The 72,089-nt window shown below is 43.6% G+C and overlaps 1 protein-coding gene across 1 annotated transcript; it reads right to left on the bottom strand.

Moving 5' to 3' along the window:
- Positions 1-18,466: 18,466 nt before the first annotated feature.
- Positions 18,467-58,876, bottom strand: GPD1L (glycerol-3-phosphate dehydrogenase 1 like). The gene is made up of 8 exons (XM_073678035.1): positions 58,711-58,876; positions 55,776-55,953; positions 54,783-54,923; positions 47,610-47,748; positions 34,248-34,360; positions 23,939-24,172; positions 22,471-22,577; positions 18,467-18,590 (listed from the first exon to the last, which is right to left on the bottom strand). The coding sequence occupies exons 1-8, from the start codon at positions 58,752-58,754 to the stop codon at positions 18,494-18,496; spliced, it is 1,053 nt and encodes a 350-aa protein (XP_073534136.1). The 5' UTR covers positions 58,755-58,876; the 3' UTR covers positions 18,467-18,493.
- Positions 58,877-72,089: the final 13,213 nt, after the last annotated feature.

Below are 72,089 nucleotides of genomic sequence, written 5' to 3'. Positions count from 1 at the left end.
AGCGGGTGAGGGTGGGAGCATCTGAGGGTGAGCGTCTGAGAGTGAGCGTCTGAGGGAGAGCGTCTGAGGGTGAGCGTCTGGGAGTTTGAGGGTGAGCGTCTGAGGGTGAGCGTCTAGGAGTTTGAGGGTGAGCGTCTGAGGGTGAGGGTGTGCGTGTGAGGGTGTGCGTGTGAGGATGAGCGTGTGAGGGTGTGCGTGTGAGGGTGAGCGTGTGGAGGTGTGCGTGTGAGGGTATGCGGGTGTGAGGGTGAGCGTGTGAGGGTGAGCGTGGGAGCTTGTGAGGGTGAGCGTGGGAGTATCTGTGGGTGAGCGTCTGAGGGTGAGGGTGAGCGTGTGAGGATGAGGGTGAGCGTGAGAGGGTGAGCGTGTGGGGGTGAGCGTGTGAGGGTGAGCGTGTGAGGGTGAGCGTGTGAGGGTGACGATGTGAGGGTGACGATGTGAGCGTGAGGGTGAGCAGGTGATGGTGAGCGTGTGAGGGCGAGTGTAAATTTAGCGGCAATATCGCTGATTGGTCACGGCCGGCGGCATCGCCGCTGTCCTCCATGTGGCTACCGTCAGGAGATCAGTGGCTAGGGCCGCTGATCTCCCGACGGCATGTGTGAAGGGAGGACCAGGGAGCGGCGCCGCCTAGGCCGCCGGTCGGGGTACTTCTGCTGCGAGCAGCCGCGAGATGACCGGCTAGGGCCGGTCATCTCCCGGCTGCATCGCCGCTGACCTCCGTGCGTCAGATGAGCCGCTAACGGCCGCCATCTTGTTCTGAAATCCCGCATCGCTAATTGGCCGCGACCGGACCAATCAGCGACGGGGGAATTCCTGGACAGAAGGACAGACAGACAGACAGATGGGATAAGACAATTAGATATATTATATATATATATATATATATATATATATATATATACTGCTTAAAAGAAATAAATGGAACACTGAAATAACACATCCTAGATTTGAATGAAATAAATATTCTCATTGAATACTTTGTTCTGTACAAAGTTGAATGTGCTGACAACAAAATCACACAAAAATCATCAATGGAAATCAAATTTATTAACCAATGGAGGCCTGGATTTGGAGTCACCCCCAAAATTAAAGTGGAAAAACACACTACAGGCTGATCCAACTTTGAAGTAATGTCCTTAAAACAAGTCAAAATGAGGATCAGTATTGTGTGTGGCCTCCACGTGCCTGTATGACCTCCCTACAATGCCTGGGCATGCTCCTGATGAGGTTGCGGATAGTCTCCTGTGGGATCTCCTCCCAGACCTGGACTAAAGCATCTGCCAACTCCTGGACAGTCTGTGGTGCAACGTGACGTTGTTGGATGGAGCGAGACATGATGTCCCAGATGTGCTCAATCGGATTCAGGTCTGGGAAACAGGCGGACCAGTCCATAGCTTCAATGCCTTCATCTTGCAGGAACTGCTGACACACTCCAGCCACATGAGGTCTGGCATTGTCCTGCATTAGGAGGAACCCAGGGCCAACCGCGCCAGCATATGGTCTCACAAGGGGTCTGAGGATCTCATCTCGGTACCTAATGGCAGTCAGGCTACCTCTGGTGAGCACATGGAGGGCTGTGCGGCCCTCTAAAGAAATACCACCCCACACCATTACTGACCCACTGCCAAACCGGTCATGCTGAAGGATGTTGCAGGCAGCAGATTGCTCTCCACGGCGTCTCCAGACTCTGTCACGTCTGTCACATGTGCTCAGTGTGAACCTGCTTTCATCTGTGAAGTGCACAGGGCTCCAGTGGCGACTTTGCCAATCCTGGTGTTCTGTGGCAAATGCCAAGCATCCTGCACGGTGTTGGGCTGTGAGCACAACCCCCATCTGTGGACGTCGGGCCCTCATACCACCCTCATGGAGTCAGTTTCTAACCGTTTGTGCAGACATATGCACATTTGTGGCCTGCTGGAGGTCATTTTGCAGGACTCTGGCAGTGCTCCTCCTTGTACAAAGGCGGAGGTCCAGCTGCTGGGTTGTTGCCTTTGTTTAAGTGTTCCCTTTATTTTTTTGAGCAGTGTGTGTGTGTATCTCTCTCTCTCTATATATATATATATATATACAGTACAGACCAAAAGTTTGGACACACCTCATTTAAAGATTTTTCTGTATTTTCATGACTATGAAAATTGTACATTCACACTGAAGGCCTCAAAACTATGAATTAACATAAGTGGAATTATATACTTAACAAAAAAGTATGAAACAACTGAAAATATGTCTTATATTCTAGGTTCTTCAAAGTAGCCACCTTTTGCTTTGATGACTGCTTTGCACACTCTTGGCATTCTCTTGATGAGCTTCAAGAGGTAGTCACCGGAAATGGTCTTCCAACAATCTTTAAAGAGTTCCCAGAGATGCTTAGCACTTGTTGGCCCTTTTGCCTTCACTCTGCGGTCCAGCTCACCCCAAACCATCTCGATTGGGTTCAGGTCTGGTGACTGTGGAGGCCAGGTCATCTGGCGTAGCACCCCATCACTCTCCCTCTTGGTCAAATAGCCCTTACATAGCCTGGAGGTGTGTTTGGGGTCATTGTCCTGTTGAAAAATAAATGATGGTCCAGCTAAATGCAAACCGGATGGAATAGCATGCCGCTGCAAGATGCTGTGGTAGCCATGCTGGTTCAGTATGCCTTCAATTTTGAATAAATCCCCAACAGTGTCACCAGCAATGCACCCCCACACCATCACACCTCCTCCTCCATGCTTCACGGTGGGAACCAGGCATGTAGAGTCCATCCGTTCACCTTTTCTGCGTCGCACAAAGACACGGTGGTTGGAACCAAAGATCTCAAATTTGGACTCATCAGACCAAAGCACAGATTTCCACTGGTCTAATGTCCATTCCTTGTGTTCTTTAGCCCAAACAAGTCTCTTCTGCTTGTTGCCTGTCCTTAGCAGTGGTTTCCTAGCAGCTATTTTACCATGAAGGCCTGCTACACAAAGTCTCCTCTTAACAGTTGTTGTAGAGATGTGTCTGCTGCTAGAACTCTGTGTGGCATTGACCTGGTCTCTAATCTGAGCTGCTGTTAACCTGCGATTTCTGAGGCTGGTGACTCGGATAAATTTATCCTCAGAAGCAGGTGACTCTTGGTCTTCCTTTCCTGGGGCGGTCCTCATGTGAGCCAGTTTCTTTGTAGCGCTTGATGATTTTTGCAACTGCACTTGGGGACACTTTCAAAGTTTTCCCAATTTTTCGCACTGACTGACCTTCATTTCTTAAAGTAATGATGGCCACTCGTTTTCCTTTACTTAGCTGCTTTTTTCTTGCCATAATACAAATTCTAACAGTCTATTCAGTAGGACTATCAGCTGTGTATCCACCAGACTTCTGCACAACACAACTGATGGTCCCAACCCCATTTATAAGGCAAGAAATCCCACTTATTAAACCTGACAGGAAGGGCCGGCGTCAGCACCCGGCGCACCCGGGCAAATGCCGGGGCCCTGAGCAGGCAGAGGGGCCCACTGACGGTCGCGCACCCCGCTGGGCTATGGGCGGAGGAGAGCGGTGTCAGCGCCCGCCCTTCTCCGCCGCTTGCTCAGGGCCCCGGCAGCTGGATACTTACCTCTCCCCGTGCCTCCGCAGATCCGCTGTCTTCCTGCTCTGCACTCCCTGTGACGTCTCAGGTCAGAGGGCGCGGTGACGTCTTTTCACCGCGCCCTCCCCTGAGCCGTCACAGGGAGCGCTGAGCGGGAAGACACCGGCAACGCTGGAGTTCGGACCCGAGCAGCGGGCAGCGGGCAGCAGGTAGCAGGTGAGGAGAAGGGAGGTGAGTATTTGATTTTTTTTTTTTTAATGTATGGAGGCATGGGGCAGTATAAAGAGAAGGTGGGGGACATCCTGCATGGGGCATTATAAAGAGAGGGGGGGACATCCTGCATGGGGCATTATAAAGAGGGGGGGGACATCTTGCATGGGGCATTATAAAGAGGGGGGGGACATCCTGCATGGGGCATTATAAAGAGGGGGGGTGACATCCTGCATGGGGCATTATAAAGAGAGGGGGGGACATCCTGCATGGGGCATTATAAAGAGAGGGGGGGACATCCTGCATGGGGCATTATAAAGAGAGGGGGGGACATCCTGCATGGGGCATTATAAAGAGGGGGGGACATCCTGCATGGGGCATTATAAAGACAGGGGGGGACATCCTGCATGGGGCAGTATAAAGAGAAGGGGGGGGACATCCTGCATGGGGCATTATAAAGAGAGGGGGGGACATCCTGCATGGGGCATTATAAAGAGAGGGGGGACATCCTGCATGGGGCAGTATAAAGAGAAGGGGGGGGACATCCTGCATGGGGCATTATAAAGAGAGGGGGGGGACATCCTGCATGGGGCATTATAAAGAGAGGGGGGGACATCCTGCATGGGGCATTATAAAGAGAGGGGGGGACATCCTGCATGGGGCATTATAAAGAGAGGGGGGACATCCTGCATGGGGCATTATAAAGAGAGGGGGGGACATCCTGCATGGGGCAGTATAAAGAGAAGAGGGGGATATCCTGCATGGGGCAGTATAAAGAGAGGGGGGGCATCCTGCATGGGGCAGTATAAAGAGAAGGGGGGACATCCTGCATGGGGCATTATAAAGAGAGGGGGGGACATCCTGCATGGGGCATTATAAAGAGAGGGGGGGACATCCTGCATGGGGCAGTATAAAGAGAAGGGGGGGGACATCCTGCATGGGGCATTATAAAGAGAGGGGGGGACATCCTGCATGGGGCATTATAAAGAGGGGGGGGCATCTTGCATGGGGCATTATAAAGAGGGGGGGGACATCCTGCATGGGGCATTATAAAGAGGGGGGGGTGACATCCTGCATGGGGCTTTATAAGGTGGGGAACAGCCTGCATGGGGCATTATAAAGGGGGGGGCAGCCTGCATAGTGCATTATGTGGGGGGGAACAGCCTGCATGGAGCATTATAAGGGAGGGACAGCCTGTATGGGGCATTATGTGGGGGGTAACAGCCTGCATGCAGTATTATATGGGGGCCAGTATCCTGTATGAAGCGTTATAAGGGGACCGGTATCCTGTATGGAGCGTTATAAGGGGACCGGTATCCTGTATGGAGCTTTATATGGGGGCCAGTATCCTGTATGGAGTTTTATAAGGGGACCAGTATCCTGTATGGAGCGTTATATGGGGGCCAGTATCCTGTATGGAGCTTTATAAGGGGACCAGTATCCTGTATGGAGCGTTATATGGGGGCCAGTATTCTGTATGGAGCCTTATATGGGGGCCAGTATTCCGTATGGAGCCTTATATGGGGGCCAGTATTCCGTATGGGGCCTTATATGGGGGCCAGTATTCCGTATGGAGCCTTATATGGGGGCAAGTATTCCGTATGGAGCCTTATATGGGGGCCAGTATTCCGTATGGAGCCTTATATGGGGGCCAGTATTCCGTATGGAGCCTTATATGGAGGCCAGCATTCCGTATGGGGCCTTATATGGGGGCCAGTATTCCGTATGGGGCCTTATATGGGGGCCAGTATTCCGTATGGAGCCTTATATGGGGGCCAGTATTCCGTATGGAGCCTTATATGGGGGCCAATATTCCGTATGGGGCCTTATATGGGGGCCAGTATTCCGTATGGAGCCTTATATGGGGGCCAGTATTCCGTATGGAGCCTTATATGGGGGCCAGTATTCCGTATGGAGCCTTATATGGGGGCCAGTATTCCGTATGAAGCGTTATATGGGGGCCAGTATTCTGTGTGGAGCGATTCACCGGTTTCTGAGCTATTGTGGAATTTACAATAGATATCACTCATGTAATGTAAGAAGTGAAATCTTTGCATTGTACTATATATATATTTCTCCGCTGTATCTCTGCATCATGAATCGTGGTATGTGTTAAAGGGGCCCACTGAGACTTTCGCCCGGGGCCCAGAAAAACCTGGAGTCGGCCCTGCTGACAGGGCACACCTGTGAAGTGAAAACCATTTCCGGTGACTACCTCTTGAAGTTCATCAAGAGAATGCCAAGAGTGTGCAAAGCAGTCATCAAAGCAAAAGGTGGCTACTTTGAAGAACCTAAAATATAAGACATATTTTCACTTGTTTCACACTTTTTTGTTAAGTATATAATTCCACATGTGTTAATTCATAGTTTTGATGCCTTCAGTGTGAATGTACAATTTTCAGTCATGAAAATACAGAAAAATATTTAAATGAGGTGTGTCCAAACTTTTGGTCTGTACTGTATATATATATATATATATATATATATATATTTTTAGTAGTAAGCAGAAACACAAGTACATCACCCAGAAAAATATAAGAAAACAGTAGCATCTGACATTGATGTCACCTCTTCATGTGTCACGTGAATGTGTCGCATTCTGCAGGCTACTCTATAAAGTAACTCAACTAAAGACTTGGTATATTATTGTTTATTTCCCTGGCCTTTAATGAATTATAAATCCAAGTTATAGCTACGACTACTTTAATGTATTATTCTCTTCCATTTTAATAAGCCTACCGGAGACAAGTTGATCAGCATTTTTATATAGGTAATATAGAGTACAAGACATAAAAAGTACCATTCTCACAACTGTCAGAGGCCACTCATCTGAGGCTTAGTAATATGAGATGGGAGAATTTATATTCTACTCGAATTTAGCAAAAATCCATATTCTCCAGAATGCAGAATTTTATAATTTACTCCGCACAAATACAGCAACAAGGTAGCCATCTGGCTGCCATTTTGCTGAACCATACTATGCTCTGGTGTCTTACCAGACAATAATGGACATTTAATTAATTAAGGATAAATTGGTTGCAAACTGAATTTCCCAGTAAAATCTCTACGATTTGGTTAATTTGAATCTCACCAGATTCACTCATCTCTAGTTGTAACAAAAGGGAAGAGACATTAAATGAGGGATTCAAAATGTTATAATTAGGAATCTCAAAAACGAATGTGGCAGGATTTTTCCAGTGCATTCCTGCAGGGTGGAGCTTCTGGCTAGATAGTGTGCAGATGGATGGTCCTGTCTCATAGTCCCCAGCAAATGGCCAGGATAAAGATCCGAAGGAGCAATAGCACGAGTTGAGCTTCACTGTGAAAAACCATGAATACAGGAATTTATCTTTTTTTTTTTTTTTTTTTTATTTGTCTGCAAATGATGTTTTTGTTAACAGAATATGGTGAGGCTCTTCAACAAAGTTTCTTTAAAGGGGTTATTCACTACAACCCCTTCTCAATCCGTACGTTGGCCCCCAATAAAAAAATTACACATACTCACCTGCGATGCTGTTCCAAAGGTGTCGGCACTGTCTCTCCTGGGGCGCACGTGTCATTATTTTGCCACGTCAGTGCTGGCTTCACTCTCCCTACGTTTGGACATGTCCCATACATCCAGTGGAGGTGAGAACTGCGGAAGGAGAGTATGCCCATAGCAACTGCCATCTCCTATCTCAGTAATGGGAAACTCTGTCTTCACTGAACACAGATTTTACCCCAGAATTGAGAATTTTGATGACTGATCAATTTTGGCAGAGAAAGAAGCAGATCTCTCTGATAAGATATATTACAAAGTTGCTTATTTTCTCACATATTATAGATATATGGAGTAAAAACTAAAATGAGTTACGCTTTAACCCCTCCACGACATTCGAGATAACTTTACATCATGATCGGTCAGGGGTTCCGGCAAAATCATGTAAATTTACGTCATGTCGATCATGCAGACACAGGTGCAGTGACCGCATGATAGCTGCGGGAAGCTGGGCTTAAGCCTCAGCCGTCGATGCCATGAGCGATGCCTGCACCTCCCCGGGCCATTTAACCACTAAATGCAGCAAGCGATAGAAGCATTTAGAAGTCAGGGAGAGCGCTCCCTCTCCCTTCAGATCGGTGTCCCCACGACATCATCGCGAGAGCCTGATTGTTGCCATGGCAACTCGAGGTCGGCATGACGACATCCAGGTCACCCAGCTATGGCAGGCCTGTCAGAGCATGGTCTGAGAGGCTTCTGTCAGCACTGACAGGTATAATGCATTGCAGTGCTGGTACATTGCAATGCATTACACCAGCGATCAGACTAATAAAAGTTAAAGTTCCATACCGGGACTAAGTAAAAATAAGTGTAAACATATAAAAAAAAATTAAATCATAAAAAAAAATGAAACCAATAAATAGATATATTTATGTGAAAAAAAAAACACAAACACATTAGGTGGTATCGTCATGTCCAGAACGACCAGATCTATAAAACTGTCACACTATTTAACCCCTTCAGTGAACTCCGTAAAAAGGGGCAAAAAAAAACTATGCTTTATCATCATACCGCCAAAAATAAGTGGAGTAAAATGCAATCAAAGAGTGGAATGTAAATAAAAATGGTACCGCTGAAAACGTCATCTTGTCCCGCAAAAAACAAGCCGCCATACAGCTTAGTCAGCTGAGAAATAAAAAAGTTATAGCTCTCAGAATACAGATATGCAAAACAAATTTTTTTCTTTAAAATAGTTAATGAGTAAAAGGCGGCAAAACATGAAAAAAAAATGATGTGGTATTGCTGTGACTGTTCTGACCCACAGACTAAGAGTTGTCTCATCACTTTTACCACATGGTGGACGGCAAAGAACAATTAAAAAAAAATAAATAAACGTCAACTCGTCCCGCAAAAAACAAGCCCTCACATGACACTGTCGGCAGAAATATAGAAAAATTATAGCTCTTAGAATATGGCAATGCAAAAACTTTGTTTTGCAAAACGAAAGCGTCTTTTAATGTAGGATAGCAGCCAAACATAAAAACCGATATAAATGTGTAATCGCACCGACCTGAAGAATAATCGTCTAATCACTTATACTGCACGAGGAACAGCGTAAAAAATAAATAAAACCAATTATTCACCTGCTGTTGATTTGTTCATGCTATCTCACAAATATCGCAGTATAGCTCGGTGCACATTTATCCTGCGCTCTGCACTGAGCGCTTACATCGAGGTTTCCGTGTTAATCTCTGAAATAAGTGATTCAGACGGAACCCCTGGCAGAAGATTCCCTATAGTGAGGCAGATGGAGGCACTCTGGATGTCGTCTGGTCAATGACCCTGCAGTGTCAATCATTTAAAGCGTGTACAAAAGCGTAGTCGGCCACAGTTTTGTGCACCTCTGAAAAGAAGGACCCCACTGAACAGAGTCCAGAGTAACTCTGCTGCCTCATTATAGTGATTGAATCCCTCCGGGTACTTATCTACAGATACAGTGATGATTTTGATTCCATGAGTGTTTACCAGAAACAAGTAGTAGTGAATGTGGCAGAGTGAAAATTACAAATCTGCCATTGTAGTGCCTGTACACTATAGTGCCCATACATTGCACCAGCTGATTGTGATTCTGCAGACATGCACCAGCTAACTGCGGTTTAGGCACACTTTGGGGCTCAGAAGGGAGGGGGGCATTCGGTTTGGGAGCGCAGAATTCGCTGGATTTCTTTTGAGAGGAGAGGAGGCATAGCGCTTTGTACTAACAGTAATGTGGAAGACCCCTATTATTTCCATTGACAGATGACGGACCTGAGTGGTGACTTGCTTTTTTGGTGGAGTGAGTTGAAGTTTTTATTGGGAACATTTTACATAACATTTTGGATTACATTTATCCTGTGCTCTACGCTGAGCACTTACAACAGGATTTCCATCTAAGGGGGCAGACAGACGGCCATATTTCTCGTGCGAAGATCGCATCACAGGGGACGGACTAACCTGGCACCTCTCCTGACCTGAGCGGGACAGTGTGATGGATTTCTATGCAGCCGTCATGCTCAGTTCAGGAGAGCAGATAGTCAGAGGATTGCAATGCGATCCTCACATGAGAAATACGGCGGTCTGTCTGCTCTCTAAATCTGAGTGATTCAGATGAAACCCCTGAGGGGTGTAATTTCCAAAATGAGGTCACTTGAGGGGAGATTCTGCTCTTAGCACTTAAGAACTCTATATATGGAGTCCGCAAACTATTCTACAATAATTTGCTCTCCAAGAATCAAATAGCGCTTCTTCCGTACATAGTCACGCAGTGTGACTAAGTAGTACTGTACAGCCACATATGGGGTATTGCAACATTTAGCAGAAATTGTGTGACAAATGTTGGTGTCGTTTTTACCAAATGTAAAAGCTGGGGCCAAAACAATTTTTTTGTGGTAAAATTCTAATTATTTTTTCTTCACATCTCAATGGTATAAAATTCTGTGACACACCTGTTGGTGTCAATATGATGACTGCATCCCTAGATGAATTCATTGAGAAGTGAAGTTTGTAAAATGAGGGGGGTTCTGCTACTTCAGGGGCTCTGCAATGTGACATGGCATCCTCAAACAATTCCAGCAAAATATGCACTACAATATGGCGCTCCTTCCATTTTGAGCGTTGCATTGTGCCCCAAAAGTAGTTTTTGACCACATATGAGGTATTGGCATACTCGGGAGAAATTGTGTAACATGCTTTGTGGGCTATTTTCTCTTATTATTCCTTTTGAAAATGGAAAACTTGGAGGCCAAAGTAACATTTTAGTGGAAACAAAATGGTCATTTTCAATGGACTACGCCCAACCTTGTACAATTCTCACTACACCATTATAAAACGTTACACAAAATGCTCACTACACAGATATATGAATTCATCAAGAGGTGGTTTCCAAAATGAGGTCACTTGTGGGGGTTTCTGCTGTTTAGGCACATCAGAGGCCCTGCAAGCACGACATGGCATCCGCTATTTCAGCTAATTTTGCGCTCCTAAAGTCAAATAGCGCTCCTTCTGTTCTGAGCCCTGCTGACCCGTACAGCAAATTGTATGGTCCATTTTCTTCTGTTACCCTTGTGAAAATTAAAAATTCCGAACTGAAGAAACATTTTTGCAGGAAAAATTCATTTTTCAATTTTCATGGCTCAACGTTATAAAATTCTGTGAAGCACCTGAGGGTTCAAGGTGCTCAGTACACCTCTACATAAGTTCATTAAGAGGGGTAGTTTCCAAAATGGGGTCACTTGCGGGGGGCACATCAGGGGCTTTCCAAACACGACATGGAATCAGCTATTTATTCCAGCCAATTTTGCGCTCCAAAAGTCAAATGGTGCTCCTTCCCTTCTGAGTCTTGACGTGCACCCAAACAGTAGTTTTCCTCCACATGTGGGGTATCGGCACACTCAGGTGAAATGGCACAACGAATTGTACAGTTCATTTTCTTCTGTTACCCTTGTAAAAATTTGGGGCTAAATGAACATTTTGGTGGGAAAAATTAAAATGTTCATTTTTTCCTTTCACATTCCTTTAATTCCTGTGAAGCACCTGAAGGGTTAATAAATTCTTGAATGTGGTTTTGAGCACTTTGAGGGTGCAGTTTTTAAAATTGTGTTTGGGTATTTTCTGTCATATACGGTACAGACCAAAAGTTTGGACACACCTTCTCATTTAAAGAATTTTCTGTATTTTCATGACTTTGAAAATTGTACATTCACACTGAAGGCATCAAAACTATGAATTAACACATGTGGAATTATATACTTAACAAAAAAGTGTGAAACAACTGAAAATATGTATTATATTCTAGGTTCTTCACCTTTTGCTTTGATGACTGCTTTACACACTCTTGGCATTCTCTTGATGAGCTTCAAGAGGTAGTCACCGGAAATGGTTTTCACTTCACAGGTGTGCCCCGCCAGGTTTATTAACCCTAGAACGCATACCTGGGGCCTCGCAGGCCCGCCCTGTTAATTGTTTTATATTTGCTGCAAGATTACTTTAGTTAGAATTTTGAAACTCTAGGTATTCCGCAGGTATATAGTTGTTTGTCATTTTTGTTTGAGTTATTCCATGTTATTTGCACACGGGCCTAAAAGGCCCCAGGTATGTGAAAAAGTAGATTTTTATGGTCATGCATTCTAGGGTTAAGTGGGATTTCTTGCCTTATAAATGGGGTTGGGACAATCAGTTCTGTTGTGCAGAAGTCTGGTGGATACACAGCTGATAGTCCTACTGAGTAGACTGTTAGAATTTGTATTATGGCAAGAAAAAAGCAGCTAAGTAAAGAAAAACGAGTGGCCATCATTACTTTAAGAAATGAAGGTCAGTCAGTGCGAAAAATTGGGCAAACTTTGAAAGTGTCCCCAAGAGATCTTTGGTTCCAACCACCGTGTCTTTGTGCGATGCAGAAAAGGTGAACGGGTGGACTCTACATGCCTGATTCCCACCGTGAAGCATGGAGTAGGAGATGTGATGGTGTGGGGGTGCTTTGCTGGTGACACCGTTGGGGATTTATTCAAAATTGAAGACATACTGAACCAGCATGCCTACCACAGCATCTTGCAGCGGCATGCTATTCCATCCGGTTTGCGTTTAGTTGGACCATCATTTATTTTTCAACAGGACAATGACCCCAAACACACCTCCAGGCTGTGTAAGGGCTATTTGACCAAGAGGGAGAGTGATGGGGTGCTACACCAGATGACCTGATCTCCACAGTCACCAGACCTGAACCCAATCGAGATGGTTTGGGGTGAGCTGGACCGCAGAGTGAAGGCAAAAGGGCCAACAAGTGCTAAGCATCTCTGGGAACTCCTTCAAGATTGTTGGAAGACCATTTCCGGTGACTACATCTTGAAGCTCATCAAGAGAATGCCAAGAGTGTGCAAAGCAGTCATCAAAGGAAAAGGTGGCTACTTTGAAGAACCTAGAATATAAGACATATTTTCAGTTGTTTCACACTTTTTTGTTAAGTATATAATTCCACATGTGTTAATTCATAGTTTTGATGCCTTCAGTGTGAATGTACAATTTTCAAAGTCATGAAAATACAGAAAAATCTTTAAATGAGAAGGTGTGTCAAAACTTTTGGTCTGTTCTGTAGGTCCCTTTAAAGTCACTTCAAAAGTGATGTGGTCCCTAAAAAAAAACAAAAACGATTTTGTTGGAAAAATGAGAGATTGAAAACTTTTAACCCTTTTAAGTTCCTATTTTTTTTTCTTATTAGGTTTCAAAAATGGTGCAGATGTAAAGTAGACACATAGAAAATGTTGTTTATAAATTATTTTGTACAGCATGACTAACTCGTTTAAGGATCTAAAAATTGAAAGTTTGAAAATTGCGACATAAATTTACTGCTAACACGAACTACAAAGTGTCACAAAAAAACAATGTCACTGGGATTTATTGAAGCGTTCCAGAGTTATTACCCCATAAAGTGACGCTGCTCAGAATTGTACAATTTGGCCTGGTCAAGAAGGTGAAAACAGGCTCGGGAGTGAAGAGGTTAAGCCTGCAAGCTCACTATTATTTTATAGAATGTAATGTAAAATAAGTACAAGACATAAAGTAAAAAAAAAAAAGGATGCAAGTCCACACTAATGAAAGATGTTCTGCTTTTGTGTTTTTCATGAACAAAACAAAAAAAATAGAATTAGTCCTTACCAGTAATTCGGTTTCTAGAAGCCTCCCACGACAGCATTGGAGGATGTTGTCCACGCCCTATTGGGGGACAGGAACAGAGAGTTTAAAAGCCCCTACCCACCGTCAATCCCCAGTGTTTATCAAGATGACCTGGAAAAATGGTTACCTGACAGTTATATGGAAACCATAGGGAGGGAAATTCGTGCTGTCGTGGAAGGCTTCTAGAAACCGAATTACCGGTAAGGAACAAATTCTATTTTATCAATACGCCTTCCATGACAGCATTGGAGGAATACCAACGATATTTTATTAGGGAGGGACAATAGCTTGTAGGACTTTCCTACCAAAGGCTAAATCCCTAGTGGATGATAAGTCTAATCTATAATGTTTGGAAAATGTATGAAGGGAAGACCATGTAGCTGCCCTGCAAATCTGCTCAATAGAAGCGCCCGCTCTTTCAGCCCATGAAGTTGATGTGGATCTGGTAGAATGAGCCTTTAAGGCAATCGGTGGATTCATCTGTTGGTTTTTATAGGCTTCCGCAATTGCCTTTTTGATCCAGTTTGCTATTGTGGATTTAGCTGCCTTCCTTCCTCTGTTCTGCCCTGAGTGCTGTATAAATAGGTTCCTATCCAATCTCCAAGACTCAGTTGGTTGAAGATAATAAAGGACAACTCTGCTGACATCTAGGAGGTGGAACTCTGCTTCCTTTGAATTGGAAGGTTTCTGGCAGAAGGAGGGAAGGATGACTTCCTGGGAACGATGGAAATCCGTAACTACCTTTGGGAGAAAGGAAGGGTCTAGGCGAAGCGTAATTCCATCTTCGGTCACATTCATGTAAGGTTCTCTGATGGAAAGGGCCTGCAGTTCTCCTACTCTCCGTGAAGTGATGGCTACTAAGAAGGCCGTCTTATGAGGGAGAGTCTGTATTGTGCTAGAGGATAGAGGCGCAAAGGGAGAGAGGGTACCCATGAGTACCACATTTAGATCCCTGGATGGGACCTGAGACTGAATTCTTGGGTGAAGTCTGAGTGCTGAAATTATGAATCTCTTGATCCACTTGTTAGAGGTCAAATCTTGGTCGAATATGGAACTTAGGGCTGAAATCGGCACCTTAAGAGTGCTGGGTTTGAGACCCAACTCCAATCCACTCTGTAGAAAATTAAGGATCCGAGCAATGTTGGAAAGTGAGGTATCAGGAATATCCAGGGCGTACCATGATAGGAATTTTTTCCATATTTTGCCGTATATCACATTGGTTACTGGCTTCCTACTCTGTTGAAGAGTTTTTATAACTTCTTCCAAGAGACCTTTGGATCTTAAAATCTCGGCTTCAGTCACCAGGCTGCCAGGTTTAGCCACTGAGGATTGGGATGGAACAGGGGGCCTTGAGAGAGAAGGTTGTTGACCTGTGGTAGTATCACCGGACCCTCTAGGCAAAGTTCTGTGATGGCCCAAAACCAAGGCATTTTGGGCCACAGAAGGGCCACTAGAATTGTTGCCACTCTCTCTAACCTGACTTTCTGGTTGGTTCTTGCTATCAGCAGTATTGGAGGAAACGCATAGACCAGCTTGAAATGCCACGGATGGGCTAGTGCGTCCAAATTCATTGCATTATCTCGTCTGCCCAATGAAAAGAAGAGGGGAAGTTTTGCGTTTAACTGACTGGCAAAGAGATCTACCTCGGGGAGACCCAAATTTGCTACCAGCGACTAGAATATCTGAGGATTCAGGCTCCATTCTCCTGGCTAAATATCTTTCCTGCTTAGAAAGTCTGCTTGAACGTTGTTTGAGCCTTTCAGGTGGATTGTTGAAAGTGATAGATGTTGTTCTGCCCAAAAAAATATTCGGCCTGCGATCTGTTTTAGGCTGTGTACCTTCGTACCTCCTTGATGACGAAGGAAGGCAACTGTAGTCACGTTATCCGAGAGAATCTTGATGTGAGAGCACTGGATTAGGTTGACTGCCGCTCTGAGCATTTTTTTCACTTCATGTTTTGAGCCATAGTGCACGGCGAGCAGTATTGGATAGGACAGCGGCTCTGGAAGCGATCCAGACTGACTCAGCCGAGGCGTCCGCTAAGAAACCTGTGGCTTTTTGAAGGAGAGGGATGGAGTCTAGCAGGTCTGCCCTGGACGTGCCCTGATACAGATGTTCCTCTAGTTGGGTCAGCAATTTGAAGAGGGATCTGGCCATACAAGTTGAGGAAATATTGACTTTGAGAGAGGCAGAAGAGGTTTCCCATGATTTTTTAAGAACGCTTTCCATTTTTCGGTCCAATGGCTCCTTTAATTGGGACGAGTCCTCAAAGGGAAGTGAGGTTTTCCTCACTACCCTAGCCACCTGGACGTCCACCTTAGGGACTTCCCACTCAAATCCTTCACCCTCTAGCGGAAATCTATGTTTTAATTCCGAAGGGGTGGTGAGACGATTTTCCGGGGATTCCCATTCCTGTCGGATGAGATCTCTAATTACTTCATGGACTGGAAAACCAGTCTGCTTTTTTGATCTAAGGCCCCTAAACATCTCGTCCTGAACAGAACAGGGAACCTCCACTTCCTCCAGCCCCATAGTGCCTCTAACTGCATCCAGTAGTTCCTCTAAGTTGTCTGAGGAAAAATAATATCTACCGGTTTCTACTTTTTTGGCAGGCCCTATGGATGCCAATTCCTCAAAATCATCAGAGGCTGAGCTACTAGCATCCATAGAGACCACATCTGAATCTAATTCTTGCATTTTTCTCTTCTTAGGGGGGGGTTGGAGGAGGAATAGACAGGCAGGGCAGCAAAAGAAGCTTGGACCTCCTGTCTAACAATCTGAACCTCCTGTTTAACGAGTGATATGAGCTCCTCGATCAGTGAGGGGTTTTCTTCTCCAATTATTTTATCCGTACAGGGCTGACACAACTTCTTCTTATAGGAGGAGGACAGTTTTTTTTGTACAGCTGCCACATCTACGGGGCTGGTCTTTATCCTTCTTAGAAGCAGGGCCTTGTCTTCCTAAGAAAGGGGAAGAGAAGGGAACCCATGTAACTAGAAGGAGGGGAGATCTAGTGTCATCTAAAAAAGGAGGCCGAGATAACCCCATAGTGACCACCCAGGTACTACTCACTGTAGCCGAGGGTATGCTGGGCTCTGCAGATACAGGGACACTGGACCTGTCACCTTCCATGGTAGGAATAGCCTTACCTTCTGGCGTCTTCAGGCGGGTTTTAAATAAAAAAAAGTGCCTCCCAGCAAGGGACCCCAGTGCCCTCCCGTTTCCGGTCACTTAAGGGCCAATCCAAGGTTGGTATGGGCCTTGACGGTCCTGGATTAAAACATTCAGCATCCCACGTGGAACGCGCAGACCGGAGTGATGGGACCCGCGGTGACGTCACCCGGCGCGCGCCCAAACCGCCTGTTGGCTCCCAAGCGCTCCACCACACGCGTCTCAGCGTGGAACGCTCAGGCCAGAAGCGGCAGGGCCTGTGGCGATGTCACTTCCGGCGCACCCGCGGCGACGCCACCGTGCGTGCTCACCCAGGCCGCCAGAAAAGAGGAGATGCCGGAGAGCAGGCACGGCCTCCAGCATGAACGATCCCCTAGGTTTGCTTTACCTCTGTGGGGCGCAGGAAGACAGGATGGTCCCAAAGGGAGAAGCATGGAGGGAGGAGGGAGCACCCCGACCGACCACTGCCCGGCAAGTACAGGTAAAATACAGCGCTGCCCTGCCGGCCCGACAGCACTGCAGCATCTCTCCATGCCCCAAGGGGGACAGGAAAACACTGGGAATTGACGGTGGGGAGGGGCTTTTAAACTCTCTATATTCCTGTCCCCCAATAGGGGGTGGACAACATCCTCCAATGCTGTCGTGGAAGGCGTATTGAGAAACCTGATGTGTGAATGAGGCCTTAGGCTGGATTTATACATTCTTTTTCTGCTGCATTTTTATTTTTTTTTTTACTTTAAAGTCTTTAGTAAAGTTTAAAATGCAAAGCTTAAAAAGGGTAGCTGTGTAGGACATGTAGTGCGTGTAAAGTGGACGGTATAAAAAATTGAACTGAAGTAACTACAGGCACATGACTAAACAAAACATCATGCAAGAACCTGTCCACTTGAAGTGCATAGGATTAATGCAGATAAAATAAATCACACAAACACATACAATTTTTTCCACATGATTTAATAGTGCAATAGCATTAACATGTTGCACAGTTTATGTTTAGGAATGACATTCTACCATAGCAAAAATAAAGGAAAGTTATAATGTAACAGACCAAATGCCCTTGTAAAATATGCATCTATAGTAAGTTTTAATATCTAGAATACATACAGTACATGTTAAAAAGATGCCTAGACATGAAATATAATCCCTCAGATAATTTGCCCTGAAATGAGAACAAGTTTCCATATGCACCTAAAGAACAATAAAATCTAACCAAAGATATCACAATAGTTGTTACAGGAATAAAATATTGTAGAAAACTAAACCATTATTTGTATTGTTCAAGAGCAAAAAATAAAGGGATGACCACAGAAACGCAATGTAACCAGTGTAATTTAAGAGAAGCAAGAGCTCATATTGTATAGAGGTAACAAGCAGTTACAGTATATAATACTCTGTAGACTAAAAGAAGGACGTTTCCATCTACAGCTTTGGAAAGGTCATACATCATATTCATCCAAAATATGGCTTATGGTTAACATGATTTGTTGTTAACACTGATTTTTTTAAGGATATGTATATATGGTGGAAAATGTATAAGCTATGAAAATAAATGCAGCAGTAATTGTTAAGAAAAGTTACAGTTGCAGCTTTGTCTGAATGGGGCTTTTCTGCAGTGAGAACAGGCCATTTTTACAAATGCTATTCAGATGTGTAGGCTGAAATTTTCTGCAATGGAAATCTATCATGTGTGAATATATCCTTACAGTCAATTTTCTCTCATGATCTGTGCAAGAAAATGGTTCTTTAGTGCCAATATGTAGCAGTGATTCCACAATTCAGATTTTACATATTCTTACATTTTGTGCGTTAGAGGAGGCTAGGCTCCAGAATTTGCAGCATAAAAGAATTTATTAAAAAAAAAAAAAAAGACATAATCCGCACTACATATGCTCAGGATGGCTCTGCAGGCAGGAAATCACCTCTTCTACCGGTTTACCTTCATAGCAGATTCGATACACAGCAGTAAAAAGTGGAAATCTGCAATGCAAAAAAGTTAGAAATACTAGTTTCATTTATTTCATACTTTGTTCTAAGACATAGAAGAGTGGGGCTGCAGGAAAATGCATACAGTGATGTATTTCTGAGCCATGCAATCCCACTGACGGAATAATGCTGGTAAATAACGTTAAAAAAAATGCCCAATATGAAAACATAAGACGTGACTGACAGTAGATGAAATTATACATCTTTTCTCATATACAGGTTATTTGCAAATCAGATGATTTCCCTCAGTGTAAAAGATTATGCGCACAAGACATCATTTAGAAAGGAAAATGCTGGCAGTGTTTTTCCTGTAGCGTCTTTTTGATCAAACAGCAGAAAGCGGCTTGAGTTTGTAGCATCTATAGGCCAAGTGGAAGTCACCTGAAGAATGATCAGGTCATTGCTTTAACAGCTTAGCGAATTTTATGAACTTGATGCGGTTACGAGAGGCTGAACATATGCACAGCAAGTCATTTTTACATTGCAACGCATATGTTCATTCTTTTTAATGTTTAACGCATTTTCAGGTGGGGTATGGAGTGTAAGTACGACGTGAAAAATATGCAGTGTGCAGATACACTAAAGGTTTACACTGAGTCAAAGAGACAGCCACAATAAATTAAGGCAGAGGCTGACAGCAGATTTACCTCAGTTGCTTTTTCTAGCTTCCTGCTATTCCATAATACACAGGAAACCATCTTACATAACTATATCCAACATGAATCCTGTCTTTCAGTCCCTTTCCACCCCACACACTGGTCTTTGCCAGCTGAGAAGCAAAAATTTACACACCTGACAAAATAGTGAGATAGCAATTATTACTAAATAAGACAGAAAGGTTTTCTGTTTGGTCTCCTTTTACGTCATGAAGTAGGTAGAAGGTAATAGTAAGTCTACGGCCCCACTATCAATATTCAGTCAGTATTTTTCCTCAGTACTTGTAAGCCAAAACCAGGTGAGGAACAATCAGAGAAAAGGTATAATAGAAACAAGTCACCAATTCTGCATTTATCACCCACTCCTGGTTTTGGCTTGCAAACACTGAGAAAAAATACTGAGCAAATACTGATAGTGGGGCCGTAGCCTAATACTGTGACTAGAGGGTGACCCTATGATGTCGGGGTAAAAAGGAGAAAATAGCATTTATCTTGTAAGGCCACGTTCACACGTTGAGTATTTGATGAGTTTTTTACCTCAGTATTTGTAATCCAAAACAGGAGTGGGCAAAAACTGCAGAAGTGGTGACGTGTTTCTATTATACTTTTCCTCTGACTTTTTCACTCCTGGTTTTGGCTTACAAATAATGAGGTAAAAAAACCTCACCAAATACTGAACATGTGCACGTGGCCTGAAGAGGAATAGCAATTCGATCCACATTTATGTTTTTTTTTCTGATTGTCACGAAGTTGCATACATTTTTTCTGTCTTAAAGCCAACATTGAAGCACCGTTAACTTTTTGGGGGCATATTTTAACTACACTACTCAATATTGAAATTGCATCACCAAGAAAGAAGATTTGTGAAATTTTGAAAATCACAGGATTGATAGACAAGTTAATGATACGCAAATTTTTTTAAAAAAATGCAAACAAATTTTTTAAAACAACTATTCAGCATTGAGCATAAATACTCACATTCGCATGACTTAGCATGTTATCAATGAGGGTATTGATGGTTGTCCGAGGAACATTCTGACACACTGAATGCACTTGGGTACAGAAATCATCAAAATTTGCTTCTGGCAGCTTGATTTGCAGATCATTGATGTCCCAGGTGTGCTCAATGGGAGAAAACTCCAGAGATGCGGCAGGCCATGATAGCACGTTTAGGCCACATAGGCTGCTCACAGTAGCACAAACAAGCAACATGAGGCCTGATGCTATGCTGAAAAACAGCTTCTGGTACACTTTGGAGAAATGGCAGTATTACAGGTTCCACAATCAAATCAATGTAATGGCAAGTGGTTAGTGTACCTGGGATGAAGACTAGAAGGGTTCAGCTATTATAAATTATGCCACCCCACACCATAATCCCGGGAGTAGGACTGAGATGTTCCCTCATGAATGCCTGAAGGCCATTATGTTTCAGAGCAAGAGTACAATGGAGGTCTATCCTCTTTTTCGATGTGTTCCTCTTTTGCATTTATACAGTGATAGCCGGAGATACACCACATGGGCAATGCCATGAAGAGGCGCTTTCACGAGGAAACTCGAGTGTCCCAAGAACCAACAATGCCAGGCTACATGTTGCTCATGTTACGATGAGCAGTGTGGCCTAAACGTGCTACCATGATTTGCAGCGTCACCAGAATTGTCTCACATTGTAAGCCAAAATCAGGAGTGGAACCAAAAACGGATAGTGGGCTGTAGCCTTAAAGTGCGTTCAGCATGGCAGAACATTCCTCAGACTACCATTACTAACCTTTTTGATAGAATGCCACGGCGTGTGTGCGCACGCATTTCTGCAAGCAGTGCTCATACTCATACATGCTTTGAAAACTTTGTTTCCATTTTTTCATCATTTACATATCTTTAACCTGTCTATCCATCCTGTGATTTTCAGAATTCCACTACTTTTCCTTCTTGGTTTTGCAATTTCAATATTGAAGAGTGTAGAATGTACTGCCATAACTTATATACAAGCATCTTTTATGGAAAGTCTATGGCATGCTCTATGGTAAAGGTATGTGCCTAACAGGTATGATCAAAGTACACCTCTGGGATGCTTTTGGCAGGACTTCTAAGCCTGTGTATAAAGGAGACCCTTGGCAATGGTCTGGTATATACAGGCGGACAATGATACAACACTAATCAATGTTGATTTGATGGTAAGGGGTAAACTATACTAGGATCTGGAATACAGCTGACAATTGTCTAGATATGCATGGCCACATTACATAGCCACTTCAGATACAATGCTGTGCAAATTAGTTGGGACAAAGCCAAAAAAAACATATTTTTGAATATTTAATAATAAAATGTTATAATGCACTGTTACATACTAATTTTAGTAAGAAATATGTCCTCCTTTAGCAGATATGAGATTTTCAATGCGTTTTGGCATTGATTCTACCAAGTTTTTGCATAAATTCTTCAATTCTTCATCATGAAACCACACTTGTATGGCACTGTTTATCATGCGTTCTTTGGTTGTACAGTCCATTTTGCCAAGACGTCTCTTCACAATGCTCCACAAATTTTCTATTGGATTTAAGTCTGGTGAATTGCCAGGCCAGTCCAGCACTTTTACTTTATTTTCTTCCAGGAATTTCTTCACACACTTGGAATTGTGGCATGGAGAAAAAGTACACTAAACCACTCCTCACAGAAACAAGCTCTCAACTGAAGCTGAGGGGGCAGCTAGCTGTTATTTTCTGACCAAAACCAGTCAAACCACATTTTGTTACTCACGGTTGCACACTCACACCTGTTCAAAAAAGTTAAAACTGGTTTGAATCACTGACTGGTAACCAGCTTACGATTTTGCTTAAAAAATGCTTTGTCCCAATTAATTTGCACAGCACTGTAAATCGGAAACCAGAAAATTTTGGTGGATTAGCAAGATTAGCTAAAACATGTTGGGTCACCCGACCAAGTCAATGGCAACCTGACGTGTATGAGCTTTTCCTTGCATACGGATATTTGCCTGAACTGTTGTCTACAGAAATCTTTGTGTGTATGGCTAGCTTTACTCCCTTTAAGACTCAAACATTCCTACATAGAAAGTAGAAAAGCTACAGGAAATTTTAGAATTGCCTATCATACTGTGGAGAAGCAAATACAAACTGACATAATTTTTCACATCCTTGTAATGTAAAACGATTGTGCCTGCTTGTAAACAGAGATATTGCTAGAAAGAGTGTCTTATCACTTACTTATCTACCAAGCCCTTCTGCTGTAGGATACGGTACACTTCAGCAGAGGTCTGAGGTCCTTGTAGCTTCTGGCCATTCAGCATCTCCTTTTCAAGTTCCTCTATACTCTACAGCACAAGAACACAATTATGGTTAATTCTGTAAGGCTCTCAATGCAGGTTCGTTATTTCTATGCCTGTAATAAAAAACAAAGCTGCAGGTTACATAGAGATACTGACTAAACTTTACTTTGAAGAAGTATGAATATTTGTTTGTGACATACAAGGTGTGGTGCTAGATCCAAGGGCTTCACCATTTTTTCCAAAGCAGTCTCACAGCTGGAAAGCTTTGATAAGACTCAAACTAACAGAAATGTGTGATCACAGGGGGAAAATGCAGCTTCAGCAGAGATGAAATGAATCTCTTTTGTACTTAAAAGTCTAGAAACCCATGCAGAGATATGCGCGCTGATTATACAAGGCAAGCTGTGAGTTTACCAGCACAGAGCGTAGGTGGGCTTAGCGGCAAAATTCAGAAAGCTTTACTTAAAAACAAACTTTTACAGCACATGGATGTGTTTGTGAAGGATGGCAAATGTTACTGCATAAAGTTATGCCTAGGTGACTTAATAAAAATCCAAACACTGAAATTGTAGCAACTGTAGTCATTTTAAACCACATTAAAAAGGGAGCGTTACCCCCAAAATATATTTTAAATAAGCTTTAGTGTGTTCTAGGGGACTTAGACCCTATAACAAGCATAATAGCACTGTACCAGTTACTGGTATAGTGCCTGAGAAAACAACTTAACTCCTATGCAAATGAGGAGGTATCGATGCACCCTTAGCGTGGCCACGAGTTTGGTGCACTGTTATGCCTCCTCATTTGCATATTGGGCCCCAATATGAAAATGAGATAGAATAACAGTGCACCAAACTCTTGGCTATGACAAGGGTGCATCGGAGCCTCATTTGCATATGAATTAATAGTTATTTTCAAAGGGACTGTACCAGTAACAGGTACAGTGTTAGTATGGTAGCTATATAGGTAAAGTCCACTACAACACTGTGCAGCCAGTTTAAAATGCATTTTGGAGGTGTGACAGATTCTCTTTAACACAATCTACCTTATCGTTTCAAGCAGTGACCTCCCACAGGTCAATTTCTTTTGTTCCATTTACTCATGGTATCAATGCCAAACCTGTGGTCTGGGGCAGAATGAAGTCTTGAGACATAAAGGAACAGGGGCTTCAAAAAAAGGGTTCGCATGAAAAAGTCCAAGAGTGCTCAATTACACAACGACATCAGCATCCACGTAGTCTATATAATAATTGTAAGGTTAAAATATATAGGAAACTTACCTTGATGCTCATAATATTTTTTTTTTTAAACACTGCTAATTTATCTGTGGACGTAGATTTTGTTTTTAATGCCTCAGCTTCCAAAATTCCAAAAACTAACTTTACCGGGTGAGGACACACAATTCAATACCTTGCGAGTGTTAACAAATGCCTCAGCTACTTTTCGATTACGTCCTCCATAGCAAGTGGTAATGAGATCGGCAACTCCACAGCTCTCCAAAAATGTAGAAGTGGAAACTTGACCTTTACAGAAGATCTTAGCAAATGCAATCATTTCCATGAGTCCGAGACGAATAACAGCAGCTTTTGTGTTATCACCACACTTGAGACCATCACAAAAGCCAGCACCTACAGCCACAATGTTCTGTGTAAAAGAGGGAAAGAAAACAGGATTTTGCAGTCAATACACACATCACACGTGGTCATAAAAATACCAACATACCAAGAAGAATCATTTCAGAAAAATCATTTCCATCTTTAATGTCACTCAATTTGTACAAATCCATTGAGAACCAAACAAATAAAACAAAACAATCACATGAAGGCCACGTTCACAAGTTCAGTATTTAGTCAGTATTTTACATCAGTACTTATCAGCGAAAGCCAGAAGTGGGTGAAAAATGCAGAAGTGGTGCACGTTGTATAATATAATATGTATAAATATAATAATGTACATTTCTTCTGATTGTTCTGCTCCTGATTTTGGCTTACAAACACTTTGTAAAATGCTGACCAAATACTGAACATGTGAATGTGACCACAAACTCACGGTAAAATAGCAGTCAGTACACAGCTGCCATCATTTAGGCTGAGTGCCCACGATGCAGATTTAATGCGTTTACGCGGTGACATTTCCGTAGCGGAGATGCATTAAAATCGCTTGTTAAGAGGTCTGGAATGTTTCCCAATGATAATCCACATGTGTTGTGCACATGCTGCGGAAAAATCCGCAGCACAACCAATTTGGGCGCAATTTCGCGGCGAAATCGTGCCCATTGACTTGCATTGAACCGCATAATATCCGCATGTATACATGCAGATGTTATGCGGTTCAATGAGCGGATGGTACCCGGGTCTGGATAAGGAAACTCTCCTCCAACCCAGGTACCATGGAACCGGCAAGTAAAAAGAGAATAAAGTAAAAAAATATATATATAGTCACCTCTCCGGCGGCCCCCGGTCTCCCCCCGGCGTACTGGCAGGACCTGCGGTGACGTCATTTAGTCAGCTGATGGTCATGCGACCATCACCTGACCACTGATGTCAGGCGAGGCATGGATTTATATTGTGTGCCCAACTTGTCAAGCCCTTTTCCAAATGATGCTCAAAATCGATTGGAAAAACGCTTGAAAAAAAAGCATGCATAAACGCAAGTAAAAACGCTGGAAAAAAAAAAGCATGTAAAATCCGCATGCGTTTTTTCTGCCACAGAGATGCAGAAATGCTCAGGAAATTTCTGCTTCAAATCTGCATCGTGGGCACATAGCCTTACAGTGGTTCAGATTAACCAAATATAAAAAGTTTAGCTATTCAAACAGGATTTTCCGGACTTTTTAGTTGCATTTTACAGCAAAACCCATGTTCCGTATACAGCTTACAACACAGAACAGGAATCTCATTATTGAAGTTATCAGTCAGGAGAAGGGTACATAATTTTTTCCAAGGCATTAGATATAACATGGAACACTGCAAAGATGATCATTAAGAAGTAGCTTAAATTTAACACAACAGTGACATTAAGTAAAGGAGCTGCAAGAATTTCTGACAAGTAGTGGATGTGTACTGTATGTGACAACAATCTCACGTATTATTCATATGTCTGACCTGTGGGGCAGCTTGGCAAGATGGAAGCCTTTTCTGACAAAGAAAAACATCCAAGCCAAGCTATGTTTTGCCAAAATCTACATCAAGTCTGCGAAAAGCATGTAGGAAAATGTGTTATAGTAAGGTTGAACTTTTTGGCCATAATTCCGAAAGGTAAGTTTTACGCAAAGTCACATGACGAAAATAAAACCATACCGATAGTGAAGCATGGTAGAGTCATAATTGTGCTTTGGGGCTGGTTTTTCGGCAGCTGGAACGGAGAATTTAGTCAAGCTGGAGGAAATTATGAAATATCAGTCAATTACGCATCAAAACCTTTAGGTCTCTACTAAAAAACTGAAAATGAATTTCACCTTTCAGTACGACAACGACTCTAAGACTATCTCCAATTCAACAAAAGAATGACTTTACCAGCAGATCAAAGTTTTGGAATGGCCCAGCCAGAACCCAGACCTGAATCCAATTGAAAACCTGTGTGTCGGCCTGAAGAGGGTACAGTACACAGGAGACGCCCTCGAACTGACAGACTTGGATCACTCCAACATGGAAGAGTGTGCAAAGATTGCCAATTCTAGTAGATTTGTCAAGCTAATAGATACCTACTCAAAAAGACTGAATGCTGTCATAAATTCATAGTACTTCTATAAAAGTATTATGTGTATATTTATACAACCACATTATTTTAGTACTTTATTTTTCCACTTGAAAAGAATGCAGTTTATTTTTCGATTGACTGGTACAGATTATAGGGTGACAATAAAGATGGAAAAAGTTCTAAAATGATTTTTCTTGGTATCATTTTTTACATGACAAAAACCTGAAATTTTAGATATAATGTTTTTTTGCTTCACGAGATACATGTCTGAACAAGGAAAAAGGATAATCAAATCTTAGGTAAATAAAATTAATGTACGGGTACAAGTAGCATACAAGTATAACTGAAAACTGAGCATGGTTAGATACATCTATACAGTGAATATAGGAATTGCATTAATGCTATATAAACTATACTTAATCAACCTGCATCTGCGAACAACCTCTTCAGATGGGAACCTAAACTACACACTGGCCACTCTCGAGCTGGAGTATAAAGCAATGTTCACACATTCAGTATTTGGTCAGTATTTTACATCTGTATTTGTAAGCCAAAATCATGAGAAAAAAGTATAATAAAAACACGTGCACGACTTTTACATTTTTTCGCCCACTCCTGATTGTGGCTTACAAACACTGATGTAAAATACTGACAAAATACTGAACAGATCAGGTCAGGAAGGATGCAGCTAGATGGAGATTAAATGCGATCTTTTTGAGTGTGGTTGCACTGTCTCAGTATTTCATGCTCCATTGTGGAGGAATGCAAGAGAGTTGAGCTCAGCTAGAAACCAGCTAATCTTAAAACACAAAGACAGCTATACTGATGTCAATAGCAGAAAATGAAAATCGGCTGGTATTGTACAGGAGCAGACAGCGCAGAGTGTATTGGAAAGGTAGAAAACAGTATGTTACTACTAGAGGCACTGCAAAGCAATGCTGGTAGGAAGAAAATAGCGACGGAATTGTGTATAATCAACAAGGTGCACTGGAACTACAGTAGAAAGGTTCCAATGGGAACTGCAGGGTAAAAAAGATGGAGGTGCATTCTTTGGGTGATAAGTGCAAAATGGGGCAGATTATAAAAAAAATGAATTACATTGGCACAAATTATTGTGTGTACATTATTCTAAGACCACAGTGATTTTGGGAATAACAAAAGCCAGAATTAGGTTAATAATGGCAGCTATAATAATATGTAGCAGGAGCTGTTAGCCTGGCTGTTAAAGTTGAGAAAAAAAAAGAAAACTGGCAAGATATATTACAGCAATTGTGTGTGCATCTATAGCCATCATTAGCTGAAAGGGAAGTATAGCCTGAATTATTTTAGAAAGGTAATTTTTTTTCCCCCCGAATCATACCAAGCAACGCACCATCCATTAATAAAATAGCTGCAGACCATAAGCAGATTGGTTCCATCTCATGGAGGTGTATGCAATACATTTTTATAGTCATAAAACTGTATTAGCAAGCACATTTAATGAGAATATGCTGGGTAGAGAACCCTGATTAACTCTACAGTAAAAGGTAAAAAATCAGCTAAGCGGTTTCATAAACCCATGGTAATAATATTTAGCAGTGATCATTTTTTATGCTTTCTATGAAGCATCCTGTTTAATTATTAGTCCGGTTTTACACCATTCACAAGCAAAAAAATAAATAAATAAAAAAAATACAAGGACTGCAATCAGTAGCTTTTTTTTAGGCAAAATGGAGGCAGTGGGAATGTCATACCAGAATAGTTAAGTGCACAATGTCTGGAACAGTTATAAAAAAAAATACACACTTTTTTAAATGACTTTATTTTTATTTAAGGCAATCTTGTCATTATCTGTTAAGATCTATGGGCTAGATACTGATCTCCCTGAGAATCTGCCTCTAGAACTTATGGTAAATGAAAGGGGCATTACCAGGATGAGACATGTAATGACGGACAGTCCACTCTCCTGAGCTCCATGTCTCACACTGGTAATGCCACCTTTCATTTAAAATAAGCTAAAATAAGCCGGCGCCTACACAGGCATAATGCATTTGTGTTAGATCGCCATTGCATATCCAATTGCGCAAGAGATTGGTTTCACTTTTACTATCATTTGCGCAGGCGCACTGATTGGTTTCCATTATTAGGTTTGCACAGGCGCAACCGAGGAACCTGTTGGATCAAGGCGTGATCTTTATCTGCGCTTGCGCATATATGGTTTTCATAAAAAACTTTATTGAATGCTCAGCGTTTGCGCATGCTCACTGTATTTTCCAATTTAATTATGTCATGTGCTCGTTTTCACAAATAACTTTATGACTTTGTCTGTCTCCCCTCATGTGCTCATCTCCTCAAACAACTTTATTTTTAACTTTGTTTGAGCAAGTGCAACTTGCATCTCCTGAGAGTTTGATCACAAGGTACTCCACACCTGGTAATTATTTACTCATCTCGTTTACTTACTACTATTTAAAGGGCTGTGGTTGCACTTGAGCCTACATTGGTGGAGATACACGTGGGGCTTCTTCCTCACTTATTCATTTATTCTCATGCTCATATTCACCTTTGCTACTTTACTAAGGGTTTATTTTTAATTTTGAGGCCTTGGTTTCATCATTGATTGCTCTGACCACCTTTATTTTCCCTTGTCGGTCTTCATCTTAAACAAATTCTGGTTCAGGTGGCATAGATCTTACAGACATTGGTATTTTATATATTCCTCATTGTATTTTTAGTATTGTGCTGCATTATTACTACTTATGGGCAAGTTTATTAGGTTTCATATAATATCATATTTTTTGGACCAAGCATGTTCATAGCCATTACTAGATTGAAGGCATACTGAACCAGCATGGCTACCACAGCATCTTGCAGCGGCATGCTATTCCATCCAGTTTGCGTTTAGTTGGACCATCATTTATTTTTCAACAGGACAATGACCCCAAACACACCTCCAGGCTGTGTAAGGGCTATTTGACCAAGAAGGAGAGTGATGGGGTGCTACGCCAGATGACCTGGCCTCCACAGTCACCATATTTTACATACATACACACAGCAGGATGGGGAATATTAGTACAGAATTGGGGTACATTCAATTTATTTTTCTTTCAATTTTCCTACTCGAAAACCTAGATGCGTCTTATGGTTCGGTGTGTCTTACAGTCAGAAGAATACGGTACTTCTTTTCTGAATACGTCAATAATTTTCTAAGCTTGTGCTTGGCTGATCCCAATCATAATGGTGGTGCCCGCAGTTATTTCATATGTTTCACACTGGTAAACCCATACTTTATTTAAAATAACCTCTGGAGCCAGATTCTCAGGGAGACCTATGATGGACACATAGATCTTAACAGCTAATTTACATATTAAGAAAAATGTAATACTCTGGATTAAAATATCGAACCGCAGATATCAAGATATCATTGTATTCACTTTTCTATGACCTACATGTCCATATTGAAGGCTTAGGAGGGTTGATCCTACTGACAGATAAAAAAAAAAAAAAAAAAAAAAAAAAATTATTAAAAAGGTTAATAAAACAAAAATACCCACCAACTATTTATATCTCCTCTCCATGCTCCTAGACACAAGCAGCATTTAAATGAAGCAAAAGCAATTCTGGTGTTCAGCAGAGCTACAAGTCAGCGTAGTATAAATGCCCTTTTAAGTAATGAGTGTCCATTGCAAGAAAAGGACACCACATTGGAAAATCACAAACAGATAAAGTGAACATCAGGCCACATTAGGTAATGGGCAATTTAATGTTTTATAGGTAATAAGAGCCTTAGATGTTTATGGATTTAAATGGAAAAGCAAAGCTTAGAAACAACGTAACGTTTGCAGAGCGTCATACAATAGAGGACTGAAAAATGTGAGCGGAACACAGCGGCCGCGGGAATAATAGGGCCCCATTATTGTGTAGGGATGTGTAATGCTAGGATCAGATAGGTGCAGATGAATACTGTAAAGGTGTAATAAGCAATACAGAGGCTGGAACACTGCACTTGTATCTAAAACACATTTTCTACCTCTGAAAACTTTCATTGTGGTATATGGAAATCATTTATTCACAACTATGAGGGTAAAGCAAACCACTGTTTTCACAAAAGAAAACAATTTATCGGAGGAAATGCAGAGTGATAAAGTAAACCCTCCGCTAAATATCACCCACCTAACCCAGGAGGAGGTTCAGAAACGCCTAAATAATATCAAAATAGACAAGTCACCAGGCCCAGATGACATACACCCCCGGGTACTAAAAGAATTGAGTAATGTGATAGACAGACCGCTGTATCTTATATTCAAGCACTCTTTATGAACAGGGACTGTCCCACTAGACTGGCGCCAAGCAAATGTGGTACCAATATTCAAAAAGGGGTCTAAAAGTGACCCTGGGAACTACAGACCAGTAAGCTTAACGTCTGTTGTGGGTAAATTGTTTGAAGGATTTCTTAGAGATGCTATTGTAGAATATCTTAATGATAATAACTGTCTAACTCCATATCAACATGGATTCATGAGGGATCGCTCCTGCCAAACAAACCTGATCGCCTTCTACGAGGAGGTGAGCTCACAGCTGGACCGGGGAGAGTCAGTGGATGTTGTATACCTTGACTTCTCCAAAGCGTTTGATACCGTGCCACACAAAAGGTTGGTATATAAAATGAGAATGCTTGGTCTGGGGGATAATGTGTGCAAGTGGGTAAATAGCTGGCTGAGTGATAGAAAGCAGAGGGTGGTCATCAATGGAGTAAGCTCAGGGTGTGTCAGGGTTACTAGCGGGGTGCCTCAAGGGTCTGTCTTGGGCCCTATATTATTTAATATATTTATTAATGATCTAGTGGAAGGGTTGCATAGTAGAATAGCAATATTTGCAGATGATACTAAACTTTGTAAAGTAGTTAATACAGATGAGGATAGGGCACAGCTACAGGAGGATTTAGATAAATTGGGGAGTTGGGCCAAAAAATGGCAGATGGGGTTCAATGCCGATAAATGCAAGGTCATGCACATGGGAAAGAAAAACAGCAGTCACCCATACATATTAAATGGGAAACCGTTGGGGAAATCTGACATGGAGAAGGACCTGGGCGTCTTGGTTAATAGCAAATTAAATTGGAGTGCCCAGTGTCAGGCAGCAGCTGCGAAGGCAAATAGAGTCATGGCATGCATCAGAAGAGGAATAGGGGCATATGATGAGAACATTGTTCTTCCTCTGTATAAAGCGCTGGTAAGGCCGCACTTAGAATATTGTGCACAGTTCTGGGCTCCGGTGCTCAGGAAAGACATATTGGAGCTAGAGAGGGTACAAAGGAGGGCGACTAAGGTAATAAAGGGAATGGAGGGACTAGAATACCCAGAGAGGTTGTCAAAATTAGGCCTATTTACGTTGGAAAAGAGAAGGCTTAGGGGAGACCTCATAAACATGTATAAATACATCAGGGGGCAGTACAGAGATCTCTCCCATGACCTGTTTATACCAAGGATGGTGACAAAGACGAGGGGGCACACTATGCGTCTGGAGGAAAGGAGGTTCCTGCACCAGCATAGAAGGGGATTCTTTACGGTCAGAGCCGTGAGACTCTGGAACTCTCTGGGAGAGGAAGTGGTGATGTCCAACTCACTTAATGAGTTCAAGAGAGGCCTGGACGCCTTTCTTGAGAACAATAAAATTACATCTTATGCTTAGTTAATTAATCCAGGGATTTAATCTGACTGCCAGATTGGTGTCGGGAAGTGAATTTTTCCTCAATGATGTAAATTGGCCTATACCGCATGTTTTTTTTTGGCCTTCCCCTGGATCAACGCTGCGGAATAGCTGCAGTGCACAAGAAATAGGCTGAACTGGATGGACGCTTGTCTTTTTTCGGCCTTATAAACTATGTAACTATAAGGCACATTCATTTTGCTTGCACATTTTATTTTAGTATTTTTAGTCCTAACATACTTAGACAAAATCAAATTACATTGATCATTGTCCTAAGTAGCCCTTAAAATCCAATTACCTCCCCAACTCAAGATAGATCGATTTTTACATAAGAAAATAATGAATCCATCAGTAGGTTTTTGGAATATAAGAGAAAATCAGATTACAGGTTTGCTCTCGTATTTTTGCACTAAATATACATAATGGGTAACACATTCTGATCAACTGCCCAAAGCTGCAGGGCTACAAATAAATGTAATACAGTAAAAGGGATCTTTTGCAATTTTAGTGCAAGGCTCAGTACTTAAGGAGGTTTTCCCACGTGACAGATATGTTGTGGATTTTCATGTGGAAAACCCATAGCATTCACACGTAGTGAAAAAAAATTCCACAGCAAAAATTAGCTTGTGGTGTGGATCTAGAAAAGATAAAATCTGTGGCAAATCCACGGTTTCTGTGACTGAATCGGCACTAAAGCACACAATTTGGCTATGTTCACATGTTGCGTTTTTGCTGCGTTTTTAATGCAAATTAAAAGCTGCTTTTTACAGTACCAGCAAAAGCTATGAGATTTCAGAAATTATATTCTGTTGTTTAAGTGTTCCCTTTATTTTTTTGAGCAGTGTATATCACTTACACTTACACACTTAAGAATCCATAGCCTGTTAGAGAGTGTGTGGCCTTTTTTTTGACTGTCAGACATTAGCATATATTTTGGGGACTCCTCACCCTGTGTGTTTGATGAGTGGTGGCAATGTGTTGTGTAGCCGGCGGGTGTGTGAACTGTGAGTCATGCTCACGTTATAGCCTAGAACCGAGGTTGGGTGTTGGATTGAATGAGAGGCGATAAATTAACCCTTGCAGGCGCAACCCATGTCACATGCTGAGAAGTGTGTACGTGAAAATAAGGTTATGTTTTTGGTATATTTTTGATGCTGCCAATTGCTATCCAGTAGATAAAACTCGACTAGAGAAGTTGAGCGATGATTTACTCCTCTATTCCTTCTGAAAGCACTGATGTCGATGGGTTCAGCGATGGCGTAATGTGTATAGGGGCGCCATCTGACTGATGGTGGGGAGGGATGTTGATCGCACAGGTTTAATTTCGGACTGCTGATAGCATTGTTCTCCTAAAAATAAGTCGCCAGCTACTCGGCAGCTTTCTCACATGAGCACACAAGAGTGCTCGGCTGAATGCACACTCCTGTGTATGGGTGAGTGGGCTGTTGGCTGCAAAATCAGCCAACGCATCGTTCGGCCGACAGCCATTTAACGTGTGTGGCCAGCCTTAGGATCTATGAATACATTGCTTTGTGTACAAAGTTGCTCATATTTATAATGTAGACTATATCGACATGTAAACTGCAATGTTGAAGGTAATAAAACAAATTAGGCAGTCGTGTAGCATAACTATTAAATAGATATATACACAAAAATAAAAAAAAATCATGGCACAATGGACCAGGTTCACGAACTGTAGTCAAAAATAAAAACAGATATAATTTGAATCTGTCCTAACACTGCGGGCGTATGGACATAATGATGTGGATGAGTCATGTCTCGCTGCAGGAAATCAACACAAGCAGACAGGCTCCAGCCACGGCAGAGCGATATTCTAGATATAAAAACAGACTAGATCTGAACCATGCATCATCAGACAGCAGTCCCAGCATCCAATCAGGAGCTATTTTCTGTAGACCGAGATCTTCCAATGCCCAGGATTTCCTTTTCTAAGGTATAGCTAATGATTTTACCAGGCGGTACAATTTTTAATAGAAATGTTTCGGTTTAGCTTATCAAAGTATTTATCTCAAACCACACAAAAGTCGGTTGTTTGGGATAAACTTAGGCAACCAAAAGTCTTGTAGATGTAGAAAAAAAGATGTCGCTGATTTGTTGCAGCGGTCACGTGTGCTGCCGATAGGACGTCATCACTGAGCTCAGCAGCTCTGCCGATGTAGATCGGGTCCAGATTCTAGATTTTGCCGATAAATGTTTATGGTTATCCTTCTACCATATTGTGCACATCACACTTGAAAGATCAACCTTTTTTACTGAGTAAATGACAAACAACATAGAAAAGGTCACTTTTTTTTGTCTCTGTAGACATTACCTTTAAGGCACCACACAGTTCCACAGTATCAGCATCGTCCACTACGGTAATACGGAAATTTGGGGTCTGTAAAAGTTCTTTGAACAAAAGGCCATGTTCAATTACTTTACTTCCTGAACAGAAAAAAAAAGAAAACTATTATTAAAAATAGGTTTTGAAATGCTTACTTGCATAATACATGACTACTTCATTTTATGTTGAGCTCATTTATTATGACAACAGGATTTTTCTGTAGCATGTCAGTCCATGCTTTTGTTTGTTCAGACGCGTCACTGCTATGCCTAATCATACCATTCACCAACATTTTATGATAAATCTAAGTGACCAGAAAGTACGAGTAAGGCTGTGTGCCCACGATGCGTTTTTTAAGCGTTTCCGCAGCAGCAAAAACTCTGCAGAAACGCTTGGTAGAAGGTCTGCCATGTTCCCCAATGATAATCCGCATGTGTTGTGCACATGCTGCGGAAATTTCCGCTGCGGATTATCATTGCGGGAAAAAACGCAGCACTACCAATTATTTTGCGAAAGTGCTGCGTTTTCGCCGCCATTGACTTGCATTAGATCGCTTGGATTACGCATCACTGCATATGTAGATGCGCATTCCATGTGTTCCAATGTGCAGATGGTACCCAGGTGTGGAGGACAGGAGACTCTCCTCCGGACCTAGGTACCATAGAAAACTGTAAAAAAAAAAAAAAAAAAAAAAAAAAAAAAAAAAAAAGAATAAAATAAAAAATAAATATATACTTACCTTCTGGCGGCCCGCGATGCGCTCCTCCTCGCATGGCGGCAGTTCGCGATGGACTGAAGGACCTGTGCTGATGTCATAGTCATGTGAAGGGTCACGCGACGCTGACGTCGGCAGGTCCTTCAGTGTACCGCTGCCGGCAAGGGAGAATGGAGGGAAGCAAGACTGCGGGAGTCATCAGAGGGTAAGTATATATTTATTTTTTTATTTTTTGACATTCTCTCAGGTCACACTATATAAATCCATGCCGTTTGCATGGATTTATATAGTGTGACCAAGTTGACAAGCACTTTCCAAGTGTTGCTAAAATCGCTTGAAAAGCGCTTGTCAACCCACATGCGGAAATGCAAGTGAAGAACGCTTCACATCCGCTTGTCCCTGGCAGGAAAAACGCATGTACAATCCGCATGCGTTTTTTTCTGCCAGGGAGATGCAGAAACGCTCAGGAAAAAAATCCTGAGCATTTCTGCATCGTGGGCATATAGCTTTATTGTTTATTAAATGTACTTAGCTTCTCTTCGCTCCCCACACTTAAACTTTCATTATGCTTACATATGCCCTTACAGTTTTTGCTCCTCTAATCCACACTCTTCTTCGCTAAAACCCCAGCACCCTATCCCAGCAACTCTATCCCCAAACCCCAGCACCTTCTAACCAAATAATCATTTCTCCCTCTTACCTCCCCACCTGACCTCATCTGCAGACCTGCTGATCAACCTCAGATCTATCCTACTCAAACATAAAACAAGCACGCCCATCCTCAAAAGGCCATCGCTTGACCCAACCGCTTTGTCCAGCTATCGCCCCATATCGCTGCTCCCATTTGCTTCCAAACTCCATGAGCAACATGTTTACGCTGAACTTTCCTCTCACCTCTCATCTAACTCTCTTTTCGACAACTGACAATCTGGCTTCCGTCCCCACCATTCCACCGAAACTGTCCTGACCAAAATTACTAATGACTTACTTACAGCCAAAGCTAACAGACTATTCTCTTTGCTCCTCCTTCTAGACCTGTCCTCTGCGTTCAACACAGTTGACCATCGTCTCCTACTACAGATCCTATCTTCCTTTGGCATCAAAGACCTTGCCCTATCCTGGATCTCCTCATAACTTTGCAACCGCACATTTAATGTCTCCCAATCCCATACTATCTCCTCATTCCACCCTCTCTCTGTTGGAGTCCCTCAAGATCCTCGGAATTCATTATCTTTCCCCCATCTCACGTATCTTCCCCACCTGATCTCTCTCTCACAATAAAGGACATCACGCATTCCCCTGTACCAGAACTCCGTTGCCTCAGAGTAACCCTTGACTCTGCACTGTCCTTCAAATCACACATCCAAGCTCTCGCCACCTCCTGTCGCCTCCAGTTCAAAAATATTTCCAGAATCCATCCGTTCCTCAATCCACTAAACTGCTTGCGCATGCCCTCATCATCTCCCGCCTCGACTACTGCAACATCCTCCACTGTGGCCTACTTGATAGCACTCTCGCACCCCTCCAGTCCATCCTTAACTCTGCTGCACGACTGGTTCATCTCTCTCCTTGCTACTACTCTGCTACCCCCCTTTGCAAATCCCTTCACTGGCTCCCAATTGCCCAGTGTATCCAGTTCAAACTACTAAACACTGACTTTCAAAGCCATCCATAACCTCTCTCCTCCATAAATCTCTGAACTAATCTCCCGATATATTCCCTCACGCAATCTGTGGTCCTCCAAATACGTCCTTTTCTCCTCCACACTTATTCAATTCTCACCAAATCGCCTCCAAGACTTCTCCCAAATATCCCCCAGCCTCTGGAATTCTGTGCCTCAACACGTTCGATTAGCACATTCAGATTTTCAGACGGAACTTGAAAACCCATCTCTACAAGAAAGCTCATAACCTGCAATGACCACGCTGCCTCCTCACCACCACCGGAGCTGCTGCAACCCCCCAACCTACTGTCTCCTCCCACCATCCTGTAGAATGTAAGCCGGCAAGGACAGGGTCCTCCTCCCTCTGTACCAGTCTATCATTGTTAGTTCATTTACTGAAGGTGATATCCAGGGCCGGCATCAGCACCCGGCACACTGGGTCAAGTGCCGGGGCCCTGAGCAGGAGGGGGGATCCCCTAGCGGTCGGGCACTCCGCCGGGCTATAGGCGGAGGAGAGCCAGCGCCTGCCCTTCTCCCCCACTTGCTCAGGACCCCGACAGCCGCATACTTACCTCTCCCCGTGCCTCCACAGATCCGCTGTCTTCCTGCTCTGTGCTCCCTGTGACGTCTCAGGTCAGAGGGTGCGGTGACGTCTATCCACCGTGTCCTCCCCTGAGCCATCACAGGCAGCGCAGAGCGGGACGACGCCGGCGACACTGGAGTCCGGACCTGAGCAGCGACAACAGGTGAGAAGTGAGGTGAGTATTTGATTTTTTATATTTTTTTTAATGTATGGAGGCATGGGGATGGGGCATTATATGGGAGGGGGGGGGGGGTGACATCCTGCATGGGGAATTTTAAAGAGAGGGGGGTGACATCCTGCATGGGGCATTATAAGGGGGTGGGGGGACAGCCTGCATGGAGCGCTATAAGGGGACCAGAATCCTGTACGGTGCGTTATATGGGGGACAGTATTCCGTATGGATCATTTTATGGGGTCAGTATACTGTGTGGAGTGATTCGCTGGTTTCTGAGCTATTGTGGAATTTGCAATAGATATCACTCATGTAATGTAAGAAGTGAAATCTGTGGCATTGTACTAATATTATATATATATATATATATATATCTGCAGTATCTGTGCATTATGAATTGTCGCATGTGTTAAAGGGGCCCACTGATGACTCTTTCGCCCGGGGCCCAGAAAAACCTGGAGCCAGCCCTGCTGATATCAATATTTAGTATGTAACCCCTTCTCATGTACAGCAGCATAATATATAAATATATATTACACACACAAAAAATAATAATACATGTCTGCTTCTATTTATGTTGAGCTCATTTATCATGACAACAGGAATTTTCTGTAGCATAAGAAAAACGAAAGCATAAATACAACTGTAGGGCCTAATTTTGGTAAACAACCAAAAAAACAAAGAATTAGACCCCTAAAAATTAACTTTTAATGATATTATTAAAAGCATGTAGGACCTAGTATCATTAAAAACATATATAGCAACCATAAATCCAATAGGGTATATCTCAAACAGTGAAGGTCAAAAACGATTCCCTTGGTATATGGAGAGAGACTAACTACTCCCATCAGGTCTCCTGATGAACACTGGATTACGCAGGGGAAAAAGCATCAGGAGCAATTATGAGGGACTACAAATGATAAGTGTCACAATTTATGCTTTATCATCTATACTTTGCTATTGGCAATTTGGCTGTCTTTGTACTGACTGAGGCAACAAGCTCGCTTGCCCTGTAGTCATTTTTTACCGTACAGGGTTAAGCTACATGTATTACAGTACCTTTCTGATCATTTGTTCAGAGAGATTTATTTTGGCTTATTGTATCTCTATAACTAGTGACATTCTGGACTTTTTGATGCCTATGTTGTCATTGTTGATGGTCTCTTTTTAATCACTCATGTTAGACAATAACTGCGTTGCAATCTGTGTGACGCAGTTACTCTATGTCTTTGCCCTAATGGTGCACTGCACTTTGTCATGTACTGAGGATGTCAAAAATATGTGATCTGCAAAAAACCTTTGACAATTGAGATGATAATCACCCTTTATTTGTGCCCTAGCTTTTGCCTTGAACGTGGTTACTTTTGAGAGGGTGTAGCATTGATAAACATCAGCAGGCAAATATAATTTTTTTTTTCCTGCTATATCACTTTGTGATTTATATACACTGCGCAAAAAAATAAAGGAATCATTGACAATCAATTTCACATGCTGTTGTGCAAATGGAATAGACAATAGATGGAAATTATTGGCAATTATCAAAACACCCTCAATAAAGGAGTGGTACCAATGCTTTCTGGCTGATGTTTTGGTCACTTTTGGATGTTGGTTGTGCTTTCACACTCGTGGTAGCATGACACGGACTTTACAACCCACAGAAGTTGCTCAGGTAGTGCAGCTCATCCAGGATGGCACATCAATGCGAGCTGTGGCAAGAAGGTTTGCTGTGTCTGTCAGCGTAGTGTCCAGAGGCTGGAGGCGCTACCAGGAGACAGGCCAGTACACCAGGAGATGTGGAGGGGGCCGTAGGAGGGCAACAACCCAGCAGCAGGACTGCTACCTCCGCCTTTGTGCAAGGAGGAACAGGAAGAGCACTGCCAGAGCCGTGAAAAATGACCTCCAGCAGGCCACAAATGTGCATGTGTCTCCATAAATGGTTAGAAACCGACTCCATGAGGGTGGTATGAGGGGCCGACGTCCACAGATGGGGGTTGTGCTCACAGCCCAACACCGTGCAGGACGCTTGGCATTTGCCACAGAACACCAGGAGTGGCAAAGTCGCCACTGGCGCCCTGTGCTCTTCACAGATGAAAGCAGGTTCGCACTGAGCACATGTGACAGACGTGACAGTCTGGAGATGCCGTGGAGAGCGATCTGCAGCCTGCAACATCCTTCTGCATGACCGGTTTGGCAGTGGGTCAATAATGGTGTGGGGGTGACATTTCTTTGGAGGGCCGCACAGCCCTCCATGTGCTCGCCAGAGGTCCCTGGTGGATGTCCTTTGTTTGCCCCTCTGTGCCCTATCTGTCTGTGTGAGCTACCAGTCTACCCGGTGAGTGCCCTGACTCATTTTTTTCTCCGACTTTGCGGTGCTGCATGTAGGGGGTACTCTATCCCTCACACTTGATCATGACTGTATGAGCTCTCTGTGACTCCACTGTCTTCTATGTCTTTTCTTTCTCTACTTGTTCCTCTGGTCTCCTCTCTCCCGTCTGATTTCTCCCTGTACGGAATTTATTTGCACCAATGCAATTTATAAATGGGAGACTCTGAAGATGTTAGGGGGGCCATTCCCCCATTTTTTCATCCTGTGATCCAAGATTCACCCATTGCCTGCATAACTATATTTGTTTATATATTGTGTATTATCACTTTTATATATTTGTAATCGACTAATAAACTTCAATGTTTTTATGCCATTTGTACTCTATTTCGCGTGTTTTCATGCACGCCAGAGGTAGCCTGACTGCCATTAGGTACCGAGATGAGATCCTCAGACCTCTTGTGAGACCATATGCTGGTGCAGTTGGCCCTGGGTTCCTCATAATGCAGGACAATGCCAGACCTCATGTGGCTAAAGTGTGTCAGCAGTTCCTGCAAGATGAAGGCAATGAAGCTATGGACTGGCCCACCCGTTCCCCAGACCTGAATTCGATTGAGCACATCTGGGACATCATGTCTCGCTCCATCCAACAACGTCACGTTGCACCACAGACTGTCCAGGAGTTGGCGGATGCTTTAGTGCAGGTCTTGGAGGAGATCCCACAGGAGACCATCCGCAACCTCATCAGGAGCATGCCCAGGAGTTGTAGGGAGGTCATACAGGCACGTGGAGGCCACACACAATACTGAGCCTCATTTTGACTTGGTTTAAGGACATTACATCAAAGTTGGATCAGCCTGTAGTGTGTTTTTCCACTTGAATTTTGGGGGTGACTCCAAATCCAGGCCTCCATTGGTTAATAAATTTGATTTCCATTGATGATTTTTGTGTAATTTTGTTGTCAGCACATTCAACTTTGTAGAGAACAAAGTATTCAATGAGAATATTTCATTCACTCAGATCTAGGATGTGTTATTTGACTGTTCCCTTTATTTTTTTGAGCAGTGTATATAAAAGACGGACTGGTGAGAGACGACAGGTTTGTCCAACACGTCCTTTGGTGATTCTATGATACATATATAACAACAAATAATTTTTCTATCTATAGTGTTTTTTGTTTTTCATTAAGAGTAGGGTATAACAGGGCTATAAGGGATACCGAGGTTGAGCGGGGGCACCATGCAGTACAAATTAGGGTGCCAACCTCCGCTGCCAGGAAGGGACAGGAGTAAGGGATGATTAGGGCTGTGATAGAACCTTCTGTTATATTCCCTGGCAGGAACCCCTTTTGTACGTTTTGACCTTCACTATTTGAGATATAGCCTAGTGGATTTATAGTTGCTATATATGTTTTTAATGATGCTAGGTCCTACATGCTTTTAAGAATATCATTAAAAGTTAATTTTTAGGGATCTAATTCTTTGTTTTTTGCTTTTTCTGTAGCATGTCAGTCCATGCTTTTGCTTAAGACGTGCCACTGCTATACCCAATTACCCTATTCATCAACATTTTATGATAAATCTATACCGCTAACATGAAATATACACTAGTTACAAGCGGAAAGTTTACAAGGAATTACTGACGTTTTTCTAAGGACGGCAATAATAAAATACAACAGATGATGGAGCAAAACAGCAGGCAAGGTGGGCCAACTACGAGGGAGAACTTGAAAAATAGTGGATGTCGAGATCTTAGTGCCAATGATCTTATGAATGTGCATTTACAGTCCTGTCCAGCGGGAGTTACAGGACTTGCAATTAATAGGACAATGGCAAGTCCCGCAGCACATACTAAATCACCTCACTGTGTTTTAAGATCCTTCATAAAGTTAATCGCATATCCCATGGCCGGATGACTCACTGGCTGGTAATGTGACCTGTCAAAGAATGGAAGCCAAATTAACACAGAAAAAAAAAAGTTCTAAGGCTGCATTCACACATCCATGTTGCACATCTTAGTGCTCTCGTTGTTTTTTCTGACAGCACACTGACTCCTAGTTTCATTGATCCATACTCACATAAGTTTTAAAGATAGATCATATGTGTCTGGGCCAATGACGGTCATTAAAATCTATGGGGATTCATATAAAACTAGGAAGACAGCCTCGGTACTTCCAGGTTCTAACAATGTTTTTAATTAATCCATTGCTAAAAGTAAAAAAGTTCAGACAGCCTACCTGCTGCATGGAAGCTACATGTGTTTTTCACAGACCCATAGACTTGTATTCTCCATTTTCACCTATGCTGCCGGAAAAAAAAAACAGACGTCTCCATGTGTTTTGCATGGACACACAGTCCGTGGAAAAACGTGCATTTAAATAGCACCATAAATTATGATGGGTACGTGTTGTATCCATAAAAACAAACAAACAAAAAAAAGGGATACAATACGTATGTGTAACATGGACATATGAAGGAGTCCTCACATAGATGTGTGAATGCAGAATGAGACAACTGTTTTAGATTGCATTAGAAAAAAAAAAAGCCCTTTGATATGACCATTGTTGATGGCATAGGGATTCTCATTCATCCCAAGCAGTGTACTGCTTTCTGGTCTACACAGCACGTTTTGTGAAGAGTACGGGAAATGATGGCGAATTATCGTGCTACTGCAGAGGCCACAGATTCACTTTACTAGGACAGGCGTCACTGCTGCTCCCTGTATAATTATCCATTTTATAAATGCTGCTCTGCTGTAATCAGCGTGAGATCACCCTGTATAGCAGTTCAGCAATATTTCACAGTGAAACGCAGCAGAGCGCCACTGATACCTCTCCTAATTAAAGTGCAACTTTAGACCCCACAGTAGAGCAACGATACATCATCATTTGTCTTACTCGCTTCTCTACTCTGGGGGCCATAAATTCATTTTATGAGGACAGGTATCACGGGCGCTCCGCTGTGTGTCAGTGTACACTATTGTCACACTGCTCTAAACTGAGCGATCTTACACTGATTAGAGCAGTGTTTATTAGACTGACAGTTACGCTGAATGACACCTGTCCTAATAAAGTGAATCTCTGGCCTCCACAACACCACCATTAACCATCATTGCACAGCACTGAACATAATCTCGCTGCGCTAAGCAGTGAGATCTTGCAATAATTTCTGAGATCAGGCTGTTCAGGGGAGAAAGATCACTCCCAGCGCATACCATGTGTGTGCAAATCACAAGTTATGCAAACTACTTCATTAATTATGTTAAGAAAGTTGTACATTTTATTTCATCATTGGTAAAATAAAAAAAAAGAGAGAAAGTTTGGTGTTACAGCCATCAAGTGCGGGGAAAGGCAGAGACAAGACCTTTTGTTTTGTCATAAATATTCGGCAAAGGTCGTGAAGGGGCCGAGTTTTTGAAGTAGAAGACACTTTAGGAAACTGGCGGGGTTTTTTTCCTTCAATCATATTTGTGTAGTCTTTTCCTGAGCTTTTTTTTCAACTTTTTTTTTTTTGGGTAGGGGTTTTCCCACAGTTTTTGTCATGTAATTTTTACTGCCGTTTTCCACTTTTTTGAATAATGAAGAAAATAAGCGTTTAAGCAAAAATGATTGTAGAACACTCAAAAAGATGTCCGGTTATCTTTTAAACTTTCCCATTGACTTCTATTGTAAAATACAGAGCATCTTCGGAGCAAAAACCGCCAGAAGAATGGACAGGTCACTTGCTTTAATCGCTAGGTGTTGTCAGACACCTGAAGTGGTTAAGAGATGTTCAAAAGCCTGACCTTTTTTTTTTTTTTTTTTTTTTTTTACATAGAAACACTACATAGGTTCATTCTTTTGAGCATCTACTGATAAAGCGATTAGGTGGAATCTGCCTGAAAGTGTTTTTTTTGCTGAGTTTTTGAAGTGAAAATTGAGCAGGAACTGCAAGTTTTTGAGGAGTTTTGTGTTATTCAGGAAGATTTGGAGAGTTTCCGCTCAGCTTCGGTTTCAAAATACTCCTTAAAAAACTGTGTGTACAAAGCCTTACAGTGGATTTTGGAGCAGATCCACTTCAAAATCCTTCTTAAAAACGATGCAAGCTTAATCTTAGACCACTGACATGCTAGCAACAATATCTCCAATTGAGCCTACTATGCAGAAATCTGAGCAAAACTTTAAAGGCGAGCATGTCAACAGCTGAATTTATAGATCACTTGCTTCCTACTAAAGGGGATTTACAAATTCAATGCCTCTTCAGACAAGGTCTTCGGCACCCATTGGTGCATAAAATCTTCACAGACAGACTAAATTTTGTATCTATTCTTCCACTATCATTTATACAGGTATTAATTAGCTTCTTTTGGTTACTTTTCTGTGACCCATAAGACGAGCTTATCTTTCAATCCACAGAACATTCACTTAACACATATCAGAGAGGAAGGACACAATTATGATGCTGAGCGAGCACGCAGAAGAGAGAGATAAGAGCATAAGATTTTAGATATATCAACTACCCAGAACAGGTCTTAATGACCATCATAATATACATATTCATAAACCCAAGTAGATTTTATGGGTGTCACATTATTACCTGATCCCTAAAGCATGAAATTGGATAGCTAGAACATTATGTCTCAGATTTGTCGCCTTTCGAGACATTAGAAAGACCCTGTGTCTGATGATGTGGAATATATTATCTGATTAGTTATAAGTAGCTTTTTATTCTGTCTTCTGGATGATAGAATTTAAATATTTTATAACAGTTTAGACATCTCTTTATTTTTTTTGTGATAACTACAGAAATTGTACAGAATGGTTCCCAGAATCAAACACAGCCGAGTCGTCCTGAAGAGAATCATGGCCAGTACCAGGTCTGTGTCTTTTATAGTAGGCAACAAGTTATCTTTGCTATGAGATATCAGTATTTGTAGAGAATCACCTCACTGCCGGATGGGGGGGTGCTGCAATTCTTTTTTCTTAACTCCAATGAAAAGGGCTTGTGCAATGTTGTAAATTAAAAATAGCAATACTGATCCCCAAATGCTACTATTCCAACTCTTTCAGATCCCCACCATTCTCGGCTATCCCTTGGTTGACTTGCGGCTGCTGCAGACAAACACTGGCCGCAGCGTTCACGTGTATCTAGACAAAAGTAGGAAGTACAGGGACCAGCGGGACTTGGCAGTTATGCAGCAGGAGTGGGACTGTTTAAGGTGAGGTTACTAATTTTATTTCACATAATATAAATCAGATAAAGAAAACTAAACCTAGAAATAAATGCTAAAAGTAAACATGAAATATGGTTGCTCACAAAGTTCCAGGATCTTGCAGACTGACAAACAGTTTGATAAAAATCCTGCAGAGAACTATGGGGGTGAGGCTTAGAGTAGGATAAAAGATAAGACGCACAGAAGATTTACCTAAATATTCATCATTTGTAATTCAAGAGAAAATACAAACAAATGGATGGAAGGAGATTAAGAGGAAGTGCTGGGATTGTTTTTTGTGTGGTGTTCAGGAGGAAACAGTTTCAGAAAACTCTTTTGGGGAATGAGTACACAGCATATTTTAACCTTATGAGAACCCGCCGAGTCTTTAAGCAGACGATGTTTCAAGAAACATTTGTGACGGTTATGATACTGATGGCTTATTGGAGCGTTTTCCCATGATTTTTGTGACACTTCATCTGTCGTTTTCCAGTTTGTTTGTTTGGTTTTTTTTAAAAGAAGAAACCGATAACATTTAGGCTGAGTTCACACGATGTGTTTTTCATGCGTTTCCGCGGCGTTTTTGCAGTTGCGTAAAAGCCGCAGAAACGCATGAAAAACGCATGGTAGAAGGGCAGCAATGTTCCCCAATTGAAATCCGCATGTGCTGTGCCCATGATGCGGATTTTTCCGCAGCGTAAACGCTGCGGTCAAAAATCCGCAGCATGTCAATTAATTTTGCGGAAACGCTGCTCTTTTGCCGCCATTGACTTGCATTAGACCGCATGGAATCCGCATCACTGTATATGTTGATGCGCTTTTCATGCGGTCTAATGTGCGGATGGTACCCGGGTGTGGATGAGAGGACTCTCATCCAGACCCAGGTACCATTAAAAAAAAAAAAAGAGTAAAATAAAAAATATATATATTCTCACCTTCTGACGGCCCGCGCAGCGCTCCTGCTTGATTCCCCGCACTTCGCGGTTGAATGAAGAAGGACCTTCGCTGACGTCAGAGTCATGTGACGGGTCACGTGACGCTGACGTCGGAAGGTCCTAAAGTCTTCACTGCCGGCAGCCGGGACCGAGCGAAGCAGGACACCGGGGGCCATCAGAGGGTAAAGTATAGATTTATTTTTTATTTTTTGACATTCACACACTATATAAATCCATGCCGGTAGCATGGATTTATATAGTGTGAAGTTGACAAGCACTTTCCAAGTGATGCTAAAATCGCTTGGGAAGCGCTTGTCAACCCGCATGCGGAAATGAAAGTGAAGACCACTTCATTTCCGCATGTCCCTGGCAGGAAACCGCATGTACAATCCGCATGCGGTTTTCCTGCCAGAGAGATGCAGAAACGCTCAGGAAAAAATCCTGAGCATTTCTGCATCGTGTGCACATACCCTTAAGCGAAAACAATGGCAAACGCTCCACAAGACATCTGGTCATCTTCTAAGCTTTCCCATTGACTAGTGTACAAAAAAAACAAAAAAACAAAAACACAACATCTTCAGAGCAGAAGATGCCAGAAGAATGGATATGTCACTTCTTTTAACAACTTGGCGTTTTTAGAAACCTGAAGAGGATAAAAGACGATCAAAAGTCTGAACATACGAACAGCAAGTCATTTTTACATAGAAATAGATATGTTCATTCTTTTGAACATTTTTTTGATACCAAAAGAAGGGCATGATGGAATCATCTTCTCTTTCAATATAGAGCAGTACATCTGTAAATTCATGATATTATCAATGAAATGTAGCTACATTTCATTGATGAAATCATGAATTCACAGATGTACTCCTTTGTATTGAAAGAGAAGATGCTACCATCACTCCGTGCCTTTGGCAGATGTGCACTTTTGCAAAACAATAATGATCCAAAACACATTTGCTGCATTTCTGAAAACGAACAGGGTGAAAGTGATTCAGTGGCCAAGTATGTTTCCTGATCTAAATCCAAATGAAACACCTATGGGAAATTCTGAAGAGACAAACTGAGCATCACTCTCCATCCAGGCTCTAAAAGAGGTCGATGTTGAAGAATGGAAAAAGATAGATATTGCAATATGTCGCCAACTTGTTCATTCCATGCCTAGAAGACTTGGTGCTGTCCTTAAAAATCATGGAGTTAATACAAAATTGATGTGATAAGATTAGTGTTGAGCGAGTATGTTCTGTTAACCCTTTCGCCGAGTATGCTCGGGCCGAGCTCTGAGTATTTATAGCTGCTCGGTGATATGTTTGAATCGCTCCCGTGTGTATGATTTGCAACTGTTTGACAGTTTTATTACATGGGAGGATTGTCTATTTCTTACACATTCCTCACATGTAATAAAGCTGCCAAACAGTTGTAAATCATGCGCACGGGAGCGATTCAAACATAACACCGAGCAGCTATAAATACTCAGAGCTCGGCCCGAGCATACTCGGAACAGAACATACTCACTCAACACTAGATAAGATCTATTAAAGTAAAGCTCTAGTTGATATGACTTTCCTTTAATGGGTACCTAATCTGGGTTCGCTTGGTCAATAAGAAACCGATAAAGGAATTAATCCTGAATGCAGGGAAGAAATCATAAGTCTCCTGCATCATGTAACCAGCATTATGATATTAATGGCATTTGATAGATTAACTGGTTATAAACAAAACTGTAAATACGATCTAGATATCAGGCCAGTTATCTATATATACATTACCTATTGTGGTCTCACAGAACTTCTCCGCGGCCACTTCATTTGCAATGTTGGCTCCCATCAAGACACTGATATCAATGTCCATTTGCTCACGAATAATGTCAGAAATCAACTTCAGACCCTGAGGGCCTTCATCTATACCCTGAAGACAAGCAGAGCTGTTGTCAGATCATATAGAGGCAGGAGGATCTACAGCCACTGTCAGCTTCTATATGCCCTACTATGAAGGAGAAAAAAAAAATCACAACACTATTCACTGAAAGTAATGCACCCTGGGTGCTGAAAGAGAATATATTTCTATATGTGCTGCGCAATTCTAGTCATTAAAAGATATAGGGAAAAAAATCTCTACATTGTAAGAGTAAGGCCAAACAGAGAGGCTGCGTTGCAACAGTGGTTTGTGACCAAATACCACAAAGACCATAAGCTGCCGTGTGTTTACAAAGCTAATCCCTTGTTTTTTTGTAGGGGAACAGGTCAGGTAAATTGGGCAGTCTTACAATCAGCAACATGATTTTGTAGGTAAAACTGCTAATTACTACTACAGTTTTTAGATGCACCATAAGGAAGATGAAGTGAGAGCTGTGGCTGGCCGCTCACTTCCTCTTGATTGCATATACATCCAAAGCCAGGGACAGTGACGCCAGCGGTGATTGGGCGCCGGGCTCACGTGTCATAACCGCACGGGAGCCCCAGGAACACGAGTGCTGACACCCCTCGAACGGTGTCGGCACAGGAGGAAAGTACAAGTATTTTTAATTTTCAGAGGGAAAAAAAATTTCAGATCGAGAAGGGGTTGTGCAAGTAGAGGATAAACCCTTTTATGATTCGAGCACCTCTTTATGAATTTGGTGCATCTTCAACTGTCAGAAATGTTACTCCAGTCAGGGAATGGAGAACATTTCTAGTGTAATTTACACCACTTTAGGCCTCATTCATATGTCAGTGTTAAACCCCTTCCAAATCGGGCGATTTTCTGCTTTCATTTTTTTTCTCCCCTTATTCCAAGAGACATAACCTTTTTATTTTTACATCAACACAGCAATACGAGGGCTTGTTTTTTTGCATAACGAGTTGTACTTTTGAATGACACCATCCATTTTATTATGTTATGTACTGGAAAGCAGGAACAAAATTGCAAGTGCAGCAAAAAAGTGAAAAAAAAGCACAATTCAGAAATTTTTTTTTTGTTTTTATTTACAGCATTCATTTTATTGTAAAAATGACCTGGCAATATGATTCTACAGGACAGTACAATTGCGGAGAAACAAAACTTGCATATTTTTTTTAAGGAGGTTATAAAAAAATAAAAATCGCTTTTGTCTCCATGTTCCAAGAGCCATAAATGTTTTCAATTTTTGGGATATAGAGCTGTGCGACGACTTGTTTTTTGTGCACCGTGATCAGATGTTTTTAGTGATATTGCTTGTATTTGGGATAAAGAGGATGTTCTAATCGACTCAAATCACTTGTCATGTGTTGGTGCTGGCAGCTGAAAAATCGCAATTCTGGAGTTTTAACTTTATTTCTCACTACACCATTTATTGATTAGATTAATTTATTTCATATTTTGATAGATAAAACTTTTATGAATATGATACCAAATATGTCTATTTTTTATGTCTTAATTTTTAAGGGGGAATAAAGAGGGCAATTTGAACTTCATTTTTTTTTTTAAACTTTTTTTTCCCCCACTTTTCATTGTACTTGTTTGTTCCCTTAGGGGGCTTGAACTAGTGATAATCTTTCTGATCTCTTGCGCCATATACAGCAAGTGCAAAGCATTGTTGTATATAGCAAAAATCACAGTCTCCTATGAATGATAGAGCCCTGGCAATCATAGCAACCCATCGGAGCCCAGCAATCACGTCATGGGCGCGCCGATGGGTGCATAGATTGATGCGCCTCCCTGCTGACACACTGTAAATGCCACTGTCAGAGATTGACAGTGGCATTTATCAGGTTAACAGACACAGGCAGAGCTCCACTCCACCTGCGGCTGTAAGAGGCAGATGATAGCCAATTAGAATTATCACAGCCATCATCTGCAGGCAAAGATGCGGGCTCAGCTTGAGAGCCGGCATCAAAGTCAGGGAGCTGGTATATGACGTACCAGTACGTCATGCCGGAAAAGGATTAACCACTTCGCACCAGAGCCTGTTTTTGCCTTCGTGACCAGGCCAATTTTTTCAATTCTGACCACTGTCACTTTATGAAGTAATTACTCTGGAACGCTTCAACGGATTCCCGATTCTGAGATTGTTTTTTCGTGACATATTGTACTTCATGATAGTGGTAAAATTTCTTCGATATCACTTGCGTTTATTTGTGAAAAAAAATCGGAAATTTGGCGAAAATTTAGAAAATTTTGCAATTTTCAAACTTTGAATTTTCATGCCCTTAAATCAGAGAGATATGTCACACAAAATAGTTAATAAATAACATTTCCCACATGTCTACTTTACATCAGCACAATTTTGGAACCAAAATTTTTTTTTTGTTAGGGAGCTATAAGGGTTAAAAGTTGACCAGCGATTACTCATTTTTCCAACAAAATTTACAAAAACATTTTTTTAGGGACCACATCATATTTGAAGTCACTTTGAGGGGCCTTCATGACAGAAAATACCCAAAAGTGACACCATTCTAAAAACTGCACCCCTCAAGGTGCTCAAAACCACATTCAAGAACTTTATTAACCCTTCAGGTGCTTCACAGGAATTTTTGGAATGTGAGAGAAAAAAATTAACATTTAACTTTTTTCACAAAAATGTTACTTTAGACCCAATTTTTTTTATTTTCACAGAGGTAACAGGAAAAAGTGGACCCCAAATTTTTTTGTGCAATTTCTCTTGAGCGCGCTGATACCCCATATGTGAGGGAAAAACCACTGTTTGGGCGCACTGCAGGGTTCGGAAGGGAAGGAGCGCCATTAGACTTTTTGAATGTAAAATTTCTCTGAATAATTAGCGGACGCCATGTTGCATTTGGGGAGCCCCTGATGTGCCTAAACAGTGGAAACCCCCCACAAGTGCCACCATTTTGGAAACTAGACCCCTTAGGGAACTTATCTAGATGTGTGGTGAGCACCTTGCACCCCCAGCTGCTTCACAGAAGTTTATAATATTGAGACATAAAAATAAAATTTTCACATTTTTCCCACAAAAAATGTTTTTCATCCCCTAATTTTGCATTATCATAAGGGTAACAGGATAAATTGCACCATGAAATTTGTTGTGCAATTTCTCCTGAGTACGCCGATACCCCATATGTGGGGGAAAACCACTGCTTTGGTGTACGGCAGGGTTCGGAAGAGAAAGGAGCGCTATGTTGGCTGGGATAGGTTGCAGACACCATGTCACATTTGAAGAGTCGCTGACATGCCGAAACAGCAGAAACCCCCATAAGTGACCCCATTTTGTAAACTATACCTCTCAAGGAATTCATCTAGGGAAGTAGTGAGTATTTTTTAATTTTTAAATTTATACCATTGGGCAGTGAAAAAAGCATAATTATATTTTTACCACAAAAAAATGTTTTACCCTCAGATTTTACATTTTCACACAGGGCAATGGGTAAAAATGGTGCCGAAATGTGTCACACAATTTCTTCTAAAAGTGGCAATACCCCATATGTGGCTGTATCATACCGCTCAGCCATATGGGGAGATCTGGGAGGGTCGGAGCGCTATTTGACAATTGGAGAACAAATTATTGTAGAATAGGCATTTGGATTTGGGAGCATAAAATTTTCTGAATTTCTTTTGGGGGGGCAAGGGCCATTTTGCTTTTCCAGAGCCTTTCTGCTACCAGTAACTTGGAAGTCCCTTATATTTTTAACAGATGATGGACCTGAGTGGGGACTAGCTTTTTTTGAGGACTGAGTTGAAGCTTTTATTGGGAACATTTCACATAACATTTATCTGGCGCTCTAGGCTAAGCACTTACATCGGGGTTTCCATCTAAATTTCCAAGTGATGTAATTCAGATGAAACCCCTGCGGGATCCATTCACTGTAATGAGGCAGCAGAGTTACTCTGGACTCCGTCTGGCCTCTGTTTAGCGGTGTCCTTTTTTTTCAGAAGTGCACAAAACTGTGGCCAACCGCACTTTTATGCACGCCTAAAACAAATGACACCGGGGGAATCACAGGCCAGACGGCATCCACAGTGGCCTATATCTGCTTCATTACAGGGAATCTTTCGTCATGGGTTCCTTCTGAATCACGTATTTCAGAGATTTACACGGAAACTCTGGTGTAAGTGCTCAGCGCAGAACGCAGGATAAATGTGAGCAGAGCCTTACTGCGATCTTTGGGAGACATAATAAACAAAATCAGTAGCAGGTGAAGAATTGGTTTTATTTATTTTTTACGCCGTTCATCGTGCGGTATAAGTGATGAGATTACTTTATTCTTCGGGTCGGTGCGATTACAGAGATACCAGATTTATATAGGGTTTTTATGACTGACAGCTGTCACACACTAAGACGCTTTTTTTTGCAAAATCTAGTTTTTGCAGCGCCATATTTTGAGAGCTATAATTTTTCCATATTTCGGCCGACAGAGTCATGTGATGGCTAGTTTTTTGCGGGACAAGTTGACATTTTTAGGTACGTGACATTTTTAGATCGCTTTCTATTCCGTTTTTTGGGAGGTAAAATTAACAAAAACCAACAATTCAGGAATTGTTTTTTGAGGTTTTTTTTTTTTATGCCGTTCTGCGTGTGGTAAAAGTGATCAGGCAGCGTTATTCTTCGGGTCAGTACGTTTACAGCGATACTACACTTACTGTATATTTTTTTTATGCTTTGGCGCTTTTACACAATAAAACAATTTTATAGAAAAAATATTTTTTCTGCATTGCTTTATTCTGAGCGCTATAACTTTTATTTTTCGGCTGATGGAGCTGTATGGCGGCTTTTTTTTGCGGAACAAGATGACGTTTTCAGCGGTACCATTTTTATTTCCATTTTGCTTTTTGATCGCATATTTTTCCACTTTTTGTTTGGCGATATGATGAAAAAGCATATTTTTTTTGCTCCGTTTTTTTATTTATTTTTATTACGGTGTGCACAGAAGGAGTTAATTAGTGTGACAGTTTTATAGATCGGGTTGTTTCGGACGCGGCGATACCAAATATGTGTACTTTTTTTGGTTTTGCATAAATATACGGATTTATTGGTTTAATATTTTATTTATTTATTTTGTGATTTTTTTTAACAGTTTAAAAACATTTTTTTTTTTACATTTTTACTTAGTCCCTGTATGGGACATTCATTTTTATTTTTCTGATCACTGATCTTATGTAATGTAATAGACATGCATTACATTACATGAGCTCTTCGCTGACTGTTTCATAGTCAGAGTCTCCTGCCAGGCTTCAGCTGCAGGCTGACCCTGGCAGGACACCATATATGGCAGATCTGGAGGCGGTCATGTGACCTCCAGCTGCCATAGCAACGCCAGGTCCTGGAAGGTATCAGGGGTCGTCGGAGAGGTAAGTAAGACAACCCCCTCTCCTCTGTCTATCTTCTATATGCCGCGATCACTATAGATTGCGGCATATAGAACATAGCAAAGGGTTAACATCATTGGGACCTGATCCAATCAGGTCCCGATGATGTCTCCTGTCAGAGCTAACGCTCAGCACCGGAATCGCAGCGCTTGCAGGACCCTGGGGGTCCTGAGCGCTGCGAGACCACCCACCGTTTTTAAACGTCGGCACTGCACAGAGCCCAGCAAGCGCCGACGTTTATCTACAGTGGGCGGTCGGGAACCGGTTAAACACATACATGAAAAAAATGGTACCAGTGTTATCAGTGGTTTGGCTCAGTGTGTCAGCACATGGTCCGTGTGTCCATTTTTACCATCAGTGCAGCATATGGATGGATAAATAACAAAGCTTCTCATATCCTTTGCAATATTAAATACGGACATCTCAAAGATGCAGTACAAATGTGTTACTTAGTAAATATGAGTAGCAAGCTTTAGGAAATGGAAATGGTTGTGTGTAATTTAACCTTGCAAACCACATGCTTACGTTATGTTCTATAGTCGGTGCCATGTCTTGATTTTATTTACCTGCTTATGTTATATCTCAATGTAAGGCTGATCATACATTATACATGATTGAAAGAATCTTGAACATTATCTATAGTTAAATTGTTTTTATTGGTTTATATGTTTAAATATAAATCAGTCTTTAAAAAAAATGTATCAAATATATCTTTCCCCCATCTCGCATATCTTCCCCACCTGATCTTTCTATCACAATAAATGACATGATACTTTGCCCTGTACTGGCAGTCCGCTGCCTCAGAGTAGCCCGTGACTCTGCCCTGTCTTTCAAACCCCACATCCAAGCTCTCGCCACCTCCTGTCACCTCCAGCTCAAAAATATTTCCAGAATCCGTGCTTTCCTCAACCTTCAATCTACTAAACTGCTTGCGCATGCCCTCATCATCTCCCGCCTCAACTACTGCAACATCCTCCTCTGTGGCCTACGTGCTAACACTCTTGCACCCCTCCAGTTCATCCTTAACTCCGCTGCGCGACTAGTTCATCTCTTGCCTCGCTACTCCTCTGCTACCCCCCCCCTTTGCAAATCCCTTCACTGGTTCCCAATTGCCCTGCATATCCAGTTCAAACTACTAACACTGACCTACAAAGCCGTCCATAACCTCTCTCCTCTGTACATCTCTGAACTAATCTCCCGATATATTCCCTTACGTAATCTCCGGTCCTCCCAAGACCGCTTTCTCTCCTCCACGAGTATTCGTTCCTCGCCCAATCGCCTCCAAGATTTCTCCCGAATATCCCCCGTCCTATGGAATTCTGTGCCTCAACACGTCCAATTATCCGCCACACTTGGATCCTTCAGACGGAACCTGAAAACCCATCTCTTCAAACAAGCTTACAGCCTGCCATGACCTTGCCTGCTGTCACCTCAATAACACCGGAGCTAATGCAACCCCCCAACCTACTGTCTCCTTCCGCATTCCTGTAGAATGTAAGCCCGCAAGGGCAGGGTCCTCTTCCCTCTGTACCAGTCTATCATTGTTAGTTTGTTTATCAGCATGTTATTCTGTTAAACTGCAGGAAGCCCTAACAAAAGCGCAAATACCACCAAGAAAGAAATTTCATGAGACATTTTCTTTAGCAGCCTAAATAGGTTACCTTGATGAGAGTTATGCCGAGAGCTGTGGATTTGACTTTTCCAGAGATTTCCTGGCAGATTTTATGGATGAACTGATGAGGAATGACGAACACAAGGAGGTCGGCACCTTTCACGGCATCACTCAGGTTTGGGATGGCAACCTATGTAGGGTGAGCAGGAAACAGACAGAAAACAGTTAGACATAAAGCTGGAGAATATCCCTCCTAGGCTACAAGCTGTGGGTAGACGTCATAAAAGTACGTTCATATCTGCACTTTGTATATTTTCCACACGATTTATGGGCACATATATGCAGCGCAATAAAATACAAACCAAGTAGGTGAGAGTCTGACAAATCCCATCTACATGTCGCAAAAAAAAAAAAATTGCAGATATGCTTTGGAAAAATTCACAGCAAACCTGCCAATTTGATGTTCAATGGTGGAAGGGCTGTGTATACCTGTGTACTGTATACTTAGTAGCACGGAGCTCGGCACTACAGCATTGTCCCATAGCACCCAGCACAAACACTGCAAGTATCAGCCACCTGCAGGGTCTGCGATGCTTGTGCCAATGCCGTCATCTTAGTACGGAGTTTGCATCAGTATTTCCAGGCCCCTGCTAGTTTCTACTTACAATTACTGATGAGTGAAAAACAGCAATATACAGATAACCTTTGCACTTTTAGAAATAAATCCTGGGTGCGTCATAATATCCTTCAGCAAGAAAAAAAAAAAAGTAATCGTGAATAATAAGTGAACATGCCAGTGAAGACCACACCTTTGAAACACAAAACTTGTACATCTGGTATGCAGAACTGACGTATATAAAGACATTGTCAGCTAACACTGGGCTCACACTATGGGCAGGACTATCAGGGCTGCACTTCTATACCAACAGGCTAAAACTTCTCTCTCCAAAGGCCCCTCACACGTTCAGCTAAGACGAAGGAGATGTAGATTTCGATCTGATTTAATAATAATGAACACAGAGAGAAGGTAAAAAGTTCTCACCACGTTCTCCGGTAGTTTATGACCCGGAAGATATTTCACGTTTTCATGATCTGTGTTGATGATGTCAGTGAGCTTCCTTCCATTAATAATCTCTTCAAACACCCACATGTTGACGGTGGGAGCAAATTTTTGCAGTTTTTTCACATTGTTTCCTATTATTTTTGCAACAGCAGAGCCCCTGGATACAAGAAAATTAAATTAAGTCAATATAACTAAACATTAATTAGGAAGAAGCCCATTTCCTGACCGGGAATCAAGAAAGAGAATGAGAAGAACAGTCAAAACAGCAAAGGCTGCGGAGACAAATGTCGTCTTATTGTCCTTGTGAGCCTGACTGAAGGACATTGTGTCACTTCTAGGAAACCATGTGCAACGTCCACTTACCCCAGACACAAACACTCACCTATGATGAAATAACAGGTTTCTTGTATAAATGAGACAACTGTAACTATTACTAGTGTTTGCTCAGTATTATAACAAGGCCTTGCTAGTGAGCCTAAAGGCATGTTCACACATTTTATCAGGTGGATTTGGAGCGGGTCCGCTCCAAAAACCACCTGAAAATATACATAGAAAATGTTTAAAAGAATAAACATATATATTTCAATGAAAAAAAAAAAACACTTGCTGTGCATATGTTCAGGCTTATGGGAGTCTTCGCTTCAGGTTTCCCAAAAATCCAAACAAACAGTTAAAGGGGTTGTCCACTACTTATTATCCCCTCCCCAATGTATCCCCCCGGGGCCCATAAGTGTCTTTGTAATTACCTTCTGTTGCAGGTTCTGCCTGGGAGCGGCGCTATCGCTGGCCGCTCACAGGCATCACGTGACCCGTGACCCCCGGCGGCAGCCGGCTCTGACATCCGCTGACGTCACGACAAGTCCAGGCTGCAACCGAGGGTCCCTCTTCTGCGTTCCACCGGTGGCTGCTGGGTTGTGGGCGGGGTTACCCCACACATCACACCCGGCATCCACCGCGCGCTCTCCCTGTCCCCATTCATTGGGAAAGCGCGCGGCGAATGCTGGGTGTGACACAGGGGAATAACCCCACCCACAAGGGGGACCCCAGCACTGAGTCATGCCTCACTTGTTGTGACGTTAGCGCGGGGTCACGTGATGCCTGTGAGCGGCCACTGATAGCGCCGCTCACAGGCCGAACCTGCAACAGAAGATAATTACAAAGACACTTATGGGTCCTGTGGGGATACATTGGGGGCATAATAAAAAGTTGTCGTCAACTTCTTTAAGAGAAATGAGCGGACCACTCTGCAGATGTCGCCCGCTAGGAAGCCACTCCATAGTTACAGTACAAGTCAATGGGAAGGCTCAAAAAACGCTAGCAGATTTCTTCATTTTCATATGGAAATAAAAAAAAAAAAAAAAAAAGTCTGGGAAAATGCCATTACACAAAGATCCACAAAAATGCTGGAAAAGCACTAAGAAAAAAAGTGGTTAAAAATGTTGTAAACACGCTAAAGAAATAAACAAAAAAAAGCCCCGGCATTTTCTGTACGTTTCTTCTTGAAAATCTTGTCAAGTTGGCCCACCTGGAAAAGACGTTGTGTGCATGTACCCCAACAACACTTGAAAGCCAGACCATGAAAGTAGCAGTTAAGAGTTACTCCTTGACCCCCGAATTACCAGCTATTACTGAGGTCAGAAGAAAACGTTGCTGTAGCATTACTTGGGAACATAACTAGAGTACTCCGACACCTGGCACCGACCATGGCCATAAGGTAATTATCCTGCTGCAGGGAAAATAAGTACTAGACTAAATCCACACTGAGCTTTCCTGCTTGGTTCTGGCTGATAGAGAGCAGGGGAGTCTTATAGGATGGCTACTTGGTGACTCAGCCCTTTAGAGAATCAATTGCCAGGTGGCAGAATGAAGACGTTGCAATGCTCTGCTGCATGCAGGCTTTTCACCTCTCCTCAGAGAGGAGAATATGGAGTATAATGAGCCAGAAGATGCCCTTGGAAATACACTGAAACGCCGCTGCATGCAACTTTAATCATGGGACATTCATGTGCCGGTAGGAAAGGCCCGTGCAGCAACTGTTACTTTAAAATGTCACTAATTTTTACACAAGCCACAAAAACGTGCCACTATTTAGTTGTCTAAAAAAGCCTCAGTGTGAAAATTGTAATTTAATAGATCAGAACATGTAACATATAGCATGTAAAGCCTCATTTACACATCCAAGAGACAGAGTGTACAGGCTGTGCTCGATGGACCACCCGTGGCCCCCCAACCTGACCTTCACAGCCACACTGGCAGATACGAGGCTGGAGATTTCAGATTGGCAAACCCCATGGCCTGCCCGTACCTGATCGGTGTTACTCAAATGTCTGAATGCGGCCTTGCAAAAAACTGATTTATATAGTCGATTTCCGGATGATAGCACCCTAAGGCGTAAGACCATGTTCACACGTTCAGTATTTGGTTAGTATTTTACATCAGTATTTGTAAGCCAAAAACCAGGAGTGGAACAATCAGAGGAAAAGTATAATAGAAACACGTCACCACTTCTGTATTTCTCACCCACTCCTGGTTTGGGCTTACAAATATTGAACGTGGCCTAAGGGCACATGTACTAGTCAGACAGCACATGTAGTTACACAGCATGTACAGCAGCCCCTGCTCAGGACACCATGCACATTGCCTCTAGCAGGGACAATGACAGGAGGGTGGTGGCACTAATGGCAGTGACTGGGACCTCAGCCCCCCACTACAGCTATACACAGTTACGGGGTCGCACACACTGACCACAAGCCCCACTGTCTGCAGTTTTCTGGCTGTCACAGCACGGACAGTGCCAGGACACTATGGCTTCCCGTGGAGCTGCCACAGACATAGCTGTATACTCCTCCCCACGGAGCAGAGGACAGTCCCGGCATGGCTGCACAGGACACGCGAGGGGCCGCGCCGCACTCACCAGTTCCCGGAGCCCACGATGCACACTCTGAGGGGACCAGCCATGGCTTATTGCTGCTGGCTTCGTCCTTGTTGCTGTCTCCGTGTCCCGTTCTTATTTTGCAGAGTAACCACCTGCAGGTCAACATACGTCACTGCTCCGCGACCGTAGCCGCACTGCATCATGGGGGTTGTAGTTTTGACGCATCCCTCAGATCTCACAAACAAAAACCTGTAAATTGTGAGGCAATGGCTAGAGGTGACATGTTGGTGGTCAGGGTGCAGTCAGCACTTGAGCTCCTGCATATGCACATGTACTATATATACATAGAGGCTTTGGGAACATTGTTCAGGAAGGTACAATTTCAGGCTGTTTGTGGTGTTTGGAGAATGTGACCATAGGGCCCTGAACCCACATGGGTCTGTGAAAGTCCTGGTGCAGGGCACGACGGTCAGCACAGATTATAACAGGACTATAAATTACAATGCTCAATACTGAGGTGTCCCACAATACCACGTCTCTAGCTTATCAGGCTCGTGGGCCGATGTTCACGCTCCATTTTTGACCTCTAACTTTTCCACTGTTGCGTCCCCTTATATCAGGGCCTGATTTTTGTGGTAGCTGTAGATTTTATCATTACTATACCAGAGTCCAGAGGATTTTTCAATGTCCCTTTTTTTGGGGGGGGGGGGGGGCAGTGGGAGTCGAAGTGACTAAAAATCAGCAATTCGGATGTTTTAACGTTTTTATTTCAGCATTCGCCATACAAGATAAATGTTATAATATTTTTATTAATTCAGACAGTTCTATGCTACACTACCAAATATATAAATTGTTTTTAGATGTCCTTCACACACAGGAGTTCTACGAGCTTTTATATTTTTTTTAAATATTTATCAGGTTTATAAACATTTTTATTGGACCCCCTAGCTCACCTTCTTTGGAGGTAGAAATGGGCCCCCTGTGCAGCCACCAGAACCAGACTGGCCCACAGGAGCAGGCTGAGATACGTTGCTTCCACACACTGAAACGCAGCAGCACATTAGTGCAGAAACCCTCCCCCAGTCCAGCTGGTGAGGATCTTTTTCCTGGTGTGCTGGAGGACATATTAGGTGAAACGCTTGTCATCTCTTCTGTCCAGCCGCTCCTGCCTCTGATCTGCTGCTCCCATCTTGCTACACATGAACCATGCCGCATGACGTTACTGCCATGTTCTTCCAGTCAGGGGCATGCCGATGTCAGCTGCCAGCCTCTGATTGGCCAGTGGCGTATATGGCAGTGCAGGGAGCCGACGGGTTCCCTGCATCGCAATACATTTCAGCTGGATGTGCGCCGTTGTTGCGGGACTCCTCCAACTCTGGGCCCCGGGGCAGATGCACCGGCGATATGTCTGCCCATGCCATTACTGATCCCTGTGGCATCCCACTGTTAAATGTGACCCAATCTGAGTATTCAATTAATAACCACTTTATGTTTCCTATCACTGAGCCAGTTGTTAACCCAGTTACACATATTTTCCCCTGGTCTCATTGCTCTCATTTTATGTATCAACCTTTTTTGTGACATAGAATCAAATGCCTTTGAAAAGTCCAGTAGACACCTAGTCATGCCCCTCCAGGGTAAGCCCGGCCCGTGGTGCAGTGGGTCCACATCCACCAGAGTTACATTCACCGACCAGTGTTGCAGAAACATAGCAAATGTGGTACCAATGCTCAAGAAGGGGACAACATCTGAGCCTGGAATTTCTAGGCTGGTAAGTTTAACCTGTAGCGCCGGCGTCCGGCAGGGACGCTGTTCCCCTCACCTCTCTGCTCCGTGCCCGGCGTCCTCCTCCCGCTCTGCTGTCAGCGCGCGCTCCTTCCCGGCCACTGTGCTTAGGGCGCGCGCGCTCTCCCTCCCTCTTAAAGGGGCTGCGCGCGCCGTCCTAAGGAGTCCCCGGCCAATGGCCGGAGGACTTCACCATATATAAGGCACCTCCTCCAAAATGGAGGTGCCCGAGCAATGTTGTTGCACTGTTCACTACTCTGCTTCAGCCCTCAGGTCCCGTTGCCAGTTACCTGCCAGATACCTGCCAGATTCCTGCCAGCTTGCTTATCTGCTACCTGCCTGCTAGTCTGAGGTCCGACGGTCTGCCTTACTACTCCTGTCAGTCTGTCTAAGGACCAGCCTGTCCGCTCACCTGGGAGCGCACTTCAGCCACCTGCCTGCTTGCCTGAGGTCCGACGGTCTGCCTTCCAACTTCTGTCAGTCTGTCTATGGACCAGCTTGCCTGCTCACCTGGGAGCACACATCTGCTACCTGCCTGCTAGCCTACCTGGAGGCTCCGCCGTCACGTGCTGTGACCACCTGCCTGTCCAGTGACTCCTGCCCGTTCACCTGGGAGCGCTCATCTGCTGCCTGTCTGCTAGCCTACCTGGAGGCTCTGCCGTCACGTGCTGTGACCACCCGCCTGTCCAGAGACTTCTGCCCTCTCACCTGGGAGCGCTCATCTGCCGCCTGTCTGTTGGTCTTCCTGGAGGCTCCGCCGTCACATGCTGTGACCACCCGTTCATCCAGAGACTCTCGCCTGCTCACCTGGGAGCTCACGTCTATCATCAGCCGCCACAGGTCGTACCAACCCTTTACCCAAAGACTGCCCCGGTCACTTGCCGTGACCATCTGCCCGTTCATTCAGAGACTGCCCCGGTCACTTGCCGTGATCATCTGCCCGTTCATCCAGAGACTGCCCCGGTCACTTGCCGTGACCTCCAGCCCGTTCACTCAGAGACTGTCCCGGACACCTGCTGTGACTTCCTGCCAGTCTTCCCTGGTCGCCACCCGCTCCCTTACAAGGACCGCCCCCTTGTATAGTAGCTCAGAGGTTCCGCCTCCCAGACCCGTTACAGTTTGCTCGGGCCATGGAACCCGGTGGCACCCAAGCTCCCTCGCTCTCGGACCTGTGTCATGAACTGTCCCGTCAAAGGTCCCAACAGGAGTCCATCCTGGGTCACCTGCGGAATGTCAATACTCGCCTGGACACTCTGACTGCTCCACCAGTAACCTCTGCCAGTGCCATGTCTCGCAATCCGGCAGCTCCGCTGCCTACTAATACCATGGTATCCTACCCCGGACCCCGGCTTTCTGCACCTCCTCGCTTCGGAGGCGACTCCGCCCAGGCTCGGGGCTTCATAAATCAGTGCACCCTGCACTTTAAACTATTGTCCCACCAGTTTAACTCCGACCGAGCCAAAATTGCATTCATCATGTCCCATCTCACCGGGGAGGCCCTGGCCTGGCTAAATCCTCTATGGGAGAGAGGAGACCCCCTGGTGTCCAACTTGCCTGCTTTTCTCACGGCTTTCCGGAAAGTCTTCGACGAACCCAGACGGAAGACCTCATCCGCATCATCACTGCTACGCCTCCGTCAGGGAAGTCTCACCGTGGGCCAATATGCCATACGGTTCCGTACCCTTGCCTCGGAGCTGGCCTGGGATAATGACGCTCTGGTATCCGTCTTCTGGGAGGGTCTGTCCGGCCGTATTAAAGATGAACTTGCCGGTCGGGATATCCCTACCACTCTCGATGACCTAATAACTCTTGCCACCCGGATTGACCTACGGTTCCAGGAGCGTGCCAAAGAGGTCACCCGTGAGAGGAGGTTACCACGTCTAGCTCCTACTTTTCAGAAACCCGTCACTCCCTCCGTCTCTACCCAGGTACACTCTCCTGAGCCTATGCAGGTCGACCAGACCAAGATGGTCAAAACCCGTCAGGACTTACGCCGTGCCGAGGGGAGCTGCTTCTACTGTGGCAGTAAGGAGCACCGGATCCGTACCTGCCCGGAGAGGTCGGGAAACGCCTGTGTCTAGGTTCGCTCAGAGAGGTCGACCTAGACAAGAATAAATCCTCTCCATCTCTGCTGTTGTCAGTCTCAATCGTCTGCGGGGAGAACCGTTATTTCGAACTAGCCCAACTTGACTCTGGAGCAGCCGGGAATCTTATTTCACAGTCCCTGGTAGAGAAATACCGCATCCCCACCAAACCTCTGGCTGTACCCTTGTCTGTTGCTGCCGTGGATGGGGGTCTCTTACCACGCCCCATCCAACTCATCACCGAATCCATTACTCTGCAGGTGGGAATGCTGCATTCTGAGAGTATCTCCTTTCATGTTCTGCCTGGACTCTCCCACGCCCTCTTGCTAGGCCTACCTTGGCTCCAGAGACATGCACCCGTGCTTGACTGGCAGACCGGAGAAGTCCTTCGCTGGGGACAGGACTGCCATAAGACCTGTCTGGTTCCCGTCCATCCCGTCCGTCCTTCTCCTACCCCAGCTAATCTACCTGGACTTCCGATTCCTTATTGGTCTTATGCTGATGTCTTTAATAAAAAGGAAGCAGAGACACTACCCCCTCATAGACCATACGACTGCCCTATCGACCTGTTACCTGGTACTACTCCTCCCCGTGGGCGTATTTATCCATTATCCGCTGCTGAGACCCGGTCGATGTCCGAATATATTGAGGAGAATCTGGCCAGGGGATTCATCCGGAAATCTACCTCCCCGGCGGGAGCAGGCTTCTTTTTCGTCAAAAAGAAGGACGGCTCTCTCCGTCCCTGTATAGACTATAGAGGCCTTAACCAGATCACGGTGAAGAATAAGTACCCCCTTCCGCTCATTCCGGAGTTATTTGATCGTCTGAGGGGGGCTAGAATCTTCACCAAACTGGACCTCCGTGGGGCGTACAACCTGGTTCGTATCCGTCAGGGGGATGAATGGAAGACGGCATTCAACACCCGGGACGGCCACTATGAATATCTGGTAATGCCCTTTGGTCTCTGTAACGCTCCTGCCGTCTTTCAAGAGTTGGTCAATGACATCTTCCGGGACCTTCTCTACTCCTGCGTAGTGGTGTACCTGGACGACATCTTGGTCTTCTCTCCGGATCTCCAGACTCACCGGAGGGACGTTCGTCAGGTCCTGCTCAGGCTCAGGCAGAATCACCTCTTCGCTAAATACGAGAAGTGCCTCTTTGAGCAGACCTCGCTTCCGTTTTTGGGCTACATTATTTCTCAGACCGGTCTACGAATGAATCCAGAGAAACTGTCTGCCATCGAGAAATGGCCTCGACCGGAGGGGTTGAAGGCCATTCAGCGATTCCTGGGCTTCGCTAACTACTACCGCCTCTTCATACCACACTTCTCTTCCCGGACTGCCCCAATTTCCGCGCTCACCCGTAAGGGTACTAATCCCAAAGAGTTGCCGCCTGAAGCAGAGGAGGCCTTTCTTTCCCTAAAACAGGCCTTCTCTTCCGCCCCGGTGCTGCATCGCCCGGACGGCAACAAGCAGTTCTTCCTGGAAGTTGACGCCTCCTCCTCTGGAGCCGGAGCGGTACTTACTCAAAAATCATCTTCCGGGAGAATGGTAACTTGTGGCTTCTTCTCCAAACTCTTCTCCTCTTCTGAGCGCAACTATTCCATAGGAGACCGAGAGTTATTGGCCATCAAGCTGGCGTTGGAGGAGTGGCGTTACCTACTTGAGGGGGCTCTTCACCCGGTAATAATTTACACTGACCACAAGAACTTGGCTTACCTCCAGCATGCCCAGAGACTTAACCCGCGCCAAGCCCGGTGGTCCTTGTTTTTTGCTCGCTTTGATTTTGTTCTTCATTTTCGCCCGGCTGACAAAAACGTCAAAGCAGACGCCTTGTCCCGATCCTTTCTGGTGTCCGATCTCGAGGAAGAACCTAAACATATCATCGATCCCGCCAGAGTAATGCAGGTGGCTCCCGTGAGTCTAAATCGTCTCCCTCCCGGTAAGACGTTTGTTTCAGTACCTGATCGGAAGAAGATCCTACACTGGGGCCATTCGTCTAAACTAGCTGGCCACGCCGGTCAGAAAAAGACCCTCCAGCTTATTGCCCGGCACTACTGGTGGCCTACCCTGCACAAGGACGTAATAGACTTTGTTTCTGCCTGTGTGTCCTGCGCCCGCAACAAAGTCCCGAGACACCTGCCAGCCGGTCGCCTCCTTCCGCTTCCTGTGCCTGCTGCCCCCTGGCAGCATATTGCTATGGACTTCATAACTGATCTCCCCGTCTCCGCCGGTTGTACGGTCATTTGGGTGGTCGCTGATCGCTTTTCCAAGATGGCTCACTTTATTCCCCTGCCAGCCCTCCCGTCTGCACCCGAGCTGGCTAAAGACTTTATCCGCCACATCTTCCGTCTTCATGGCCTGCCCCTCCACATCGTGTCGGATCGTGGGGTACAGTTCACCTCACGTTTCTGGAGAGCCACTTGTAAACTGCTAGACGTCACCCTGGACTTCTCTTCCGCTTACCACCCACAGTCCAATGGTCAAGTGGAGCGGATCAATCAGAACCTGACCAGTTACCTCCGGCACTTCGTTAATGCCCATCATTCAGACTGGGTGGATCTCCTACCATGGGCCGAGTTCTCTTATAACAATCACGAGAGCGAATCCTCCTCCAAATCCCCGTTTTTTGTAGTCTTCGGTCAGCATCCTCGGATTCCTTTTCCTGTCTCCACCTCTGTGGACAACCCGGCTGCGGAATCTCTCGTTAGCAAATTTTCCTCCATTTGGGAGAGTACCCGATCCGCACTCCTTCAGTCGTCCGAACGGATGAAAAGACACGCTGACAAAAAACGCCTGGATCCTCCACAATTTCGTCCTGGAGATAAAGTCTGGCTCTCATCTAAATATGTCCGACTCAAGATACCTTCTTACAAGTTAGGGCCTCGGTTCATCGGTCCTCTGGAGGTCATCAGTCAGATCAACCCAGTGGCCTATAAATTGAAACTCCCGGCCAACTTACGGATCCCTAACTCCTTCCATGTATCTCTCCTCAAACCTGTGGTACTTAACTCTTTTTCCAAGTCTACAGGTACGCCTCCTGCTCCGGTTTCTGCTGAGGACGAGTTTGAGGTAGAGAACATTCTTGCCACCAAAAGGGTAAGAGGAAAGACCTTTTTTCTAGTAGATTGGAAGGGGTTTGGTCCTGAGGAGAGAACGTGGGAGCCCCGGGAGAACATCCATGCCCCTCTTATCCTAGCTAAATTTCTGTCTGGCCTAAAAAAGGGGGGGGGGTACTGTAGCGCCGGCGTCCCTGCCCTCTGCTAGGCAGGGACGCTGTTCCCCTCACCTCTCTGCTCCATGCCCGGCGTCCTCCTCCCGCTCTGCTGGCAGCGCGCGCTCCTTCCCGGCCACTGTGCTTAGGGCGCGCGCGCGCGCTCTCCCTCCCTCTTAAAGGGGCCGCGCGCGCCGTCCTAAGGAGTCCCCGGCCAATGGCCGGAGGACTTCACCATATATAAGGCACCTCCTCCAAAATGGAGGTGCCCGAGCAATGTTGTTGCACTGTTCACTACTCTGCTTCAGCCCTCAGGTCCCGTTGCCAGTTACCTGCCAGATACCTGCCAGATTCCTGCCAGCTTGCTTATCTGCTACCTGCCTGCTAGTCTGAGGTCCGACGGTCTGCCTTACTACTCCTGTCAGTCTGTCTAAGGACCAGCCTGTCCGCTCACCTGGGAGCGCACTTCAGCCACCTGCCTGCTTGCCTGAGGTCCGACGGTCTGCCTTCCAACTCCTGTCAGTCTGTCTATGGACCAGCTTGCCTGCTCACCTGGGAGCACACATCTGCTACCTGCCTGCTAGCCTACCTGGAGGCTCCGCCGTCACGTGCTGTGACCACCTGCCTGTCCAGTGACTCCTGCCCGCTCACCTGGGAGCGCTCATCTGCTGCCTGTCTGCTAGCCTACCTGGAGGCTCTGCCATCACGTGCTGTGACCACCCGCCTGTCCAGAGACTTCTGCCCGCTCACCTGGGAGCGCTCATCTGCCGCCTGTCTGTTGGTCTTCCTGGAGGCTCCGCCGTCACATGCTGTGACCACCCGTTCATCCAGAGACTCTCGCCTGCTCACCTGGGAGCTCACGTCTATCATCAGCCGCCACAGGTCGTACCAACCCTTTACCCAAAGACTGCCCCGGTCACTTGCCGTGACCATCTGCCCGTTCATTCAGAGACTGCCCCGGTCACTTGCCGTGACCATCTGCCCGTTCATCCAGAGACTGCCCCGGTCACTTGCCGTGACCTCCAGCCCGTTCACTCAGAGACTGTCCCGGACACCTGCTGTGACTTCCTGCCCGTCTTCCCTGGTCGCCACCCGCTCCCTTACAAGGACCGCCCCCTTGTATAGTAGCTCAGAGGTTCCGCCTCCCAGACCCGTTGCATAACCTTTACTGTGGGCAACATCTTTGAAAGTTTTCTAAGAGATGCTATCCTGGAGTAGCTCAATAAGAATAACCTAATTTCCCAATATCAACATACGTATGTTTATGAGGGATCTGTCCTGCAAACTAATCCTATCAGATTCTATGAGGAGGTAAGTTCTAGACTGGACCAGGGAAACACAGTGGATGTTGTCTATCTGGTGGTGAGGCTAGGCTGGGCTGCCGGTAGACCCCAGATACCACTACAGGGTAATCCCCGGGACTGCAGCAGCAGACCAGAGGGTCATAGGCACGGGTATCAGGTACAGAAGGGCAAATACAAGGACGAGGTCAGATGGTCTGAGGTCGGGGCAGGCAGCACAGGTTCAGGATAGAGAAAGTGACGCTGCAGATTTCAAAAACTCAATGCATTCCAAATTCTTTAGTCTTAAAAAAGGCACAGGGGCATGAGATTTACACATGTCAGAAGCAAAAACATGTAATGACTAAACAGTCGTCTGAAACGCGTTTGCATAATTTTTTAATGGTTTTTAGGGATGAAGTTGTGACTTTCTCTATTTTTACATAATAATGTATGGCTTTTAATAGAAGATTCTGATGCTGGATCACTGTTTTTTGCTTCTGCCTACCTCTCGCAGCATTACAAGTCTCCGTGCATGGATCTTCTTATGGGTGAGCTGACTTTTTTTTGCCTTTTTGATTTTATACATGCCATCCACTTTGCTGGAACTGTAATACCCTGCAACATGTTTTTTTTTTGCATGAAAATATGCAGCAGAACTTAGCCTAAATGAGTGCGTCTCAAACTCAGATGCAGTAGCTGGTTGTAGGTGAGGTGAGGATAGGGAGGCAGTTATAGAAGTGATCATATGCTGCACAGTCTTTCCTGGGGAGGAAAGTACAGATTGTTTGCTTTTAAAACGTCAACCGGGGGAACAGGGGTTTTTGAAACCGGAAAACTCCTTTGAACAGGGTTTTTTTTTCAACCTCTGCTGCTTGACTGCAACTCAAACTGTCAAATCAGTCAGCAAGAATTTAGAGCACTTTTACATGGCGATATTTTGCCTCAGTATTTGTTAACAGACATCAGGAGTGGATCCAAAACACAGAAGAGGTGAAAGTGTTTGTTGTTTTTGTCTGTGTTTGCTACCCTCTGGTTTTTAGCTTACAAATGCTGATGTAAATATAAATAATATAAATAAATACTAATATAATAATAATAAATAATAATATAAATAAATACTGAGGCGAGCAAGCTGTTTGTAATACTGTAAGTCCTTATTCCGAGGATGAGTGCACACTTGCAGGTGCTGTGCCGTAATTCTTGTCTTCTCTGCTCCATCATACTCCCCAAACCAAGGGCAACTCCTGGGGCAATACTGCGTCCTTCAGATGTCCAGACGTATCACTCAGTGACCGTGATGGACCCTGACTCCCAAACAAAATGAATCAGACACAAGCATACCAAATAAATACACGAAGCATTGCAATTAGGTGTCAAACGTTCTCAACTTTATTTAAATTCACATGACACCGAAAATAGCACAACCCCCGACTCACAAAGAGTCACCCTCCAGCACTCAGGAGAGGAAAAACCCCTGTGGAGGAAACCTCTAGGGAATCATGGTTGGAGGATTGCCCTTCCCTTGGGCTTAGAGAGTTAGTGCCAATATATAACAGATGTAACTGCAGAATTTTACAATTTGCACACTTTACCAAATTTACAGAGAATGACATAACAAATATAGACTAGAAATGTGATAAACTGGATGTGGGAGAGATCTGGCTGCGATCTCTGTAATCGCATTGACTGCTAGAGTGTATTTGGTTGATCTGATTGCCCAGGAGGATGTATCATTTCTCCCTTACAAATCCAAGTCTCAAGAATTTGGAGACGGTTAAAAAGATTGTTCTCTATGGATAACCCCTAACAGGATAAATTCCCCCTCCCCCCAATTTATCACCCATTAAAGTCATAGATCCCTCCATGAACTCTCATAGGAGAGCTGCTCTATGTAGATGGTAACAGAAGGGAATCCTGTGCTGGGGACCCCCCTCTGTCACCTTTCCATGCCCTAGGGTGTGTCTAAAGCAGACAACCCCTTTCCCTGCTAGAACTTCCAAATTACACCAAGGTCGGCACATTACGTGGGGTGGTCAAGCTCAAGGTCCATAGGCGCATCAGTAATGGCACTGATCGTGGCAGCACGCCCTTCTTTTATGGAATCTTCATTATGACACTTGTTTATGATCTCATAATAGTTGTCATGGTTACTACAGTGGCTGTTATTGATGCAGGGCCCAAGTATTAACCCTTTCATTATAGAGACCAATAACTGCACTTGTTGCCAAGCAATAGCCTTATCATTATGGCTTCCCTTAGGTACCATAAGAAATACAGATTAAATGTGCAAGTTTTTCAAGAGTGCTTTGTACTTTTTGGATGCAGAGATTGGGCTCACAACTAGCACTTTCCAAAGAAAAAAATTAAGAGGAAATTACTTGTAAAATAATATTATATGGAGTTGCATTTCAAGCATTTTCCTAATGTACATTCTACAAAGTTGCATAGTTATATAGGTTGAAAAAAGACCTAGGACCATAAAGTTCAAACTACCTTCAAAAGTTATACATTTTCTATTGCTAGATTATTTATAACTCGCAATGTCATGTTTTGTTAAAAAAAAAAGTATCGAGCCCTTTTTTAAAAGCTGCTATAGTATCTGCCATTACTACCTCTCGTGGTCGGCATTCCACAGTCTGACTGCTCCAACTGTAAACAACCTTTTCCTATTTAGCTGCCAGAATTGATTTTCCTCCACGTGTAGCAAATGTTCCATTACCCTTTGTAAAGTCTTGGAAAGTGATAAGTCAGTACTATGCATTGACCACATATGTATTTATACATATAAATGAGATTTTGTAATAATCTAGTTTCTGCCTTTGAACTGACTCTAAATTCCAAATATATTTTTTAAAATGTGAAGCCCAAATTGGATCCCATATCCAAGATGTGGCCTTACAAGGGATTTATAGAGGGGTAATAATACATTTGGATGACAGGATTTTCTCTCTCTTTCTATACACCCTAAAACTTTATTTGCTTTTGCAGCTGCTTCCTGACACTGAGTGCTGCTGTTCAGCTTACTTGTAACCAGAATACACAAGTCCTTCTCCTGTTCTATAATCTCTAATATATTTATATTTACTCTATATGCAGCAGTACAATTACTCCCGTTGTGGTTTATTGCTCTACATTTATTACCATTAAACTTAATCTGCCAGGAATCTTTTCCAAATCCTTTTGTAATATTATAATGTCAGAGGTTAATAATCAACTTATGCTGTATGGGGGGGTGCCTTGGTCCACTGGAAAAGGTAGGGATATCCAGCCGTTTTTTGGATAAGAAAAAAGTGTATTAGTAGAATTGAATAAAAACAGAACATTTTGGAAAAGGTCTTACATTTTTTTCTATAGTACTGGAAATGTTCTGTTTTTATTGAATTCTACTAATAAAATTGTTTTGAAATTTTTTATCCAAAAAAGTCTGGATATCCCTATCTTTTCGTATTTCTACCACCAAGCAGGAGTGGTTTTTCATCTGAGCTAGGGATTCGCTGGCTAATTCAACGTGGGTGAGCTGGATCACTCTCTCTTATTTATTGCCTTGATCCATTACTTTTTGATTTAGAACAGCTGCGGAGAATTTGGCAACAGTTTTTTGCTATTTCATCTGAGAGCAGCATAATGTAGGCAAAGATACCCTGAATCCAACAATGCATTACTTAGTTTACTGGATGCAGCCGTTCTGACACAATCAGAGTTTTTATATTTAGCAATGCAGCAGAGCTGAGAAACCTAACCCCGCCCACACCACAGCTAACCCCGCCCGCACCAGGCGCTCATGCACATAGCTATAGACAGTGAGCTGCTTATCACAGAAGGAGGCTCACAAGACCAGCTAGTCACAGCAATGCTTTTCACTTAAATTATCTTTAATTAAAGATAGAGTCTAATGACCTCTAGAATGAGCTCAGCTAGTCCGAACAGTGAGGAGATAAGACCATAGATGGCCCAAGGGCAGAAAAAGCAAGATTCCCTAAAGTAAGGCTGTGTTCACATGTCCAGTAATCACCAGAACAGATCCAGCAGCAATCTGTTAACAAAAAAGTTGTGCAGACACAACTGTTTTGTCCAGCTAAAAAAAACGGGTTTCAACTGGATTTGTTTTTTTAACAATGAAGTCTATGGAAAACTGACCAGTTAAACAGTCCGTCCGCTGTGCACCAAAATCTCATTAGCAGAAAACTTCACATGGTGATTAAATAGAAACAACAAAGCAGATTTCTTCATCAAATATATTAATGTAATCAATATTAGTGCGCCATTACAGCTTTTTCTTTACTTGCTGACAGGTTCTCTGTAAGGTGCATTCACCCTGGCTGATCACAGCCGTTAAAGGGTTTTTCACCCCAAAGGAAACTTTCAGCAATCAGTGCAGCTTACAGAATAGTTGACTGTGTGCAGTATATGCGATGTGAGGATCCGGCTCTGCTTGCCGGTTGGAGCGGTTGTCACGTCACTGCGGGAATGGGATTTGCTCTAAATTGTGGTTATATTCTGACGAGATTTTCATCTGCTTTACCCAGAAGAACATTGAGAGAAGATGATGATATACTCAGCACGTAACTGCAACTGTGGAAATCCCAGCCTTAGTTACATGACAAAGCGGTGGAAAGCCGTTATAACGGCTGTAGTCGGCCAATGTAAATGCCTCTTTCTCCTGCCCAAGATATTTGTTGAAGTCAGTATCTAGTAAAGATAACAGCCCATAGTCTGCAATGGTTACTGGTAATGAAATGGCATGTGTATGTGCACACGATAAGTATTTGCTGCAGATAGTTCTGCACCAAAAACATGTCTCTTGGCAGGAAAATCGCCTTGCTATTGCTGCGTTTTCTACGAGATTTTTCCCGTTCTTTAGAAAGGGTGAAAAACGTTGCAAAAATGCTGAAAGAATAGATGCTGTAGACATGAAACTGCCTCATATCTGCAAGGAAAAAATAAGCCACTATTCCATGAGATTTCAGACCTCTCATTCACTTTTCTGGTGCTCTCAAACATAGCATTTTTAGGATCATGAAGCTCTATATTACAAATACGTCCGTTGCTCCAG

The sequence above is a fragment of the Phyllobates terribilis genome, unplaced genomic scaffold (assembly GCF_046119375.1).
Source record: "Phyllobates terribilis strain yellow unplaced genomic scaffold, ASM4611937v1 Scaffold_4__5_contigs__length_816908805, whole genome shotgun sequence".
Lineage (NCBI taxonomy): Eukaryota > Metazoa > Chordata > Amphibia > Anura > Dendrobatidae > Phyllobates > Phyllobates terribilis.
This window is presented reverse-complemented; position numbering and strand designations above follow the sequence as displayed.

What these genes read in the sequence shown, in the direction of transcription:
- GPD1L (XM_073678035.1), bottom strand. Translation starts at nt 58,754, where the DNA reads ATGGCTGGTCCCCTCAGAGTGTGCATCGTGGGCTCCGGGAACTG. An exon ending in ATCGTGGGCTCCGGGAACTG is followed by an intron (nt 55,954 to 58,710) that starts GTGAGTGCGGCG and finishes TCTTGTATCCAG; the next exon opens with GGGCTCTGCTGTTGCAAAAA. An exon ending in GTTCTGTGAGACCACAATAG is followed by an intron (nt 34,361 to 47,609) that starts GTAATGTATATA and finishes TTTTCTGTTCAG; the next exon opens with GAAGTAAAGTAATTGAACAT.